The 71,431-nt window shown below is 44.8% G+C and overlaps 3 protein-coding genes across 8 annotated transcripts in view; 1 reads left to right on the top strand and 2 right to left on the bottom strand.

Annotated features, from left to right (window-relative positions):
* The window catches only part of tbl3 (transducin beta like 3), a 24,036-nt gene extending 19,587 nt beyond the window's left edge, over positions 1–4,449 (bottom strand). Inside the window, exons 1-10 of the mRNA XM_061224555.1 lie at positions 4,238–4,449; positions 4,061–4,112; positions 3,704–3,799; positions 3,560–3,607; positions 2,911–3,052; positions 2,462–2,546; positions 1,820–1,990; positions 1,363–1,438; positions 589–685; positions 140–366 (exon numbers count right to left, since the gene is read on the bottom strand). Coding sequence (XP_061080539.1) covers positions 140–366; positions 589–685; positions 1,363–1,438; positions 1,820–1,990; positions 2,462–2,546; positions 2,911–3,052; positions 3,560–3,607; positions 3,704–3,799; positions 4,061–4,112; positions 4,238–4,269 — 1,026 coding nt within the window. The 5' untranslated portion in view covers positions 4,270–4,449. The remainder of the gene's footprint in view (positions 1–139; positions 367–588; positions 686–1,362; positions 1,439–1,819; positions 1,991–2,461; positions 2,547–2,910; positions 3,053–3,559; positions 3,608–3,703; positions 3,800–4,060; positions 4,113–4,237) is intronic.
* An 8,710-nt stretch (positions 4,450–13,159) lies between these two features.
* Positions 13,160–53,082, top strand: LOC133114280 (cytohesin-3). 3 transcript variants are annotated; one of them, XM_061223520.1, is made up of 13 exons: positions 13,160–13,265; positions 35,515–35,597; positions 36,474–36,538; positions 37,578–37,644; positions 38,927–39,045; positions 40,481–40,561; positions 40,821–40,933; positions 41,735–41,883; positions 43,863–43,974; positions 45,707–45,783; positions 46,340–46,411; positions 47,200–47,354; positions 50,760–53,082. In XM_061223520.1, the coding sequence occupies exons 3-13, from the start codon at positions 36,501–36,503 to the stop codon at positions 50,830–50,832; spliced, it is 1,056 nt and encodes a 351-aa protein (XP_061079504.1). In that variant the 5' UTR covers positions 13,160–13,265; positions 35,515–35,597; positions 36,474–36,500; the 3' UTR covers positions 50,833–53,082. The 3 variants fall into 3 exon arrangements, with proteins under 3 accessions (XP_061079504.1, XP_061079503.1, XP_061079502.1); XM_061223519.1 differs by lacking the exon at positions 13,160–13,265 and adding an exon at positions 14,715–15,053; XM_061223518.1 differs by lacking the exon at positions 13,160–13,265 and adding an exon at positions 28,842–28,936.
* Positions 53,083–55,280: 2,198 nt separating this feature from the next.
* Positions 55,281–61,658, bottom strand: aimp2 (aminoacyl tRNA synthetase complex interacting multifunctional protein 2). Of its 4 annotated transcripts, XM_061223018.1 has the most exons (5): positions 61,243–61,276; positions 59,944–59,984; positions 59,459–59,668; positions 57,602–57,836; positions 55,281–56,009 (listed from the first exon to the last, which is right to left on the bottom strand). In XM_061223018.1, the coding sequence occupies exons 1-5, from the start codon at positions 61,259–61,261 to the stop codon at positions 55,621–55,623; spliced, it is 894 nt and encodes a 297-aa protein (XP_061079002.1). In that variant the 5' UTR covers positions 61,262–61,276; the 3' UTR covers positions 55,281–55,620. The 4 variants fall into 4 exon arrangements, with proteins under 4 accessions (XP_061079002.1, XP_061079003.1, XP_061079001.1 ...); XM_061223019.1 differs by lacking the exons at positions 59,944–59,984; positions 61,243–61,276 and adding an exon at positions 61,504–61,658; XM_061223017.1 differs by lacking the exons at positions 59,944–59,984; positions 61,243–61,276 and adding an exon at positions 61,396–61,643.
* Between the last annotated feature and the right edge of the window lie 9,773 nt (positions 61,659–71,431).

Genomic DNA, 71,431 nt, shown 5'->3' with positions numbered 1-71,431 from the left:
CAGAGGTCAAGGTTAAAAATGGTCACTTTTCCGCCATTTACGAAATGAATTTCGTACTTTTGGTAGCTCGGGAATCCAACCCCACCTGAACCCCAAACCCCTGAATCCCTGAATCCCTGAACCCCAGGCCCTCTCTCACCTGCTGCTGCAGGGCGAGTGAAGGCAGTTGGTACAGCAGAATGTTGTGCTCGGCGGTGACAGTGGCCAGGCGGGCGGAGTCGGGCAGGTGGAGGCAGTGCGTCAGGCCGCGCTGGCTCCACTCCTCCTCAGCGCCGTCCTCGTCAGCGCTAGGGGCCGGGGCGCTCGCTGGGGGGGGCTGCGTGAACAGGCAGCGAGCGGAGCTGGCCTCCCACAGCCTCAGCACACCTACGAGAGAGGAGCATCGCTGCGTCACGCTGCCAAACGCCCAAAACACAGCTCACGCACTACAATCTGGACCTGTATAAGATAAGAGCCTCTGCTCAATTACGTTGATGTAATGTCATGACATCTAGTGGCGGGATGATGTTACTGCACTCATCTAAAAACGTCCTTCACAACTGTGCCCAATAGACAGACAGAAACTGTCCCCGGTAAGCGCTTCCTTACCCTTGCTCCCTGCAGTGATGAAGTGAAGTCCTTTGGTTTTGACACCAATCTGAGAGAAATGTCCACCCTCAGGAAGCAGTACTACAGCCTCCACAGCCTGCAGAGAGCCCACAGACATTAGACTGTGAGTATATACCACCGAGAGGCTCAGGAACATACACAAGGCAGCAAAACAGTACCAGCACAGAACTCATTAAGTAGGCAGCCTACTCAAAACCACATACAAACTTTTTGAACATGATCTGCCGACGTGCTAACACCATGGTCACTAAACAGAATACAACCCCTTTAGTTTTATGTCACTCCAGGCTTCTGGGAGGTGCACAAACTTATTGTGCACTTATTTTGGCATGCAATTCAGGATCAGTGACAACCAACTTCATGGAAATTTTGTGCACATTTTGTTCTCTTTAACATTTCTGGGTGCTCAATTAAAAAGATGAACCAAACTAGCTAAGGATAAAATGATTAGACAGAAAAGTGGTGAATGAGGAAACTACCCATCTTGATGAGGTCAAACTTTCCTCCTGGACGGAGGACTAAGGCACATCGTAATTACTCTATCATGGCGCACTTATCGGACAGGACAGCACTGCCTGAAATCCCTAGCCTATATCTACACACAACCTGCTACCAAGGCACAGTACAGTGATGAAATGAACAGGAAAACTGAACTCTGACCCCGGCCAGTAAACCGCGATACAACAAAGCACGTGCGTCTGCGAACTGCTTTCAAACTGCTTTCAAAAGAGAGAAATAGAGGGGAATTCTCACCTCGTACACAGGCACAGTCCGCACCACTTCCCGGCTCTTCAGGTCCCACACAGTGCAGATCTTGTCCCGGCCAGAGCTGTGACATAAAACACCCAAAATAAATCAGCGCGAACGAGGGAGGACACTGGGCAGGGCAGCAGAGCGCAGCGAAAAACATGAAAACATATTAATTCCCTATCTTTCTCTACATCCCTGAGTTTGGCTGTACGGTTGCATCCGATGTGAAGGCCAGGGGAGGGAGGGCTTATCTGATCCTGACCATGGTGTTCCCATTGGGTGTGAATGCCAGGAGAGGGTGGGGCTTACCTGACCATGGTGTTCCCATTGGGTGTGAAGCCAGAGGAGGATGGTACTCACCTGACCATGGTGTTCCCATTGGGTGTGAAGCCAGGGGAGGGCGGGCTTACCTGACCATGGTGATCCCATTGGGTGTGAAGCCAGAGGAGGGCGGGCTTACCTGACCATGGTGTTCCCGTCGGGTGTGAAGGCCAGGGCGGTGACAGCGCTGTAGTGGCTCTGCAGCACACACACACACTGGCTGGAGCGCAGGTCCCACACACGGATCCCACAGTCCAGAGAGGAGGAGAAGAGCTGCAGCACACCGCTGTCTGGGTGGAACTGCACGAGGCTGGGCACGGCAACAACCAATCAACAAACCAATCGACAACCTTACAGCCAACTAACCAATCAGCTAACAAATCCATGGCAACCAAATAACCAATCAACTCACAAATCAATAATAATAATATTTATTTGAATAGCACTTTTGAAGTTATAAAGCACTTTATACAGAATAAAATAAAGCAATAACATTATTTTTTTTAAATCACATCAAAGCATATAGAAAATCACAAGTACCAAATAATGGATAATAACAATGAGAATAAAACAACCAATCCAAAACAACCCATCAACCAAGGTTTATTGGCTCAACCAATCAATGAGCCAATAAATCAAGCAATTTGTGAGTAAATTAACCAAACAATCATTCTATGAATGTCCAGGTGTGTTTCGGATCAAAGAGCTCCCTTGAGTTTGGCCTCACAAAATAAAAGCGAAAAGAAAAGAAAAAAGACCAAATGGGATGAATCACACTTACTGCACTACGCCAGCAGATCCTTTCAGGTTGTGTGTGCAGTACTGTTTCAACACATCCCACAGCTTAATGGTACCATCACACCCTCCTGCAAACAAAGACATACATACATCACATACATACAAACATACATGAACATACACCTACAAAGATAACATACAGGCATACGTAACACACCATTGCATACATAACACAACACACCCGCGCAACTAGCAGCCATTCACCACACACACACACTCTGTTTTACTGAAACTAGCACGCGCGCGCGCGCACACACACGCACACGCACACGCACACGCACACGCACACGCACTCTCTCTGTCTTACTGAAACTAGCACGCACGCACGCACGCACGCACGCACGCACGCTCTCTCTCTCTGTCTGTCTGTCTCTCTGAAACACACATACACACACAGTGGAGAGGCAATGAGGTGCTCTCTCTATAACACACCTGTGGCCAGCAGGGTGGAAGTGCTGTCAAAGGTCATGCTGGCCACCGGGGTGTTGTGGATGGCCCTCCAGCTTCGGGTGCAGAGGCCTGTCTTCCAGTCCCACTGTTTGAGCACCAGGGCACGGCTGGCCGTCACCAGGAACTGAGGGCATAGAGCAAACCTCAGCACAGACAACCTACGACACCATGACACACCGAGCATCTGCCAAAGGTCACGGCACCGGAGGGGTGCAACTGCAAAAAGGGCCGTATCCCTTTCTGGTTTTCATGCCAACTTCTGGCCAGTTGAAGACACAAGTTCTTGGGTTCCAATATATGAAATTTATTACTGTAATTTGATCTACGAGTGAACCAGTGCTGTTGTGCGCACTGCCGCCTCACAGCAAGGAGGTCCTGGGTTCGAATCCCGGTCGGCCATGCAGGTCAGGCTGATTGGAGAGTCTAAATTGCCCGTGGGTATGAGTGTGTGAGTTAATGGTGTGTGTGCCCTGCGATGGACTGGCGACCTGGCCAGGGTGTATTCCTGCTTTTCACCCAATGTATGCTGGGATAGGCTCCAGCCCCCCTGCCACCCTGTTCAGGATAAGCGGGTTAGGATAATGGATGGATGGATGGATGGATGGATGGATGGATGTCTCTGGCATTTTACCTCGTCGTCGGGACTGAGGGCGAATGACGTGATGTCCTCTTGGTCATCCTATGAACCCAAAGATACACGTTTTTTATGGTGTTCTGAACGATATTATATCCTATATGCAACTAAATTAAATAGAAACACTTGGAACACACACACCTGCTCAATACTGCGAGTGAGCTGACCCGTTGCAATCTCCAAGATGTTCACCCGTGTGCCACATGTGCAGAAGATGTATTCCTCATCTTTGTTAATCTGGAAGAAAAGAAAACGTATGTAAACGTATAGTAAACAGGCACGTTAGAACTAATAACTTACTTTTACACCCCACCCCACCCGCTGGAGTCCCGACAGCTAGAGCTGACTATCAAAGCTAATAGACACATATTAGCAAGAGAGCGGTCAAAAATACAGACACCTGAACAGTTGGCTATATACCGATACAGAAACCGAGTAGATTGTCGTTTATGATAGCAAAGAAAACACGTAACTGACGATTGGAGGTAAACGTCTCACCTGTACTTTTCCTCCCTTGTAAAACGGTTCGATTTTACTGGATACCGCATAGCTACAAGGTAAAACATTCACAGTTAAAATGAGGATGTAATGATGCAGCCAAAGAAACAGAATACAGAAACACACACGTGAGGATGAGCTCCCAGCCAGATTACATGCTTTCAGTTGGACACTTACTTGGTTTTGAATTGTAGCGTATTGCTAGCCATTATCCTGCATAAAGCAACTAGTCCCTCTCCAAAAGTTGTTATTATTTTCCCAACTCAGACGTAAACTTTAGATCAACTCTCGATAGTTCATCTACACCAGTCAACACTGCCAGCGTGCGTTTCCACCATGCTTGTCGCTGACATTAGACGTCATAGGGTTCAGGAACGAGGACGTGGGTCGCAGTGTTGCCCACCGATGTTGCTTACTCATAAATCGCTCAATCCAGAGACTATTTATTGGGAATTGCGACAATTCAACATTTAGAACGACAAGTGACAGCTCTTAGGATTCAAATTAGTCCTGCATGCACCCTACATAAGTAACTGGTTTATTAACTGAACGAAATTCGTGATCATTGCGGAAGGTATGTTATATAATGCACAAAATCAAACATACCAAAAACATTCTTATTGTTACACTAGTTTCTCGCATTTATTTGTAAGCCAGTGTCCAAGTGGGTTTGTATTTTGCAGTGTGTTATGCGAATAATGCCTGCTAATCAATGTGATTGTTTTCAGTTATCACTTTCTCTTTTAGTCAGACTTGTTGAAAGTTTCGTGAAAGCCTCATATTGTATATCCAAGACAAAATCAAGGACGATAATTCAGAGACTGGTGCTGTTAGCGCTTTTAACTTGTGTTGTTTTGAACTGCTGTTTTGCATAATTCCCAGGTTTTCTGTTTTGTGTTTGCGCTTCTCCCCCAAATATGATAACTGAAAACAGCCAAACACCTTCTCTGTCACATCCCCAAAAGAAGTGTGTTTAGAATGTTGAATGACGCTAGCTAGTTTCCATCTTTGCCAGGGAAAATAGCCAACATGTGAGCGGTCAAATTTATAACCGTAAGTCGCCTATTGTTCACATTGTGGAATCCCTTCACTCCTATGGATATTCTTCTGGTGCTGAGCCTACTCTAAATAGGATGGAAATATCTCCTTTGGACTACTGTGTGTCTTTATAATTTAGAAACAGCTTGTGACAGCGCTTCAAGTGAGCATTTTCCCAGATGGAACAATAATAATGTTTTGAAATGCAATACTGCAAGCTTACCAATTGGGGGCGCACAACTCATTAGTTTTCACTTCAGCTTGTGGTTCAGATTCTTACAGGCTTGGGTGCCCGATGTCTGCCAATTAATCTAAACAATTGGAAGTTTTCCAATTCAGCAATTTCTTTTGTTGTCTCTTCTAACATTCTCACATAGCCTTAAATCACCCACATCATCACCCATAAATTAACCCATAACAATACAGTGCACAGAAGGGCAGCAGCTGTTTACATGTTACAACTGTAAATCCAAAACACACTTGCACTCAGTAACTGTATGAGGTATTTATTAGACTTAGTGTTGCTGTAGCCTATCCACGTAGAGGTTTGATGCATTGTGTGTTCAGAGATGCTCTTCTGCACACCACTGTTGTAATGTGTGGTTATTTGCGTTATTGTCACCTTCCTGTCAATTTCAACCAGTATGGCCCGTAGAACTGCTGCTCACTGGGTGTTTTTTGTTTTTCGCATCATTCTCTGTAAACTCTTGAGACTGTTGTTTGTGAAACTCCCAGGAGATCGGCAGTTTCTGAGTTAGCACCCTGTCTGACACCAACAATCATTCCGCAGTCAAAGTCACTTGGATCACATTTCTTCCCCATTCTGACCACGTCTGCATGCTTTTATGCATTTAGTTGCTGCCACATGATTGGCTGATTAAATATTCACATTAACAAGCTGATGTACAGGTCTACCTAATACCTAAGTGATCACTGGGTGTATGTCCACATTGATATACACATTTGCGGGTAATCACACTTTAATAACAGGAAGTGTTTACATATATTCACATTCAAATGTAGGCAAATGCAGCTTTGGTCAATTTGTGCTCATGTATCTGCAAGACTACAGTGTTGACGTAATGAATAGAGTTTGTGTGGGCACTATTATTGAGTCACAGTCATAGGTACACACTATATCAAACACAACAGTCTGTCTGTTCCCTGCAACTGATGGAGGATGCTGAAAAAAAAAATGGCCCGACCAACAAATGCAACCAAAAAAATACCAGGACAAGGAATATTAGTTTTGAACATGCACAGCATTTTACTGTAATACACACAGGAAGCACGCAGCATTTCGAAAGCAAAAAAAACTTTACCTGATCTTTACCTAGTTTTCTCACTGGGCCACCTGCGCTGTGGCTTTGTTTAAGAGCACACATGAGAACCCGGGGGGTTGATAGTGACAGAGAGGCCAGTGTTCTGTTCAGTGTTTGCAAGAGAGCAGGCCAGAGTTCCCACAGTCACGCACACAGCCCGATTCACACGCGAGTACGACCGTTACACACTGCTGTCTCCTGTGTGCTTATTAGGCATTGCTTTCGTTCATGTTCCTCTAGGGCAGGGGTGTGCACCCTGGACTGACCCATTTCATTATTTTAGTGCCAGGTTCTTTTCACATTTATTTAATTAACTTGATAGATCATTTAATCATGAGCGACAACTGAAGAGCTACCCAAAGTATCCTTGGTGGTGTTATGTAGAAGTGACCCAACATTGGTGGAAACAGTTCAGAAGTGAACCATCATTGGTGTAAACAGTTGTAAAATTAAGGCAGGAAGATTGGTTTGAGATATGTTGAACACATTGCCCTCCCACGGGAGCAGAGATATGCATCCCTGATCTAGAGTGCAGCTAATTTAAAAAATGGTGTTAACTGGCCCTTAAGGTCTGGTGGTGAAACCTGAATGAATGGGGGACAGTTTAAAATAACACGGAGCAAAGAGGATGTAGAACATTTCCTCTCTCCCTGGCCCCTCACCCTGTCCCCCCCTCTCTCCCTCCCCCGACACACCACCCTGTCCCCCTCCCTCCCTGCAAACACCACCCTGTCCAGGCTGACTGCAGTGGGATGTGTTTGACATTCACTCCTTATCCCTTTTCAGGAGGGAGGGGGCTGAGAGAGTCTAGACTGCCCCTCCCCCCACCCAGCCCCCAGCCCTGCTCAGACCCCACCCTGCTCAGGCTTCAGTTAAATGTATTTTTAACAGTGCGCATTGGTGGGCTAATGAGGTGATGGGACAGATCACACTTTTATTTTTTATTATTTCATTTAACTGTGGTCCCTGTTGCCTCTTCAACATGTAGGCAAGTGCGTCCACGTGCAATTATCTGACATAATGAACTGCAGCATCACATACACGCACATACACACACACACACACACACACGCACGCACATATGCACACACACAGAAGCACAAACATAATGAAAGCAAAGCACACACTGATGAACTCTCACATATGCCCGGGCATGCACACAAACCCATTCACAACAAATCAGGACTAAATCTGGAAAAGGAATTACCCAGCAGTTCACTCCCGCCCACCTCATGCAAGAACCACTCGTGTATGAACACATTTGTTCTTAAATTGCTTAAAACAAGTCATTTAAGAGGACCTGGTGTATTAAAATTTCTTCTCTTATTTAGAATTGTGTGTGTGTAACCATGAGCTACTGTGGTCTACGAGTGGTCCCAACCTGTTGTATGAGTCATGTAAACAAGAGCCTTGCAGGGCAGGTCAGCGCAGGTTGCAGAGCAGGTCAGCACAGCTCACCTGGCACACAGAACTTGGATCAAACTTTAAAATGTTTTCACAAATGTATTTTAGTGGACTGTTTAGGAGAAAAAAGTATGTTTATCAACGGTCCATTCTAAACGAATGAACTGCAGTCTACCCAATCAGGTGTCCATTGGCCCTTGTACTTGTTAATCCTATTGGCCATCTATCCTATATAACCCACCTACAGTCACGCATATGCTGTATTACAACAGATATCTTAATTTAGTTGAATTAAGTCTGAAGTTAGGTTGTGTTTGTTGATTCTGACGTGGCACACTCGTATGAGCTCTTAAAAAAATAAGAGAAATGTAAGATAAGAATACGATAATGTTTTTTCATGAGGCCCATTGACTGTGTCACATTCCCCCTTTCATGCTGCATTCTCAGAATTTCACCTGCAGAGCCGCAGTTTAAACCAGGTGTGGGAGGGTTCTAACTCACTTATATTTGAGTTGATCCGTTTGACCTCCCCGCACCCCCCAGAATGAACTGTGTGCAGCTTCACTTGCTCACGGCACACACACACACACACAGCACACACACACGGCACACACACAGCACACACACACAGCACACACACAGCACACAGCACACACACACACACGGCACACACAGCACACACACAGCTCACAGCACACACACACATACGGCACACACACAGCACACAGCACACACACACACAGCACACACAGAGCACACACACACGACACAGCACACAGCACACACACACATACGGCACACATACAGCACACACACAGCACACGGCACACACACAGCACACACACACATACGGCACACACACAGCACACACACACACACGGCACACACGGCACACACACAGCACACACACACATACGGCACACACACAGTACACAGCACACACACACACACGGCACACACAGAGCACACACACACACGGCACGGCACACACACACGGCACACACAGCACACACACATGGCGCACACAGGGGGAGTGTGTTTCTGAGGGCATTACTGTCTCACCATGTTAGTGCACCAGCAGGTAAGCACACTATATAACAGTCTCTGCTCCAACATAGGATGCTCAAATCCCAACTACTTTTGTCATGACCATTTTTTATGCTTGGGGACAAGGTTTTTATTTCTTATTTTTTATAAATGTTAGAATGGAACATTTTACCATTTGAAGGTAATATTATTGGTTTTATTCCTCTTGGCTTTGGATTTTTATTCTTTGGTTTCAGAATTTGAATCCATTTGTTTGTAGCAGGCACCCATTTTCTGGTGCTGGCTAGTATTTCCCTTAGTGAGTTATTTTAGTTTTAGTTTATTTCTCGATTTTGTTCCTCAGTTTCGCCTGAGTTGATTGGAGGGTGATTTGATTTACCTGCAGCTCAGGGTGTGGGAACTGGCTCTTAATTGGTCATTGATAGCAGCCTGGTGCATTCCCCTCTTGGCCAATCAGGGTGTGACGATGCCCTGTCTTTGAGCTTAAGAGGCAGTTACCTGCACACCTGGTTGATTTTCTGATTTTACTTTCTTTTTTGCAGTGTGACCTCATGGCAGAAAAACAACAACAACAACAACAACAACAACAACAACAAAACACACACTCATTAAAGCTACAAATTCTGATGCTTCAGGGCCACATTGAGAATTCTTTGCTTGCTCTAGTTGATGTAAATTTTGAGGCAATTTTGTGTCACTGTTTTGTCTGTGCCAGGGCTTTAGGGCCTATCATTGTGAAGCCCATTGGCTAGCCCTAATGATTGCCTTGCCCTGCAAGTTGTAGTTGTTTTGTTTGATTGTTTAATTTAGTGTTCATTTAAATACCAAAGGGAGACGGGGAAGATGTCAGTTTTGTTTATTATTGAAGAGGAATTTGTTTGTTATTATTAGTGAAGAGGCATTTTTGAATTATACTTCAAGTCCTTCCTGCTTCCCTTTATTTTATGTGCTTGGCTGAAGTTCAGTGACGCCACATGTTTGAAGCACAAACGATATCTCAGCAGTCCCTCACAGCCAAATTTCAGGTGGGAAGCTTGGAGCTTTTCGCTGTTCTGCACCCCTTTGAATTTCAGTTGAAGACTACATTAGAGGTGTGTTGTGTTCCTTTCAGTTTGGTTTTTTAGAATCTCTGACCCTTTATTCACTTCCTGTAGAGAGCCCTGGGAAGCTATATAGCAGCATAAAATAAAACGATTCCCAACACCCTTTGGGCCTGCTATTTAAAAAAGGACCAAATAGGCACTCAATAACCAGGGCAATCAAACCATAGTAAAGCACACATTACCTGGACAGCTTTGCTGGGACTAGCCTGAAATAAGGAAAGCTGGAGCACACAGAGCTCAGGGCAAAAGACTAACTGACATTTTGATATCTATGACCATCTTCCTCAGTGTCAAAAGCAAAAGTCTTTTAATAAAGCTATATGACAGTTCGTCGTACAGCGTTGATTTGTAGTTGTTTTTGTGAAGGTGCAACCGGGAAGTGACATGCTCGTTCTGGAAACAGTTGGAAGTCAGATGGAGCCGAGCAGGCCCCCCTCCTGCTCTATGGGATTCTCCATGTCTCTGCCCTTGAAATTTCAAAGAGGAAAACTAAGAAAACAGAACATTTCCTGGCCTGGATTGGACATCTGCTCCCAACACAGGAAATACTCCCCCGTCTCCCCCCCCCCCCCCCCAAAACCCCCAGTGGGAGGCCCCTGTCACCACCGCCCCCAGCCTGCGACTGGCCTGCCGGCTCGGTCTCATCCCCTCTGCCCCCTCCTGTGAACCAGATTTAGTTAACCCGCTCCTGCCCCTGTGCTCCGCCCTCGCCCCCTGCCCCTGGGCGCTGGTCGAGCTGCTGAGCATCACCTTCTGAACCACCTGAAACGGGATTAAGCAGTGGAGAGGGTCCTAACCTGTCTGCCAGTGCTAGCCGGCTAGACCTGGATACAAGGTGTACTGCTGTGGCATACACACAAACACACACGCACGTGTCAGTGGGAAGAGGGGCCATTTTGGTTCTGGGGTTCGCTTTTCACTCCAACGGTGTGCATGTGTGTAGGTGAAGTGCTGCTTGCAACATTTGCTCAAAAGATCAATAGTGCCTTGCTCCACATTTACTCATGTCCTTCAAATTCAGTACCTCGATTGGTCAAGAAGCAACAAGTTTCACGATAAACACGGACTCGGTCCACACCTCTTTCTCCCAAATGAAAGAGTTGAATATTGTGCCATTTTAATAAAGTTTGTTTTAAAAAAAACACGACGTCTCTGTTTATCTGTAATGGTGTTGTCCCATTGGCGTGCTCCCTGGGTTATTTTTAGCCGAACGGTGGGAGGGAGGAGCTGATAAACAAACAGACGAATACACAGAAACATCTGTTCATTCCTGACCTTAGCAGTAATGTGTAAAGGAAGGGAACGGGCTCTTTCTCTGCGGAGGGCTGGAATGCTTTAATTGAATCCGTGTGTTGTTGAAACACAGGCACAGTGTGCACCCCGCATCCCCCATTCCCGCATCCCCGTCTCCGCCTCCACGCTGGCCCTCCGCCATCTATTAAATTACGTTTAGGGCCGTTCTCCGAACATAAATAGCGTGTGTGTGTGCGCACGTGTGAGTGTGTGAAGTTCCAGGCAGGCGGTATGACTGCCCCTCTGTGGTTTCTCTCATAGGTGCACTTCCAGATTTGCGTCTCCTGTCCGTTCTGGAGCCTCTCGGTGGTGGAAGGGGCTTCCTACCCTGGTCGGTTCTGCCGAGACGTCGACCTTCTTCCCACCCGAACCGAAGCCTGCCTCACTATACTATGACCTCATTCCTACAGGCTCCCTCAGTCCTGACCCACTTCCATAGCCCTCTGCTGATCAGATAAGTACCAATGGCACATATTTCCTTTATATGGGAAAATACATATACACTCATTAACATGCAGTTTGGTTCGAGGTTCCGGGTTTGTGTGACCTGCATTGTTTGTCTTAGTGCTCACCAGGATGCTGTGACACAAGGTTTGTAGAAGTGTATATCCTGTAGCAGGTTGTTTGGAGTCGATGGACGTCACTGCCTCGTGGTTACACACACAAACGCACACACGCACATGCAGGTTTTATTCACAGAGGAAAGAGAAAAAATAGCAGTTGACACAACACCGGACACCAAGCTTTCAGTCCAACAGTCCATCAGATTCTCTCTCCCTTCTGCGCCCGTGTGCTTCCTGTAAGTTCAGCAAGCCTCGATGTCACTGCAGACAGAATAGATAAAGATTAGTGTTGATTAGCATTGATACAGCTGCAGCCCCAGAACCCTGCCCCCCACTCCAGTAGTGTATACTTTCCCTGTAAATGAGGAAGTAATAATACACCTGGACCCTACCAAAAAATACGGGGGGTGATTTTTGATGCCCTAAAAAATGAAGAGATTTTTTATTTAAAAGCACTTGTCCCTGGTTATGATTTGCACATCATTGATATGTTGGTCTGGATAAGAGCGTCTGCTAAATGACTATAATGTAATGTAATGTAAAAGATGACAGATGGAAGAGCAAAATTTTTGTTGAGCAAACTGGTTTGGTGAATGGCATACAATTTGCTTATTCAAACAATCTCGTATTTGCCCCAGAAATGGAGAGTGTATTTGCTGCCATTTTCACACACTCTTTTCCGACAGAGGTGCATGTGCTTTTTCATTTGAAAATGTGGTCAGATCAAATTAACACAGACTAAACTTTGTGCATTCAGAGCAGGTGTTTCTGGATCATAATAAAATGTGTAGAATGTAGAATGTGTCTTGGTATGTAATATTTGCAGCTATAACCTATTTTATTTGCACATCAACAATAGTGGGGAACAATATCAAGGGGAGCCTAAGATGGCCTTGAACAATAGACTCTCAGGAGACTGTCTGGCATAGACCCACAAACAAATCCCCGCTGGAGGGGGTTCAGTTCCTCACCATGGCACTTTCTGTAGCCTGGCCCACTCTCTATAACCCTCTGCGCTGCTCCCCTGTCCAGATAAAATAACAAATACATACAGTAAGCAGGTCAGACTGTCTGCTCTCCATTAAAGAAAAAAAAAGTATTTCCTATGCTGACATAGGAAAGGCCATATGTGGAAATATTTACTTTCTTATCACTGTGTTAAACAGCAGGGTAATATGCATGTTAAACAGCAGGGTAACACAGTGATATGCAGTGTTTAATATACCAATCTGGCCACAGTACTGCAGTACAACCCACTGACTAATGAATCTAAGGCACAGATGTGTCTCTTAAAAAAAGTGTCTCTAAAAGTGTCTCTTAAATGCTACAGGTACTGTCGCTTACCTTGCCGTTCGTCTTGTGAAGAGAAGCTACAACAGCTGTTCCTGACCGGGGTTCCCCTGGGCAAAGATTCGGGTGGAGGCCACAACAAACGGTAAGCTTGAATTTGATTTAACAGGACACTTCTCTGATCTCATCCCTTAACTCGCATGGTTTGCTTACTAGTTGTACATCTTCACCAGATGATAATTTATTCTCTTGCTGCGGTTGCCCTAGTGTGGCCTGCAGGCATTGTAATGGAGATATCATCTACCACCCTGTCACCGCCATGTATTATTTCATTTATAATATATTATTCAAAGGTGACTATGCAGCAGATGCATTTTTTCTGGATTGTCTAATGTCATCATACTCATTTTCACAACAACATTGCTATATTTAATTTCAGTTATATTTCATGATAACAGGTTTCTTTTTATTCAAAATTACTTAGGAATTTTCAAGTCGTTAATTTTCCCCTTATTTCATGACAACACTACATTTCACACTTTTGTTTCTTATTAAAATGTATATGTATTGTCTTATATATTGCTGCATTTATTGACATCTATTAACATGAATATTTATACCTTGAATGCATATTTATGTATTTACTTTTGACAAAAATGTGATTGCATAGTCAGAAAGTGAGAATTCAACTGGTCCACACCGAGGCAAAGTTTACACTGCGGTTAAGATTTAACAAAGATTCTTTCATTCAGTGGAACCGCCATTGTGTAAAACACAACAGCACTGTACCCACCCAGCTCTTTAAACGTCTAATAAATCATTTGCTTAGTTCCCATGTCAGAGGATAATGCATTTGTAAATATTTTATTTTATATTTATATATTATAACATACTTCTTTTTTCCCCTTTGAAATGCACATACCAGCATATCTCAGTCCTTTCACTGATCTTCATTTCTTAATTTTTTGCTTGTTTTTCAGTGGTAGAATTTTGCATTCACTTTGCATTCATCCTATACCTTTACTGTATAATGGATGCAAGGCTGAACTGCCTTCACAAATGTAAATTCAAGCAACAGAATCACCACAAAAGGTTATTTTTGGCATCAATGTCTGATTGTATTGAATTATAACATGATGTAGCAAACTGTAATGTATGCCAAATCTTTCACAAAACAAATATACAACTGCTACATAAAGCATTTATAAAGCATGTGTGATAAGATTTGAATAACACAGAAGAGTGCCCATTTTATCTTTGAGCCTCTGCCCGACAAATAGCCTGTGCAATAACCCTGGTGCGCTGCCAAGGGAAACCCAAACAATGGCTGCAGAAACATTTTATAGGATTCCCACAAAAATAAACTTGCATTTTCCAAGACGAATAATAATAGCGCATCTTAAAGTTGAACCTTTAACATTTAAAAAAATAAGTACAAAAAAATAAATTCACGTTGTCTGACAAAAAATTAGAGTAATCCACGCTCCATACAAGTCACGTGACACCGGGACAGTGTTTGTCAGTTTTCGTCTGAGGGGCGGAGCTGAGCGGGGACGTATTCTGGAAGCAGTCTGAACGGAGCAGCGTAGGCTACTCAGACGGGAGTAGCGGTACAGTAGGAGAGATCACACATTTCCCGGATAAAATACGTTAATTCACCTGGAAAATTTCTTTTAAGTAACGGTTAAACAGCCATTCTAAATTGAGATACCTTAATGAGGGATATAAGATTTTTCTCTCTTTCGAACATCAATGCATAGAAAACTCCACACACAAAAGCCTTTCACATCAAACAGCCTGTACATGCTGCCTACAAAATATAACCTATTTGGCAATAAATAATCCTTCCGTTGAGGGCGTTTAACTGCTCGTCAGCCGTTTTTGCACAACGTTCCTTTCTATTTAACAGCTAACATGGACGAGGACAATCAAGGTATGTTTAATTCTTGTTTTTATTTTATTGGTAGTGTCTTGCGTTTCATTTGTTTCAATTACCACTAACTAGGCTATATCCACGGACTGGAACAGTCTACGCCAAAAACAACGAATGTATTGGTCATATTAATCTTTGTGATTGTTAGCCTTCTGCTATCTTTTTTCCGTCATGGTGATTATTATGCTACTTAAAATTGTATACCTATTCTTAGGTTTTGCTTATTATTATTATTATTATTATTATTATTATTATTATTATTATTATTGTTATTATTATTATTATTATTATTATTATATCTGCAGAAGCAGCAGCCGCAGTAGTTGTAGTATAGCCTAAGTGCCCTGTAAATAAAAATAGAAGGTTGAATTTGATACATTAACTGTTCTGGGTTAGTTTCTGAGTATAAGCCTATTACATTAGCACGTAGCATTTGTGATTAAAGTGATTTCTGCGTTGGGCCAGCAGGAGGGACTTGTCCTTTTTAATCAATTTGTGCCTCAATCGCCATCCCTCAAAGACCCTTGACATGGCAGTCAGTTAGGTTCAGAAGGTGTCCTCATTGCCAGACCATTACTCATGGGGTTAAAACGATCCCTCTCACTCGCGTTTGGTCAGTTGAATCAGTGGTCAGAGTGAAGATATGATAATTTATGTTGTATTTGTGTGACCTATATTTCATGTCTGTGACAGCAAAGTTAAGATAATAATTGTAAAGCACAGATGTGTTAATGTTGCTGAGCCAGTGCTGTCCTATACTACATCCAGTATGTACATTAGTTAGGACTATATTCACTTTGAAGTCCCTCTGTGTATCATAAATGGCCACTCTCTTGAAACCTTGTTCAATTTTGCCTACTTGTAAATTCTTATTGTCTCCGCAAAATTTTACACAAGTTTTTTACACCTAAAATTTTGTCAGCAATGGCAAACATTTACTGCCACTGGGCGTTCCACACTAACCAGTATTATAATATTCAGACATGGAATAGAGCTTGTGTTTTGTGTTCCAACCATAACTAATTCCAGAAGTGCTTATCAGTTAGTCAATAGGAAATGTAAATGTGCATTTGCTAATTATAGTATCTCCCCGTGGTGCATCTGGTAAATGACTGCTGGAAATAGAGAGGAAGCCCATATGAAGGCATTATAAGGCATCACACCTAAACGAGCTGCGTAAAAAGCTAAAATAAAATTTTGGCATTTTATGTATTTCTTAAATGATAAAATGCTGTTGGCTGCAAGGCCACTGCTAGTAGTGGGCTGTCTGCTTCAATGACACTGTTAGTCTGTCGTAAGAATGTCACCACTTAGGTCTGTGACTGGATCTCCTACCAGCAGCCAAAGGCGACATGCTACCTGGCAACAAACTACTCAGCTATCATTATATGCACTACAAATGATATGGGCAAGCGATCTGGACTGTCTGTTACAGCAGCAATAGCTAACCATGGTCCTGAAGAACCACATGTCTACTGGCTTTGAACTGTGCAGAACTTTGCTCCTCCTTCGAGGAGAAGTGGTACTTCAGAGCACCATGGCTGTTTGGCTGCAGAGAGGGTTTCGGCCAATGAAAAAGGGTGCATGCTCCATTTAGAATTGATTCTTCTAATGAGGAAACTGGGTCATTTCAGGATCAGAATTCTTTCATGGGAGAAGCCAAGACTTGCATAAATGTGGCAAAGTTCAGCTAAGACCATGACCTGCAGTCAGTACAATTGTGGCTTGGTTTGGCCAGAGTCCATTCCCAACTCTAGAGAGAGAGAGGGGAGGGTGGTGGGGTTACAGGTTTGTTTCATATTAAAGACAGATCCAAACATATTATCCTTTTTCGGCTCAGTGCTATTCTATTCGAAGTTTTTTTTTTCTGAGAGACTTTATCATGCCTTCAAAGAAATAGGATTGGAGAGTGAGGCTCTTTTTGTCAGGTTTGCCAAGCAAAACGTCCATAAACAGGGCCTGTTCAGTTTAACATGTCACCCATTCACACAGGAAGTTCTGTAAAGAGAACAGTATAGGTTCTGTCCAATCACCCCCACCCCCACCCCGCAGGGAACCAAACCTGCAACCCTCTGGTAAGCAGTAGAACAGGAAGTGCAGGTCCCTAACCAGTATCCCGGATCACAAAGGAAGGTTCTGTGCTTAGATAGCGGCCTTTTCTCTCTCTGTCATCTCCCGCCAGCATACTGCTCAGGAGGGTTCATGGCACAGAGAGAAGTGCATGTTAAATCTGAAGTGGCAGAAGCAGCTACAGGAGTAGCACAGTCACACTGTGGCACATGCGTGTGGGAGCTGGAGTGTGAGAATACACTGGCCTTCAGCTACACTGTGGCACGCGTGCGTGAGAACGTGTGAGAATATGCTGGCCCTCAGTCGCACTGTGGCACACGCATGTGTGAGAGCGTGTGAGAATATGCTGGCCCTCAGTCGCACTGTGGCACACGCGTGTGTGAGAGCGTGTGAGAATATGCTGGCCCTCAGTCGCACTGTGGCACACACGTGTGTGAGAGCGTGTGAGAATATGCTGGCCCTCAGTTGCACTGTGGCACACGCGTGTGTGAGAGCGTGTGAGAATATGCTGGCCCTCAGTCGCACTGTGGCACACGCGTGTGTGAGAGCGTGTGAGAATATGCTGGCCCTCAGTCGCACTGTGGCACACGCGTGTGGGAGCTGGAGTGAGAGAATCGGTGTGCCGTGCACGTGACGCTCGGTCGGGTCAGGTTTGTACGAGTGGAGAGGACAGCTGTATGCCCGCATGTTCCCGCTGCCTCGGCCCATGTTAAAGCACTGTGTGCTTTCTCACTCAATGCATGTTCCACACAAACCTCCTCCTGTTCTGGCTATCTCAATGAATCAGTGTTAAATAGAGCCCGTTTGATCGAAGGTTCTCGGCCATTTAAAGGTATAATTGGATAATGTTCAATATCCTTTGTTTTTATTTTGCTGTGAACCCCAGAATTAGGTCTTGGAGATGCTTTTGTATCTGGTACAGTATTTGGTACCTGAGTGTCACTGCTAAGGCACATTTAAGCTCCGAATGTCATGACTGAATTTGAGTTAAAAGAGAGAAGCATGAAAGAGAGAGAGAGAGGTAGGGTGATGAACTGCATAGAAAGGCAAAAAAATGGAGAAGAGACAGACTCCGCCAGGGGTGTTTGTAGAGATGGACTGAGGTCAGAGGTCAGTCTGAGGAAGGAAGGAAGAGCTTTTACCCGCCATGGTGTGGGACCCAGGGCCAACAGCTCTCTGTATGATTACAACTACAGACTGCTCCACTTTCATCACATACACGCAGTGTGTGGGCGGTGTGTGTGTGTGTGTGTGTGTGTGCGCGTGTGTGTGCTGTTTACTGTCTGACAAAATTTCAGTGATAAAATTCAGATATGGTCTTAACTGTTTTGTTTTGGGGCCATAAAAGTTGGGGATTTTGTTAGTGCCATAAAAGCACAGTATTTATGCATTGTAGTTATTTCTATTTTTGTTTTCACACTTTTACATTTATTCTTTATTGACGTGTTTCGTGTTTCTTACTTAATTCCTCCTTCAAAATGCTGTCCATGTCGATCCAAAGACTACACACCACAGAAGCTTTCATCCATTATTGGCTGATCCCCCCCGCCCCTCCAGAGGTATTACAAACCTCAGCAGGGCTCTCCGTCTGTCTGTCCGTCTGTCTGTGAGACCCCTTTGGACGTTGAAGGTGACGCCATTCAGAAGGATGGGGGTGGAAGGGATGCCCATGGTAGCGGTACGCTGCTAGCAGCACAAAGGTTTTGAAACAGCTGGTAGCTGGTTGACCAGTTCAGACCAGCTCCACGCTCAACATGGCTTGACCAGCTCAAGCTATGTTTTGAAACAGATTGTAGTTGGTCATTTCAAGATGGTTGTAACTGGATTTTAGAGCAGGGATGCTTGTCTGTGATCATGACTATGGCGAGCAAGGCTGTGGGCCTCAATCTGACTGGCAGCCCCACAGAGAGAGATGCTGATTGCATGCTGATCACTGGAAGGAAGACCAGAGAGACAGACCACTGTTGTTATGATTGTTTCTAAATTCTGCTATATTGTATTACGCCAAGGTAAAGCATTTGGAATTTGAATTTGAGAGAGCTGTGAAGAACCAGTTTTTAGCAAGTACGGTTGCGTAGAAGTTTGCATAAATTCTCAATTTGCCTGACTTAGTTTGCCTTTTATCGCTCATGTGTGTGTTTTGTGTGTCAGTGTCTGTGAAATGCGCCACAAGCCATAATTCAAGTATGGTCACCAAATACATTTTCCACATGTGTGTACATAACCTCTCAGAGTGCCCTCTCTGCCCTGGTGCGAGTTTCACCCGTTTTTTCCTACCTCTGGGTTCCTGGCCACACACAAAATGGCAACCTGCCAAACTCAAATTTTGCATAACGTCTGCCGGTGTTCACTCACTCTACCGATACGTGCCACGGGCAGACATTTTCTTCAGACATACTCTCGGCTAAAGCATCGGCTGTCCAGCTAGAAAGTCTAGCCTTGCCTGTAGCCTCTCTTTTCTGATTGGTTTATAAATAATTTAGCTGCTGTCTGTTTATTGGATTGTTTGCTCGGTGACCGTCTTGAATCACCTGCTCAGTTGGATACAAGTACTTTTGTTGCTTTTGTTGTCTGACTATAACAAGAAGTCATGATGGCCAGGTTGTGCTTGGAATGATTTATATTCTAGTCGTATGAATAGGTATTCACTTGGGTAGTTTGCATGGTGGTAAGTTCAGAAAATAATATGTTTGAATCATCTAGATGTGAAAGTGCCCTTTGACTTTAAAAATGCATTGCTGGTGACTAGGAAACATCTGGGACTCAGTGCTCTCTCTGTCTCTGTCTCACACACGTTATATTTGGATGTGCTCTTGTCCTGAGCGGGGAGTCTACAGGTGAGAGAGGTGTGTCAGGTGGGACAGTCTGTCTGCATGTATTGCATCACCACACCTGCCACAAAACTCTCCGTTAACCAGGGAACATCAACTTCCTACACTTGCCCTGAGCACAGACACACATATCAGGTTAATACTGTACGTGTGCGTAGTGACCTTATTCTGTGCAAAATTGTATCATTTCTGTTAATCAAGAAAAGCACAACAGAAATGCAGTGAGGCCCAGAAGCTTTTCCATCACTCGGTCTCGTACAGCACACTCCTGTTTTATGTCTTTTGTCAAGGACTTGTTGAAGGAAAAAATAGCTGTGGAAGATGGCATGTTCATTTGGCCACATGTAGATGCTGAACATATTCACTGATTTACGTATATGGATCGGTTGACTCCATGTCCTGGCTAGTAGCAGGAGATTCCGGTACTTTCTATGTGGCTGTGCAACCTATAAATGCTTGATCTTCAGCCATGCCCCATTCATGAATAATCTGAAAAACGACTTCAAATGCTTTGAGCTACACCAATAATAAAACATGGAGCTCACCATCTGGTTGGGATATAAACTGTCTGCGCTAGCACTTAACAGTTGACTCGGTTCACAAATACCGTCTACGGCCCAAATGGTCGTATTTGGGCCCTGTCCCTCGTGACTCCGACCGTCTCAGATTCTGAGTCCGATGTTTGCTTTTCCGTTTCCTTTTACAAAATTAGCCTCAATTATAGATGGAGCTCAAGATTTAAGAAAGAAAGGGTGTCTTTGTTTCAGAGAGGAATAATCTGATTATGGGTGGCGGGGAGCACTCTGGAGAGTTGTTATGGCGAGCCGACTGTGGCCGACGGGCTGGCGTGATCGGGTCGCTTCTCACCGAATGGAGCGAAAGCCCTCTGAACCCTGGGTGGTGATGCTGAGGAGCTGATGTGAAAGCTCTCATGGGAAGATTACACCTTTAATCTGCACTTTTCAGGGCTGGCTGCAGCAGCAGCTGAAGACGTGGGGCTAGCGTGCGCTACACTCGGTACCTCACACTGGTAAGAGTGGGAAATGATCCAAAGACGGCCATTTTGGCTCCGGTTTTTGAACCTGTGTGAAATGGGCCATTAATTTGAGAGCCCTGTAAAGGCACAGAACGGTGGAGGAGCTAAGGGAGGAAGGTCGCGGCGGCCGGCAGCACACTGGTACGGGAATGCAGAAAAAGTGCTTCAAAAGAGGTTAGCTATATTTTTGCCCTCAACAACCGTGGGGGCAGACGTTCATGTCCAAAGGGTAATCTCACGCTCTAATCTCGTGCCTACATGTTTTATAATCAATCAAGCAAATTTGGTGTGGTTAGTGTTATTGTCTCTCATGCAGGAGACCAGGGTTCAAGTCGCCAAATTATATTTTTCATGACGTGAAGTGGGTCTATTGGAGCAACTCTCAGTTTAGATAAAGCAAAAAATCGGCTGTTGTTGAGTGTACATATGGGCCCACATTGAAGGCATCAGGGTTTTGGGAGGTTGTGGGAGGCAGGGGGGATTAGTTTGGAACCATCGACTCTCTCCAGCTCTGGGTCACATGACGAAAATAACCCCGCCCTCGTCCGTCCTGTTTCTCACTCTAAAGTTCAAGGTTTTTTATTTTATTGCAGATTTTTGGAAAGGGAAGAGAAGAGCGGGGGTGTGGTTTACGTCAGAGAGAACGCTCATTGCTCAGACTCTTTGGGGCAGAAGCAGGAAAAAGCTGTATCCCTGTTCCAAGGATGTTCCGCCTGGCAACACAACAACAATATCCCTGGTTTTTCATTGGTTAACATGCTAACCCATAATGAAGCCAAGCCCTAATTAGGATGGCACTCTCTTTTTTCTGAAGACAGTGCAACCTGTCCAGTCTAGTGGCGCTCAGTGCCAATTTGACACTCAAAAGGTGCCATGGAATACCACTTTCAAAAATGTAGGCCAGTTAACTGTGGCATGTTTAATAAACCGCATTACCCAAGCATTGTTGCACAGAATGCTCTTTCTCAACCATGAGCACTCATAAGCATGAGTGCTGTATAGCGTTCATAATCGATTCCCGAGTTAAATAGGTTCTGATAGAGACTCACTGCACCCTTGCTGCTGTCACGCTCCTCTCCCGATGGAATTCATTTATTTATAGTCCTGTGGATCCGCTGCACTGCACTATACTGTGCTGTGGCACGAAATGTCACATGCGTGTTTAATTATTAATGTCCTGGGCGGACTTGCTTACCTAAGGAATCCTATCTTACTGTACGTATTACAGCTCCTGCACGTGTTCCACATGGATGGTGCCAGGGTTTTGGGAGTTGAGGGAGGCAGGGGGGATAGTTTGGAACGGTCATTGTTTCCTCTGTAAATGACAGTTTCTCCAGCTCTGGGTCACAAAATAGCCCCAGAGTAACACCAACCTCCGTCCTGTTTCTAACCCTAAAGTTCAAGGTCTTTTTATCACAGGATTAGTGGTGCGGAAGTGCGAGGGTGGGGTTTTAAGTGAGAGACAATCCGTCCTGGAGCAGTGCACGGTTAAGGGCATTGCTTGAGGGCCCAGCAGCTGGACTGACTTATTGTGGCTTCACTGGGGCTTGAAGCACCAATCCTCTGGGTCCCAGTCATGTATCTTAGCCACTTTCTGATGTGGCAGAATATAAATGTGTTATTTATAAAAGTCATTACGATATTAAGGCCTTGTAAGATTCTGGCTATGATCCCATCTCCCTGACCACAGCTGCACAGTGAGGCCCATGATATGGCGAGGCCCACAGTGCAGTCGAGGCCAACAGTACAGTGAGGCCCATGGTGCAGTAAAGGGCAACAGTACAGTGAGGCCCATGGTGCAGTAAAGGGCAACAGTACAGCGAGGTCCACAGTGCAGTCGAGGCCAACAGTTCAGTGAGGTCCATGGTACCTTAAAGGCCAACAGTACAGTTGCGCCACACAATGTCTGGCTGTGTGGAACTGTCAGACGGATTCTGCAGAGAGGAGTGTGGTATAGCGGGGAAAGTAGGTTAGTGCTGTAGGGCTCTACAGCTGTGTGCATCTCCCCTGATCAGATTGTGCTTAATCATGAGGGGGGGTGCACGCCGGGGGATTACAGGCTGCCGTAGGCTCCTCGTGGGGGCTGGGAAAAGCAGAGAGGGGGATTGGGCCACGGGCGAGGGATTATGATGTCACAATCTGTGCCCACTCTCCATCTGAGCTGTAAATACGTGTCATTCTCCCAGAGGACGAGCAGCCTCCTGTGTGAAGGGATATTAATATTAATTTCCGCTCTGATTTTGTTTAATGCTGATACATCAAACTGGGGTGTCACCACGACTGCATAATGCCATTTAACATGGCTGTTTCCCTGTATCCTCCTGAGACCCGGCAGAACACAGTTCAAAAGTATTTTGTTCTCGTAAAAACCTCTCTCCGTGTGGGCATATAGGTGGCTTGGAGGTAGTATTCCTTTCAGTATTCCTACCAAGTAGTAGTGCCGAAACGTAAAAAATCTGGAAAAGCTCATCTCACCTGCACTGCCTCGGGTGTTTGTCGTGAATCTTCTAGTCTTCCAGTGGAGTTGAAATTCCCCCTACCCCCATTCCCCTATTGCCTGCACCATAAGTGAGCTAATCCAGTCTGAGACTCATTGTCTGTACACGAGGGAGGGTTCACCCAAACCACAGCCCATCTGCGACGGCTCATTTCCGCTGGTGGGTTCCTCGCTCATTGTGGGTCCCTGTTTCTGTACCAGAGGATTTTTGGGTGCTGGGGTGTCACCCACTTACACTAGTGATGGGTTTTACGTGTCAGGTACTCCCTGTGCACTGTGCCATTAGAGTGTATGTCCCCCTTCAGGCCTGATGCTTTAGGATTCATTTTCTGTCAATTAAAGATACAGCCAGGAAGCTAAAATGGTGTCTGGTAAACACAGTAGCTGGAAGTGGCTTGTCTCATGCTTATTGGTCTGTGGATTCTTGCCTCCAGATGTTGAGCTGCATGTGCATGTATTCATAATGTACACATCCCGAGTGTTAAGTGACACCTTACCTGCCCTGCTTAACCAGTTTCCACAAACTGTCCTTTCAAATGATGCCTTTGAGCAACTGCCAGCCAGAACCTGCGGGCTGCGAGCAGCAGTGGTGGAACAGCCAATCTTGGGCGGAGCTGCCATGTCACTGGCAGCCCTTAACCAATAAGCAGACGGCTTGGAATAGCAAACCATTTTAGGTTGGTTCAGCTCAATGGAACAGCAGTAATGTGATAGCCAGGCCCCATATTGAGCCCTGCTGTCCTGTCTCCCTCGTAAGCTGGGTCTCTGAAGCTCCTCCGCATGACTCAATAGCAGGACCGTAGGAGGCTGCATTACGAGAGCCTTTGTGAGAGTTTGCCAGGCATATGGTATCGCTGCGATTCACAGAGCAACGGAGATACACATTTTGGCTCGCCGAATCGGCACGCTGGCGTCTGTTCAGCAGTGAAACGGGAGAGCGCTGGCGCCAAACTTTGAGACGCAGCAGGCGGAAGACTGGGATGTGCCGTCTGGCCAAGTCGCACATCAGAGAACTGGCAATATCCCCTCAAGAACTCGCTCCAGCAGCCAATCAGGGAGTCAACCAATCAATCAATCAACTGATGAACCAATCAGCTTTCCTGTTTAACACTTGTCCTTTTGTGCACCATCAGTCAGTCAGTGGTCTTGTTTAGATGTTTCTCTTTTGAGCATCATCCATCAATCAAACTGTTAGTCAATAGTCCTATGCAATTGGTCTTTCTGTGTAAGGCACATGCTCGATATGTGTAGGCACGGTAGTGTGCAAAGGCCATGACCCTGGGCCTTGGGTTGGCCCGGTGAGAACTTCCACACAGGCTCTGACACCAACAGTATACAATGACGTATTGGCTTGGGTGGGCTGGGGAAATCACTGTAGTGACTTCATTTCCAGACTTCACAAGTTACCAGCTGATAGGTTACAGACTGAACAAGCACATATGACAGAGGGGACTCTGGCCAGTGGAGGTTTGCAGGCATGTATTTTAACCTTTTCTGCTCCCCCTAGAGCCAAAACCTCAGAACATGGGGACTGTATACACGAACCTGGAACCCCCATGGATGGGCAGGTCAGACTGTCCGTGCGCTCAAAGATTGGTCCAAAAAATTTGAATTGGCCCATCTGCAGAGAAAGACAGCCATGGTGGGGTTGGCGCCATCCCCCCTCGTATATCTCCTCTCCCCGTCCCGTGTGTAAAACCCTCGCCACAGAGGCCAGCTGTGTCTCAGCAGTGACTGCGCCGGCTCCCACTCCTCTGCAGATGTGTGGATCGGTCGGGGCCTCGTGGGGCCAAAGTAAACACCGTTGCACTGTTTGTCTCGCACACATTAAGCCCCGGCCCCCTGCCCCCGACCCATCAGACAGCTGGCCCGAGACACTAAACTCATTTCCTGAGTGAGTCACGTCAAGCCACAGGCCTGTATCAGTCTCGCAGTCAGAGCCCTTATTAATCTCTCACTTCCTGGCCCCTGTGTGGCCCCTGTGCTTCCCCTATATTGGCTTATCTGTGATGAATTCTTCTTCGGTTTATGATGTTTGGACTGGGCAAGGTGAGGATTTTATTTGTTATTAACCTTTGTTGTCCGGGTTTGTCAACTGAGATGACATTTCTCTTTTGCAGTGATAACCTGGGAGTCACAGGAGGTAAGGACTGTAAGATTTTGTCGAAGCCAATCAGGTGTGCTGTCGCTGGCGGGGTGATTAGACGGCCAATGCAGAGCTATTTTCAGAATTTGGTCAGGGCCCCTGGAGCATGAGCTCCATATTCTTTCAAAAAGTGGGCTGTGTGAAGACCACAGTGACTCCTCAATGGTAGCTGGCATGCTTTCTATCAGTGCAGGTATATTACAGTTGGGAAGTAAATTATCAAACTGGTCTGTTTACAGTCACTTTCTAATATCGATTTAAAAAGTTACGAGTTCGTTCCAGTTTCAGAGCTGAAGGTGGAAAGAGAGAGAAACAATAAACCTTACGTGCTGCCGGCTACTTTATTTCTGTTGCTTCCCGTCCTGTCCCTGACCCACCCTCCCGTTTCAAAGGAGCACAAAGGAACTGCATTTCATGGGATTTTAGACGCATGAGGACCCGAGGTCATCCGGGGTTGCATGATGCGCAAAAAGTAGTAAATGGTTGGCATTTATATAGCACCTTCATCCAAAGCGCTGTACAATTGATGCTTCTCATTCACCCATTCATACACACACTCACACGCCAACGGCGATCAGCTGCCATGCAAGGCGCCGGCCAGCTCGTCAGGAGCATTTAGGGGTTAGGTGTCTTGCTCAGGGACGCTTCGACACAGCCCGGGCGGGGGATCGAACCGGTAACCCTCCGACTGCCAGACGCCTGCTCTTACTGCCTGAGCCATGTCGCCATGTCAAGTCAGTTCAGTAATTTGTCTGGAGTTTGGAGCAGCATTTTCTGCTGGTCCAAATCTGACTGCTGTAACTCCATAATCTGTGTGCATGGAATGATTTGTGATACAACCAACATAACAACGATACTTCAAGGTTTGTAGCCTGTGATTATTTCGAATGATCTTATCTGACCAGAAATGTTTTACTTATTCCCCCATTTTCCTTATTTTTTCACGCTCTAAAACCTGCCCGAGTGTTTCCGTCATGGTTGCTCCCTGTAAACAGGAAGCATGCGTCGTCACTAGCCGAAGGTATTTCCAGTCGTGCGGTTAGCATTCATTCACCTCACGCGGGTGCAAAGTGTGGAAACTGTGGAGACCATTCGGACACAAACACTTTGGAGAACTGAATCGCTGGGCTGGAGCTCATGCATTGTTATTTCCAAAACAAAGTCTGGGCTGATTTTTTGGAACGTGACAAAGAAAATAAACCGATAACAGGTTCTTCCAGTGAAATACTTTTCACAGATCAACGCGTCCAGGGTGACAACCCCCCAAACGTTGTTTCCACATTCAAAAGAAGTGCACGCACATGGGGCATGACTTTTTTGTTGTTGTTTTACGTGATTGCTTTTGCATGTTTCTGCTGTCTTCTTTCATGCCCACCACGGGTTCGTTTTCATGTTCCTGCCGCTTTCGCAGAGAGGAGTCTCAGCTCAGTATGGAGACACTCCCGTGATACAAGCTTAGTGGGATTTGTGTTTGAGGATGAAAGCTTCCTAAGTCGAGCTGCAGTGATCTACATCTCGCTGCTACCAAAGCGAGATGCTGTTAATGTAGAACTTCCAGACCGCTCTGAGGCATATTTCACCGAGCAGTAAAACCTCTGACATCCATCACACCGAACATGAGGAGAAGAAAGTCTCACATCTAAAAGGCACCTACGGTGCTGTTGGGTAGCCGTAAAATCCCAGGGAAAGTGTTCGATCAGACATCGCAGGTATTCATTAGTAACATTGACATGTGCAGGAAGGTTCAACCAAACAAGTCACGGTTGACTTTTCTGTGTAAGGTGTTATAGGCAAGCTTGTTTAGGTGATCTGCGAGGTAGTCTAGTGTTCATGAAATATCAAAAGAAATTGAACGTCCAAGTGGTGTGTCAAGCTAATGCAGTGGTCATCAACTCTGGCCCTCGAATCCAAATCCAGCCTGGCTTCTCTTTTCTCCTCGGTAATTAGTGCTACTGATTTGCCTGTCTTCACACCTGACCAGCAGTTCTCAGCCCCGGAGGACCATGAGTTGCTGATCCTTAGACTAATGTCTTTGCACAAAGTACGGTGGTGTGTAATGCAGTCTTGATCAAACCCAATGTGTCAGATCTGTTGAATGGTAGACACTTTTCTCCAGCGGAGAGTGTCGTTCCCTCATTGCTCATTAAGGAATCATCTGGAAGATTGGGCAGTTGGGATTTTCTTCAGTCAGTCAGCTGGCTGACAGTGAAGGTCTTTACAGATGGTAAAATAAATCGTTGGCATTTATATAGCGCCTTTATCCAATGCTTCTCATTCACCCATTCATACACACACTCATACACCAACAGCGATTGGCTGTCATGCAAGGCACCGACCAGCTCATCACGAGCATTTTGGGGGTTAGGTGTCTTGCTCAGGGACACTTCAACGCAGCCCGGGCGGGGGATCGAACCGGCAACCCTCCGACTGCCAGATGACTGCTCTTACTGCCTGAGCCATGTTGCCCCATTAGATGTGCATTCAGGTGGCCAGAGGGCACTACAGCAACATCACAGGCCTTGGCCCTGCAGGCTGTCACAGAGGAGAGGGAGACAGGGTAAATACAGTATGCTTATGGAAAGCAGAGGGAAGCAGTGATGATGAAACACACACCCAACACTCAGGGAAACCAGGGCAGATCTGGAGCTGCATTAACAGCCAGCTCATTCTGTGTAGCGTTAACACCCATCTGAGAAATAAAAGTTGGCAGGTCAAAGATGGTGTGCAAGTGTGTGTGTGTGTGTGCGTATGAGTGAGTGCTTTTGTGTTGACTCATATTGACAAGCTTTTTTCTGTGAAAAGTTAACACCCATCTGAGAAATAAAAGTGGATGTGTGGATTTGCCTGTATGTGTGTGTGTGTGTGTGTGTGTGTGTATGAGTGTTTGTATTTGCCTGTGTGTGTGTGTGTGTGTGTGTGTACATGTCTGTGTGTGCGTGTGTATGTGTGTGCACATGAGGGAGACTGGTTTATCAGGACAGCCCGGTTGGCATGCGTGTGGGTCATTCCCCAGACATCCATACAGGCTATCAGACTATAGGGAACCTGTCAGAGAAGCAGATTAGCAAGACAATGACCCCCCCACACACATGACTCCCCCGCCCACAGAGCAAAGCTGCAGTCAGTAAACCAGAGTACCAGTGAGACTCTGCCGTCCTCTGTAAACCACCACCACCAAGCGGTCTATTCCAGTCCTGACACTGCTGCCATTGCCTGTGGTCAGTGACACAATGCACGCCACACAGCCGGGTCGACAGAACCCTTACCGCTACCGGGAGCCGCGGAAAAGGACAGAGCCCCGCGGTACGTAACACGCTACTCACACCATTTATGAAACTGAGAAATAGATGAAATTATAATACCCAAAGTTTAAGGTGTAGTCTGTTTCTGCAAGTGTTTTGCTCATTCAAGTTTGACCTAGATTAAAATGGTCTTTGAAAAAATTGATCTTATGTTATCTGTATTTTGATGTCTACGTACAGTATTTATGACTGTCATTCAGTTCCAGATGCAAAGACATGCAACATTTCAGTCTCAGTTTCTGAATGACTTATTTCTGAAATCTTGAGTGCATGACAATTTGAGGGTCTGTGCTATTGTGTGTATGCGCAAAAGTGTGCGTGAATATCTGTGCATACGCGTTTGTGAGCGTGTGTGCATCAGAGAAAGTTTGTGTTCATCTATGTTCGCTTTGTTTTTCTCCCATTCACTTGGAGCTTCCTGCTGTGTTTGATGTGTAATTCTGTTATGACTGGGCTCTTTGTCTTTCACATTCAAATTCAGAAATGCACTTCCCCGTGTACTGTGGGGTCGATTGTTCTGCATTGTCGAGTCTGAATAACACAAGCGCACTCGGGTTGCTTCAAAGGGAGTCGTGCACCATTTCGCGGTTGTATTCTTTTACGGAAACTCGATGGATTCAAATGATCGGCCCCTTTATCGTATAGCTTCTTTACCGTATGAACTGTCTGGCAAATCTAGTGTCCTGTCAAAGTGCATCATGGGACGGTCCTTTGCCAAGAAACAGGGACGGCAGACCACTCCCCTTTAAACGGATGGCCTTGAGTCACAGCCACTGAGTTTTTATTTGTTTTCTGTTTGATGCTGTTACCTCTTTTTTTATCCCCAGTTTAGGGATGCCCAATTATATTATCATCAACATTCTTCGCCACAACCTCCGCTTTCAATTTGAAAGTACACAGACAAGTGTCTGTGCGCTTCTTATTGCATTACAGTTAAGGCTCACATGAATGTGAGTTAGAGGAAGACTGCAATGCACATCTTAAGAGGTGGACTTGGGGTCATTGGTGTACGATGAGATCCTTTAACCCTCTGGAGCCAACTGTCTGTTGGCCTCCGGAACTGTAGGTCCTGTTGAATTTGTGCAGTCTGGACCATGGGGCAGATCCATGCACTAGGACAGTGCCTTTGCTTTTAATTGGTTTTGGCAGCTAACAAGCCTGTTTTAAATTGGCTTCTGTGATTAACCAACTATGCTAATTGAAATAAGTAGCATCCCTCTGTACTAACATCCTCCTCACTCAATTGTGTCTGCATTGGAGCAAAACTTTAATTACAGATTCTTTCAATCTGATGTATTTTTTAAATGATTTAATGCAAAATGCCTTGGGATAGTGACCATGGTAGACTGTGTAAATGTATTTGGGTTAAAAAGCATCAGCTGCTGATGAGGTTGCTGATTTAATTCTAGCATGGCTCGCTAATGGAGCAGGATGATTAATTGGGCTTAAAGGTGAGCTCTCTATCTTGTCTTTTTGTAGTTCACGAGCCTCCACCAGGTCCTCTCCGATTTCTCACTGGGGGTGCCCACAGAAAAAGTGTCTTTGTGCATCCTTGGAAGTCTGCCTGTTTTAGTGCATTCAGGTTCTACCATCTTGTGACCCATCCACCAGGAAACTGCAGTAAAATGCAGAACTATGGGAGGAAGGAGTTTGGTTGCACCCAGAGGAATTCCAACATGTTATGGCCACCGGCATCCTCATAGTATGTGCTGTGTGTGTGTGTGTGTGTGTGTGTGTGTGTGTGTGTGTGCACCTCTGAGTGTGTGTGTGCATCTGTGTCTGTGTTAATTAATATGTATTGGATTTGCATTAAGTTCCATCACTTAACCTCTATGATTTGCACTTAACCTGGAGTATAACATTTCAGCATGCATGTTTTTTTCCCTTTAAACATTGCGATTTTTCCCTGATGGTTGCCGTGGGCAACAAGAGGGAACCAAAGAGGGCTGGTGGCTGAGTGACTGCTGCTTGTCTGATCTGCGGGAAAGTCTGACTTGTTTGCAGACACATTTTTAGGGATGTTTGCATCCCCTCTCCCCTACCCCCTTCCCCACCTACAGACAGACGTAAATATTTTTATTGGATTCAAGCTGTCGTCTTGACTGTTTACTGACTATAAACCGGGTAAACAATTGCCGACCCAGGTGTGTTTACACAAGTCTGCATTAGGAACCGGGGGGAAATGTCTATGTTTGTGCTTTCGAATATTGCCAGGTGAAACCTGAGCCGATACAGTCTCTGTCCTGTCCCCTAGCCGACCTCGACCTGCTTCTCAAGCTCCACCTCCACGGATAGAATTACCCCAAAACTCTTAGCAGCTTAGCCTAAGTGTAGCTTAAACAAACGTGTTTCTTTTGTTTTTTAATTGATTGTGCTATTGTGTTTAAATGAGCGGATTAGTAGGTGCGTGCCTCGCTCTCTGCTCTGAGAAGGGGCTGGCAAAGCTTTTATGGAGAACACCCCAGACAACAGCAGGGGTCTGAAATAGTGCTCTGCCAATACCCGCCCGCTTTCCTGACTGTGGATTTAATGTCTTTCACTGGGAGCGGTGGAAACAGTCAGAACAGCGAGCATGGGTGGTACTAACTCAGGGAAAGGGACGCACGTGCCTGGAATTTTATTTCCTGGCCGAGCCACATTAAAGCGGTGCGGACCTGCTGTGAACATTGTGCCATTTTATATGTGAGGTGCTGACCGTGGAGCCTTGATGCAGACGTGGATTAACAACCTGAAATGGCAACTTTGTGAATTTGAATTAATAGTGGCTGTTTTTTTAGATTAAATGATATCTGAGTAGTTAGAAGGTAGTGAATTCTGCAAATGTTCCATTGTTTGTAGGCAGCTTTCTCTGCCCTCAGTGGATTATCTTGCATTCCTGTTTATTCCTAACAATCTTAATGTGCGTCTGACAAGAATTTCAGTGGACAACAGGTATATTTCATTGGAAGAATTTTTTAAACATCAGTTACGAATTTGACCGAAACCGTTGGAATGGTACATATAGGGCAATGATATGTGAAGTGACCAGTGCTCAATATTCATTGCTGTGCCTCTCTGGCTGTCATTGTTGTTATTGACTGTGTCCAGGAGGGGTTATCTGCCCAAACCCCCCCCCCCCCCCCCCCCCCAGAGTCTGATACTGCAGACAGAGGTTGCGTGACCGGTCAGCTCTGTCTTCTGTCTGTCATGGTGTGGCCCAATCGATTGGAGCCAGGGTTGGGGTCAGCTCCATTTTAATTCAGTCAATACAGGAAGTGAATTTTAATTTAATTAATTGAAAGTTAATTAAAATATATTTTTTTAGAACCAATTAATTTGAAATGGAAATGAACCCCACCCTGATAAGAGCACAGATACTTGTCAAAACAAGTCAAGGCACCTGTTTGACTCCAATTTGCAGGATTTGTAGTTCAGATCACATGTATCACGGCTCATATTTGGTAATACCAGAGGCCCATCTTTTCTATATACTGTACAAGTCCTGTGGTCAGAGGTAATTTATGACCATATGCAGTCATCTGTAAGGGCAGTGTGGCCAGGCTGGTGATTTGAAAGTGGTTTGATTCCCCGGCGAGAGCCTTTGCCCTTGTGCACGAATCCTAACATGAATCACAGCTGTGTAAATCCATAGACAGCCATACACATATGAATGTGAATCTCACTTGTGGACATCCTGTAGATCATTGAATCTGGCCCTCAAATCAAAATGCAGCCCTGGTTCTCTTTTCTCCTGGGTAATTAACTGAATAATTAGTGATACTGGTTGGCCAGACTGTCTTCACCTCTGACTCCCAGGTAAAGGGAGGGTGGAAAACCAGCAGTTTCTAACTTTGAGGACCATCATTTGATGATCCTGCTCTAGATGTCAGACACAAACGTTACCTGTGTAAAAACTACCCAGCACAAGGGCATGCGCTCAGCAGATACAGTAATAGAATGAGGAAATATTTCATACGATGAAGTGGAATTAAAGCAAATACATTTTTTCAGTTCAGTCGAAGATGAGCAAGATCTGCAAGTCGAGAACAAAATGAAGATATTTTAAAGATAGGAAAATAGGGTATTTGGTGGTGATACGAGAGCAGAATAAATTAAGCCATTTAATGAGGTGTGAAACTGCTAATGATGTTCCTCCCCACCCAGCACAATGTGTTTATTTGAGTGGAAAAATCTGGGATTCAAAATCTCATCTGCTCGCCATATTTGTGAAGGACATGTTTACACAATAATAAAACATAGCATATAAAACATAGTAACTGAGATACTGGATATCATAGTAACTGGATATCATTAGCTAGCATGTTGTCACCATGCAAATCAAATGCACTATAACCGACACAAAGTACTGTGAAACATTGAGATATTTTAACTGTTAGTTAGCATAACCATTTTATAATGTAATGATAACTGCAACCGGAAGAAGGTCATTTCTTCAGTGCCTTCAAAGGCTACAATTGACAACAGGGAGCTTTTCAAGGTACAAAATATTTGGCTGACACCAGAAAATGTGGTCAAAATGGATTATCTATCTTTTTTCATATAATTGTCTATACTCCATCACTGCATGCATTACGTTACATCTGATCAGCAGACACACCCAACCAGAATGAAATGCAAAGCCAGCAAACAGCAGACATGGCAGTGTGCTATTAGCCTTGACCTAGTTAACCAGAAGGTCAAAGGTTTGAATTCTACTTTGAATAAGGAGGATGTACTTACTCCACAGTGTGGTAAATTTTTTTTGCACCAAATATTAGTAAAGCTACTTGTCACGGGGCTAGAATCTGTTAAAGAGCCTTCAAATGGCTTCAAAGATCACTTGCTGCTAATAAATTAATGAATTGCACTGGGGAGCGCATACAGTGTGTGTACTCTTTTTCCTATCTAGCCTACTGCTCTGTTCAACATCTGTCTGCCATTTTGGATGTGCACAGTCTTCATTCTCCATGTTGATACTGCCCATATGAATATCTTTATGGTGATTTCTGCCTCCGCAGATCAATGCCCAGCAATACATAAGTGTAATGTGTGAATTTCCCCCCCCAGTAGCTGCTAAAAGCGAATAATACACTGTGCTGTATTGTGGTACGAGGCTAGTCTGCTAGTTTGGGAAATCTAACTGTATATTTAGAATACATTTATATTTAACTGTAAATTTAGCATGCTTTTATATGGAAATATACAGTTCATACGCTTTTATATCAATCGTTTATGTGTGTGTTTTAATATGGTTTGGTGCCCAGCGCTGACACGGGTAGTTCCAGAAGCCCCACGAACACGCCGCGCTTCACAAGATGTCGTGTTCCAAGCATCGGCTGGAGAGGCCCGTATTTCATGCGCGATGATGTCTAATTACCCGGCTCCACAGAATGCCAGTTGGCTTGTTGGTGCTTCGCATGCCACGTTATAGAAAGTATATAAATATTTTAAATGATTCAAAGTGCATTTCGTGAGAGCATTGCAGCCTTGCGCTAGAATCCTCACGCCCCCGCCACCCTGGTTTCTGTGTTTGGCCACTATGGGATTGAGTCAACTCTGAATGCATAACATTCTATGTGTCGGAATGTAACTATATGTTTGCTTTGAAGTGAATTGCATGTGAAAGAGAAAAGTCTTTTCTTTTAGGTTTTAGAGGATAGAACAGAAATGAATGTGGAGGCAGTGTCGTCTGACTGAAGCAATCCTGATTTTTATACCTCCGGTGGTGGGATGCAAGCCTCCGTACAGAGGGAACAGGGTGTGCCAATGCCGCGTCTCGGTTCTGTGCAAAACTGACCCAGTTCCCTCGCCTGCTCGTACGTTTGATTAGTTGGAAAAAGTTTGTGTTTGGCAGCGCGCGGGGGGATTCCAACGAGTTTGTGCAATGGCACAAGAAGAGCGCCGGTTTCTAAAGGCGGGGGAGCGGATTGGTTGGGATTGAATCGTATAGGGGGGGTGGGGCAATTGCTGATTTAAGTACCCTCCACCCCACAGGCTTCTGTAATTTAACGGCCAGTTTAAATGAAGCGCTGTGGCACTCCGCCGCGACACAGTTTGTTTGCGGGCGGCCATTATTGAGTTTTACATTGTCTACGCCGCAATCTTGGGAGCTTCGGAAACTTGGCTCCGTGGGCGCTGACTAGATTTGTACCCTCGTAATGCGCTAAATTGGCCAGCAGCGGAACATAAAATCAGAACGGGCATGAGTGTGGGAGGGAATAATCGGCGTGGCGTGCGGGAGATTGTAACGGAATGACGTACATTCTAATAGAATACAACTTTCTAAAAACCGAAAAGCTAACTCGACAGAAACCCCAGATGAGGGGTGGTTTGCGCTTCGTGTACCACGTCATAGAGGCGCTACAATTACTGTAGCTGTCAATCATTGACTTGCTTAGGCAAATCAAACGGTTCTGCCTTCCACAGCCGAGCGCAACGATTGGTTCGCTGGTTATCAGCGAGTCACTAAATCTATGCGTTAGCTCTGACACTTTTTCACTATACTGACATATCGCTCTGACATCAGCAGAAGACGGTGTGGAAGGCCTGTGTTTTCTGGAGAGGGGTCTAAAGGCAAAGTGGTGTTGTGGTCTGTTTCAGTCTATGAGGAGCTGTCTCCGGAGGAGAGGGACGAGCTCTCCAACATTCGGCGGAGGAAGAAAGAGCTGCTGGATGATATTGAGGTACTGAAACCCGATTCACTAACAACACGTCTTTCTGCTATATTTCTGCTTTCCACTGTACGGCGACCTGTAGTGTCGTGGTTAAGGTACATGATTGGGACCCGTAAGGTCAGCGGTTCAGTCCCCGGTGTAGCCTCAATAAGATCAGGCCCTTGTGCAAGGCCCTTAACCCTTATTGTCTCCAGCTTAGTCTAATCAACTGTAAGTCGCTTTGCATAAAAGAGTCAGTGGATTGACATGTAATGTAATGCTGTGGTCTTCCTGATTACTTTCTCCACCTCACACTACTGGCCAAATGTTCCCACTGTACACTGTCTAGCAAATCAAATCACTCATCTTTGATTTAAAAAAAATACTGCATTCTACCTCCTTAGTAGACCTTAACAATAAGTTCTCCTGTTGTCCTCATCGCTCAGTATAGTTCAGTATAATATACATTTGCAATACATCACAAATATATGTAAGGAAGTGTAGATGAACTATGTTCAATTCAACTGTAATGTGCTTTGTCCAAGACTTTGTATAGGCAGTGGAATTTATACCATGACTGTGTTACTTGATATTAAAAATATATATGGGTACTCTAAAATGAAAAGCGAAGGAATAAACTAGGATAACATGTCTGGTGGCTGATATTTTTAGATATTATCAGCATATTGGATATTATCAGCAGCCGGCAGTATGGTACTGCAGACTGAAGTCTGAGGAGTTATTATCTTTTTCTGTGGTGCTTGAGAGGGAAAAACTGCTGTGGGTGTATTTTCAATATGCTAACAGATCAAATCTTTTAGACACAAGACAAGAAACGAAATTACATTTGAACAAAGACCGTACGGGCTGATGTATTTGTGTTTGTTTGTCCTTCTGTTGTTGCAGAGGTTGAAGTTCGAGATCGCTGAAGTCATGACCGAGATCGAGCAGCTCACCTGCATGGGAGAGAGGTGCGTGAATCGTGACTGTCGCCTGTCTGTCTCTCTCTCTCTCTCTCTCTCTCTCTCTCTCTCTCTCTCTCTCTCTCTCTCTCACTCTCTCTGTTTCACACACACACACCTTGTCATCCTCCCTCTGTGTGTTACACGCTGTATTGTGTGAGGAAAGGTGTGGTGTGTCTGTCTCTCTGTCGCTCTCTCTCTCTCTCTCTCTCTCTCTGTCTCACACACACCTGCTCACCCTCCCTCTGTGAGTTACTGCTCTATAAAAGGCCGTATTGAGTGTGCTGAAAGGTGTGGTGTGTCTGTCTGTCTCTCTCTCTCTGTCTCACACACACCTGCTCATCCTCCCTCTGTGTGTTACTGCTCTAACAGGCCGTATTGAGTGTGCTGAAAGGTGTGTATTGCTTGTCTTTCTCTCCCTCTGTCTCTGTCTCACACACACCTGGTCACCCACCCTGTGTGTGACTGCTCTATAACAGGCCGGATAACAGTGCCGAAAGGTGTGGTGTGTCGATCTTTTCTCCAGCTGCTGAGCCCTTTAATCACGCCAGAGCTTCCCAGAATCCCCCCTGCTCCCGGCACATTGTGCGGGGAGCGCAGTGGGCGGCGCGCCTGCTTAGCGCTCGTGTTCACGACGCGTCAGACGCGTTGATTAGCGGGTGAACGCGCCACGCAGAGCGCCAGACTCCGGCTTCTGTCTGACTGCAGTCGCCTGTGCTGCACCCAGGCCTGGAAGCTGTCTTTAACACATCCCTTTGTGTCTTAAATGTGTGTATACATAAGTGTATACATTGTGTTTTCACACCTAAAATATTGGATACATATTTGAAATTGTTTATTTGTGTTCATTTTAGCTGTAGTTTAGACCGAGACACACCCAGGCAAATGCAGCTTGTCTCTTTTTTATTGAGGAAACATGACCACTTATGGCCTAATATGTGGCTGTTCTTTCTATTTGGCAAGTAACTGATCCAAGTGCCATGAAAATAATAAAAGATGCACGAGGAAATGCTCAGAAACAAACGCTTTCTCTGTGTTTCCGTTACAGCAAGTCTTCACAAAGGAACAAACAGATTGCTGTGGGGAGGAAGAAGTTTAACATGGATCCTAAAAAGGTGCGTTTCATCATTTTGCTCACTTTCACGCAGGGGTGAAAGGTAACACAGAGACGTTTTTTCGCTGCGTTTATGTACGGGAAGAATGTGTGAGAAAAGCATTCTGGGTCCTCATTTGGGTCACATTAAACACAAGTGTGCAATAATGTTGATGATGAGAATAGGTCATTGCTCTACAGTACGCCCATCATTTACCTACAGAAATGAACGTATCCAGCATAGCTTCAGGCCCATACTACTCAATTAAACTGCATACAAACTTTTCTACACATTTACAACTACAGTATATGTGACAAAATACTCAACGCTGATGCCGGATACCAGTGCAACATTTCTTCTAGGATACCCTTGTACTTCTTCTGATGTCTATTCTGTGATCCACGATAATCACCTCCATGTAAAAGCCTAAATCCAGCCCCTCCCAACCCCCAGAGAATTATACCAGCACCTAAGATGGCAGAGCTTAGTCTAAGTGCTTTAGGTCTGCCTTAAGGTAAACCGTAAAACGTCAAACAGAGTTTATAGGAGTCAAATGTGCAGTGTTAGAGTAAATTAGACTGTAGCAGAGTTAATTTAACACCATGTTGTGTAAATCCAGAGGGGGACCAGCGCTGAGCTGAATGTGAGTGAACGCACATGCAGCATTGGAGTGTTTCTGAGCTGCACCCTGGGGCTGTGTTCATTTTTTAATCTCTGTTTGCAGATGCTTACTCCTGTCACTCCAAGCAGCTACTACACCGTAATCACCTCTAAGGGTGATAATTACCTGAGTGTACAAACACTGGCCACACTTTTCAGGAAGTGCTTTGCTATAAAGCATTCTGCAGTCAACTGCTAAGCTCAATACAGTGGCTCCATAAACTGGCTCTTTGTGATGTCTTGAACATGCATAGCCATTGTTATGTTAGCTGTGAGGTAAAGAAATTGTGTGGTGGTTTGTGGTGAGTAAATTGAAAAGCAACATCTGACACCACTGCATTATAACTGCATTATAACTGTTCACTTGCACTGTTTACTAAGTGTAGTTCTTGTTTCTAACGATGATACTGATATATTGTCAAGGAATATTTATTCACCTGATATAGTTAAGTCATATTAAGGTGTGTGGTTTATTTGTTATTTTATATGTGTCTCTTCTCTATTTGCCTTTCTGCACAATTGAAGATTATACGTTAGAATTTATATGTGGCAAATGCTAATTTTCTGTTTAAATTATGGGGCAAAGGCCAAACGTCTGGCTGCGGGGTTAAAGGTGAAAGGTGAAACTGCTCTCCTCCACCAGGGCATCCAGTTTCTCCTGGAGAATGACCTCCTCCAGCATACCCCTGAAGACATCGCCCAGTTCCTCTACAAAGGGGAGGGGCTCAACAAAACAGTCATCGGCGACTACCTGGGGGAACGGTGAGCCTCGTACTTCTGCTGTCTTGCCAAAAAAAAAAAAAAACGACTTTCACAAGCAACGAGAGAATGGAGAGTTCAAGTTTTATTCCCCCTCCGTGAGGTCCCACAGCATCATCGCGCAATAAAACCATGGTCCTCTAAGCCACAGGAAATGAAGTCTGGATTTTTACCAAGCAAAGCACAGAGCAGTCCCCACTGCGGTAAAAGCAGTCTGAGATGTGCTTCTTATCTCCCGGCAGCTAATGTTCGCTAACTCGAACAGCGTTTCCCAGGACTCTAGTCTTGGTCTGAGCTTGTAGTGAGGCATGTAGAAGCAGCTGTAACACATATCTGATCCTACAACACCATTAAAGCAAACCTACTGAAGCGAAACTCTCAGAATGTAGACTGACTCTGAAACTGTGGATCTAAAAATAAAAGCCCTGAGACTGTCAGCCGGTCATTTGCTAGTTGGTAAATTGTCATGTGTGTATGCTTTTGATGATACGTCTATCTGGATTGGTCAAACCACCTGCGCCAGCTGTGGGAAAAATATACACCGGTGCATTTTATAAAGATCAATTAACTATCGGTCTTTCTCACCGAGATCGAGAGCCAGGGAACAAGAGGACAAGTAAATACAAAGCTTTTTAGGATATATTATCTTTAACGTTATTCTCGTTTATAAATGAACAGCAGCCATAGTACACTACAGTAACACCAGCACCACGAACACAACCACACAGAGACCAGAGTGAGCCCTGAACGACAGACTATATTACTGTCTTTGTGCTTAATTCCCTAACAGCAGCTGTGCAGTGGGTAAACCTGGGTGGGGCAGGTAGGATTGAGTAATTATAGACCACCCTGTTTAGGGGAGGAACAGCCGTCTGTCATTGCACGGTAGCTATGGGCTTCGGATTTAGGGGAGAGGGGGAGGGGAGAGGACGAGAGGCGACAAGGGGACGAGGGACTCATTGTTCATCAGCTGCTGAGCGACAGAGGAAAAGCCGTTCAGTTTGTTCCTCCTTTCTCACGGCCTGTCCAGTTTTACAGCTGAACTTTATGAGCCCATAGCCTGTGTGTTTTATCATTTACTGATAAGGCCGAGACTAGCATGCTAACTGAGACTCCTCTGAACATGGCAATTGTACGTTTGCACACGCAGACTAAATACACATACGTGTGTGTTTTTATTAAGATATTTCACACCAGCCACACAATCCTAACAGCTGTCTTTAACTTCAGGCAATGGGGGATTTTTTTTTTTTCCACTTACACGCCTTAGTGAGCTCTGAAGGGTAATTATTAACTAAAAACGTTTGTCCTTAAGAAGCTAAAGAGATAGAAAATTGGAATGCTTGCCGGAATGAGTTATGGGATGTTGAGGGGCTCTGTTGTGGTGAGGCTGAATTCGGGCCTTGTCGCTGACCCCGCTGACCTCTCTCTCCTGCAGGGACGAGTTCAACATCAAAGTGCTGCAGGCCTTCGTGGAGCTGCACGAGTTCGCTGACCTCAACCTGGTGCAAGCCTTAAGGTACGACACTGGAGTTTCCCCAACTGCACAACTGCAGTTCATTTCCTGTGAGGCAAACTGGAATTCACCCTGACCCTGATAGATAAACAGATATACTGACATAAATACATATAAAATTCATATTATGCAGATGGAATAACAAGTCATTAAAAAAAATATGTCCTATGGGCAAAGCATCCGTGGTCTTAAAGGAGTCTCTCCCACCCTCTGCTGGACTGTACATTCTCTTACTGTGTCTCTCTGTCGTTCTGTGTCTCAGGCAGTTTCTGTGGAGCTTCAGACTCCCGGGTGAGGCGCAGAAGATTGACAGGATGATGGAGGCCTTCGCCTCCCGGTACTGCGGGTGCAACCCGGGAGTGTTCCAGTCCACAGGTACGGCGTGGGCGGGGCAGGGGTAGGGGCTTTACGACTGAGCCTTTGTGAACTGTACCTTATCCAACCTGTTCTGTACTTCGTTCTAATGACCTTGATATGCACCTTTTTTGTACGTAGCTTTGGATAAAAGTGTCTGCTAAATAGAGTATAATGAAATGGCAGGGGCTGGGTCACAGGAAGTGAGGGGTGGGGACACAGGAAATGAGGGGTGGGGACAGGGGAAGTGAGGGGTGGGGACAGGGGAAGTGAGGGGTGGGGACAAGGGAAAGGATGCTAGAAGAGGCTGGACTGTTACTGGGGAAAGTAAACGGACGCATCATTTCAAGAGTCTGTCAGCAATGCCACAGATCCTATCAGTTCCAGCCACCTCACCACCCCTGATTTATAGCTGATATTATGGCCCTATGGCTTTTCATCTGATTTGTTTTCTTCTGGCCTCAGAATGCAGAGTCCTGACCAGAGCTAGTCCATGGGCCGGAAAGTAAAAGTCTTGCTGTGTTTCATCCACCCATTAACTCAACCAGCTGATTTCACAAATTAATTCTACTCCCTGACGGAAGAATTGTGCAAATGGGCAAATCCCGGTGATTGGAACAAAATACTATACTGGTGAGGACTTTTACTTTCTGAGCCTGGATTTTCCACCTCTGGTCCTGACTAACAACTGCGACCTTGCCACGCTGTCTGAGGAAACGGTCTTTGTGAGAGCCGCTCATTGAAATCGGGTAATAACGCTCAGTACAATAGCGTGTTCCAGACAGCACGTGAATGAGCCACGCTCCGTGTGTTTCTCTACAGACACGTGTTACGTGCTCTCCTTCGCCATCATCATGCTGAACACCAGCCTGCACAACCCCAACGTGCGAGACAAGCCGGCGGTGGAGCGCTTCATCTCCATGAACCGGGGCATCAATGAGGGCGGCGACCTGCCCGAAGAGCTGCTGAGGGTACGAGCCGCGCCCTCGGGGAACATCCAGGCCATGCCCCAAATTCACTGACTGAGAACAGAGAACATGTACAGTGGGAGCAATAATTATTTGCTCCCTTGCTGATTTTGTAGGTTTGCCCACTTACAAAGAATGGAACTGTGTAGAATTTTAATCATAGGTACATTTTAACATTGAGAGACAGAATATAACAAAATAATCCACAATAACAACATCATATAAATGTTATAAATTGAATATCATATTTTCACATGAAATAAGTTTTTATTTGATCCATAGAACAATAGGACTTAATACTTGGTGGAGAAACCTTTGTTGGCAAGCACAGTGGTCAGATGTCTGTTGTAGTTTTTCACCAGGTTTGCACAGATTTTGGGAGGGATTTTGGTCCACTCCTCTTTGCAGATCCTCTCCAAATCCTTAAGGTTCCGAGGCTGTCGCTTGGCAACTCGAAGCTTCAGCTCCCTCCACAGATTTTCGATGGGATTTAGGTCTGGAGACTGGCTAGGCCACTCCAGGACCTTAATATGCTTCTTTTTGAGCCACTCCTTTGTTGCCTTGGCCGTATGTTTTGGGTCATTGTCATGTTGGAAGACCCATCCACGACCCATTTTCAGTGCTCTAACTGAGGGAAGGAGGTTGTCGCCCAAAATTTCCTGGTACATGGCCCCATTCATCCTCCCCTCAATACGGTGAAGTCGTCCGGTCCCCTTAGCTGAGAAACACCCCCAAAGCATAAGGTTTCCACCTCCATGCTTCACAGTGGGGATGGTGTTCTTGGGGTTGTACTCAGCATTTCTCTTCCTCCAAACACGGCGAGTCGAGTTGATGCCAAATAGCTCTATTTTGGTCTCATCTGACCACATCACCTTCTCCCAAGCCTCCTCTGGATCATCCAGGTGTTCTTTGGCAAACTTCAGATGGGCCTGTACATGTGCCTTCTTCAGCAGAGGAACCTTGCACGCGCAGCAGGATTTTAATCCTTCACGGTGTAGTGTGTTACTGATGGTTCTCTTCGTGACTGTGGTCCCAACTGCCTTCAGGTCATTAACAAGCTCCTCCTGTGTAGTACTGGGCTGATCCCTGACCTTTTTCATGATCATTGATATCCCACGAGGCGAGATCTTGCATGGAGCCCCAGACCGAGGAAGATTGCCGGTGACTTTGTGTTTCTTCCATTTTCTAATAATTGCTCCAACAGTTGTTAACTTCTCACCAAGCTGCTTGCTTATTTTCTTGTAGCCCATCCCAGCCTTGTGCAGGTCTACAATTTTGTCCCTGATGTCCTTAGACAGCTCCTTTGTCTTGGCCATGGTGGAAACGTTGGAATCTGATTGATTGTGTGGACAGGTGTCTTTTATACAACGAGTATATGTAACGAGTTGACACAGGTGTTTTGGGTAATGAGTTGAGATTAAGAGTGCTTCTTAATGGAAAACTAACTGGTCTGTGGGAGCCAGAATTATTGCTGATTGGTAGGGGATCAAATACTTATTTCATGCAAAAATACGATAATAAATTCATAAAATGTATATGATGTTGTTATTGTGGATTATTTTGTGATATTCTGTCTCTCAATGTTAAAATGTACCTATGATTAAAATTCTACACAGTTCCATTCTTTGTAAGTTGGCAAACCTACAAACTCAGCAAGGGATCAAATACTTATTGCTCCCACTGTATATCATGACGTCATGCTCAACAAATTAGTTTTTATTTTAAATGTATCATTCGGTCACTGCAATCCCCTCAGGTTCATTGTGCAGATAGCATGTATCAAGTGTGCAGTGAGTAGTGCATAGTATACAGGGCTTTGCCTATCTGCCTGCTTGTTTTTGCCGGTGTTTTTAATTAGTGTTTTCTGTACTTCTGGACTGTGTGGTTGTGGTTTTAGGCCTCTTGGCCAGGACATTGCAAATGATTACTGGTTCTCGACTCATCTTCCTGGTTAAAGACTTAATTTTCTTTCTGTGAAACAGAATTTGTATGAAAGCATCAAAAACGAGCCGTTCAAAATCCCGGAGGACGACGGAAACGACCTGACGCACACCTTCTTCAACCCCGACAGAGAGGGCTGGCTGCTGAAACTGGGTGAGTTGAGAGGGAGCACCTCCAGGACCACCTGCACAAGGGCTCGGCCCGTTACGGCACTATACCTCTCGGGTTTGATATCCAGAGACAGACCTGCAGGGCGGCGAGGGATTTAGCACTGCGCAACAGTGACCCCCTCTGGCCGACGGGGGGCCTGCAGGCTGCCTGTGCTGGCTGCACATGGACAGCAGTCCTCTGTCTCAGTGACTGCGCAGCCCGGCTGACCGGCCGAAGGAAGGAGCGAGGAGAAGAGGCAGCCGGACCAGGTCAGCCTGCACTGTGATGAACCGATGGAGAACATTGCGGGGATGAGTGCAGAGAGATGGAGGATTTCAGGTGGCAGTCTGTTCCCCGTCTTATTTTCATTCCGTAGGTAGACTGGTAAAGCGCTCATCTCCCCCATCTCTGCTGTTTCCGGAGTTTTACGTTGCTCCCTGTTTCTACTAATCGAGCGAACGGCAAATCTGGGCCCACCACCCAGTTACCTGCTTACTGTTGAAGAAGAGGTGAAAGGTCAGCACGTTGCCTGTGCATTTGGTGCGTAAGCGCCCCCCCTCCCCCCCACCCCTCTCTCTCTCTCGTCTCTACATGCCGGCCGGGCCAAGACCAACACATTCCTCCCACCGTATGTAATGTCTCTGGCTCCATCAGACCCGCTGTCTTTATGAGAAACGCCGTTAGCTGAAGTCACAGAGGAGCCAGGGCTCGGACCAGCTTTCCTCGCTTTGGAGGCGGTTCAGCCCCCGCAGTTTTAAGTCTATTTTCATTATTTATCTATTGGCCAGATGTATGTATGGAGAATAATCTACAGAGTGTGTGTGTGTGTGTGTGTGTGTGTTTCTACAGCCAGGTATTTATAAACAGTTACATTAGGCCTCTCTCCTTGAGTTATGCAACCCTAGTCGCTAAACTGCTAAGTTGCTGTTTTAATTTGGGGCACCACAAATTAAAGCTAAACAATAAGGTGCAGGATTCACGAGTGAGGAGAACTTGTGTCTGAAGATAAATTGGCTGAATAGAAAAACGCAGGTTGTTTATTTCTCTCCGTTTCATTTGGGCCCCATGTCCTGAGCATTGTGTGTTTTTAATCAATGTGGAATTAAATTGCGGTTTAGTAACAATCTCTGAACCAGTCAGCATATTTGTGCATTTCCTGTCCTTGCATCAGTCCAAAAACAAAAGACTTAAGTAAAAAAAAAAAAAAAAAAGAATTAAAAAAAAGGGAGAAACTTTCGGGCCCTTCCAGTTTGAGGAGGAAAGGAAAATCTGGGGAGGAAAGAATGAATAAAATAACGAAAAGCATCTGCTGCCGTGGGTCAGTACTCTGCACGTTCCTGCTCATGTTTCCGCACCCTGTGGGACCGTAGCGGTTCACCATGGCGATACGACTGCCTGTGGCGCTAACTCTCCCCGCGGCCCCCGCCTGACTCAGCCGAGGCCGGCTTTAGCGCCGTGCGCTCCTCTTATTAATTCGCTTTTTAATTTCGGCCCATCTGATCCATCTCTGCAGGAATACGGTTGCCCTCGGCGACACTCTTTTCGGGGTAATTAAACGGGAGCACCACGCTGACACCCCGGACCCCCTCCAGGGAGGTGTCCCGGCGCTGCCAAGAGCTCCGCAGGGTCGGCCAATCGCGGCCTCACTTCCTGCCTCCTGCCTGTCGCCACCCTGCCTCGGCCTTTCTCCCGCGAGATGATTGGTCGTTAACGACACCTCATTCTCGTCCCATAGGGGGAAGAGTGAAGACCTGGAAACGCCGGTGGTTCATCCTCACAGACAACTGCCTGTACTACTTTGAGTACACCACAGTATGTTACTGTTTACTTTCGATTACTTTCAATTGCAGTCCAGTCCAGTTCAATTGTGTGTCTCTGATATCTCTCTCTCCTCATGTGTGTCTCTGATATCTCTCTCTCCTCATGTGTGTCTCTGGTATCTCTCTCTCCTCATGTGTGTCTCTGGTATCTCTCTCTCCCCATGTGTGTCTCTGGTATCTCTCCTCATGTGTGTCTCTGGTATCTCTCTCCTCATGTGTGTGTCTGGTCTCTCTCTCCTCATGTGTGTCTCTGGTATCTCTCTCCTCATGTGTGTCTCTGGTATCTCTCTCTCCTCATGTGTGTCTCTGGTATCTCTCCCTCCTCATGTGTGTCTCTGGTATCTCTCCCTCCTCATGTGTGTCTCTGGTATCTCTCCCTCCTCATGTGTGTCTCTGGTATCTCTCTCTCCTCATGTGTGTCTCTGGTATCTCTCTCCTCATGTGTGTCTCTGGTATCTCTCTCCTCATGTGTGTCTCTGGTGTGTCTCTCTCCTCGTGTGTGTCTCTGGTATCTCTCTCCTCATGTGTGTCTCTGGTATCTCTCTCAGGATAAGGAGCCTAGGGGGATCATCCCTCTGGAGAACCTGAGCATCAGAGAGGTGGAGGAGCCCAGGAAACCTGTAAGGACCTGACCTTACCTTCCCTTTGTCTTACCTTACCTTTATTATTATTATTATTATTATTATTATTATTATTATATTGGCTTTTTTCAAAATGCCACTTCCATAAGTCAGTATTAAATAAGTCCAGTTCATTCAAATTATTTTGTAAAGGCATCATTTCATCTTCATCATTATCCACGTTGTCGCAGCTCTTGTTATTTTGTAGATCTCGGTCCAGGCTTATAATTCCGTTGGTTGAATGTTATAATACAAATAATACATTCCAAAATAAATGAAAATAGGCCTGTACAATGGATCAATACAATGGCTATGAAAACAGAGACCAATGTTTATCATAATGAAACAAAATCAATGGGGGTAATTCAGATTAAATGGAATCAAATAGAAGGAAAGTGAGAAAGGTTGAAAAGTGTCTGTTGGCATTCAGGTCCTCTGAATCAGACACACCAGTGATCACATGAGGCAAATGGCATCCATGAATGCTATGAAGCATAGGAGCGGCCTGTAACCTAGTGGTTAAGGTAAATGATTGTGACACGCAAGGTCGGTGGTTCTAATCCCGGTGTAGCCACAATAAGATCCGCACAGACGTTGGGCCCTTGAGCAAGGCTCTTAACCCTGCAATGCTCCCAGGGTGGATTGTCTACTGCTTAGTCTAATGAACTGTATGTCGCTCTGGACAAGAGCGTCTGCCAAATGCCAATAATGTAATGTAATAAATATGTACATAGTCTAAGTGGGTCAGCATTTCCTTCACTGTCTTGTCTTGCTGCACTCTCCTGCAGAACTGCTTCGAGCTGTATAACCCAGGGCATAAGGGTCAGGTGATCAAGGCCTGTAAGACAGAGGCCGACGGGCGAGTGGTGGAGGGGAATCACGTGGTCTACAGAATCTCCGCCCCCACGCCAGAGGAGAAAGAGGAGTGGATCAAGTCAATCAAGTAAGGAGGGGGGAGGGGCCTCCAACTGCCACTCCTTTTGGGTTTCGTATGGGAGGTTTAATATCTGTGATTTATATAAGTTTTAGCGCTTGTGCAAATGTATGTGAGTATGAGTGTCTATATATCAATGCCCAGGTGGAGACAGCTCCCTGGGCTGTTACAATTTCTCTTTCATTTCTCTTTCATCCATCCATCCATTATCTGAACCCGCTTATCCTGATCAGGGTCGCAGGGGGGCTGGAGCCTATCCCAGCATACATTGGGCGAAAGGCAGGAATACACCCTGGACAGGTCGCCAGTCCATCGCAGGGCACACACACCATTCACTCACACACTCATACCTACGGGCAATTTAGACTCGCCAATCAGCCTAACCTGCATGTCTTTGGACTGTGGGAGGAAACCCACGCAGACACGGGGAGAACATGCAAACTCCGCACAGAGAGGCCCCGGCCGACGGGGATTCGAACCCAGGACCTCCTTGCTGTGAGGCGGCAGTGCTACCCACTGCACCCATTTCTCTTTCAGAGCAGCAAATTTAATGTCATACATTCAGCTGGTTCATCTGTATAACCTGGACGGATACTCACTGTTCATTGACTGACAAATTGTTTCCAGCAAACAGTACTGTCCATATCAAGAGACCGGTGTAAACAGATTAAATTAATATCAGAAGCCACTTTCATAAAAATGTTGATGTGACCAGTGGCCACTCATTTGTGGTCACTAGTTTAAGCAATGTGTGATCTTTAGCCTTCTCTTTTGTCTCCCAAGATGTTGGGACACACTGTAAAATCTCTCTTCGTCTCTGTTTTAGTCTTGGTAATGAGACTTAAAGTCTTTCTTTTTTGTCTCAAGTAGAAAATATTTGTTTGTTTTAAGTTACTAAATCTTACCCCATTGGCAAATCTTGAAATGAGTCAAACTGACTCACTTCATTGGTGATATTTTTGTCTTAGTTACCAAAAACGTTCAATTACGAATTAAGTCTAAATATGACTAAAATACTTGTTGAGTTACTTATTTTGGGGTTTTTGCAGTGGAGAAAATGACTTTTATGGTGCCAGGCTTTGAGTAATCCCTGCCTTGGAGGGTCCCAGTCCTGACGCAGCCAACAAAATTCTTCTGAATGAATACAAAAGCCCAACAACAAATTGCTCCGTAAAACAGGATCTGGCATGCTCTTTGTCCTCTGTTCTACACTGTTCTATACTCGGTCTTGGGGTTACTTACTGCAGCTGAATGTTAAACATGCTGTTATCCAAGACAAAAGCGATTCTAACCAAAAGAAAAAGAAAGGCAGCACCTTTTCAGTAGCTGGGCATGATATATCTCCTGTGTGAAATTGGAGCAAACACTGTGTGTGTGTGTGTGTGTGTGTGTGTGCATGCATATGTGTGTGTTTGTGTGTGTGTGTGTGTGTGAGAGAGAAAGAGAGTGTGTGTACATTTTTGTGTGATAGTATAGGTGTGTAAATATTTGATCAAATGCCAGACTGTCTCGTGTGTAAAATTTTGTGTAAGGCTGGGGAGCTGAGGGTTGGTTCAGCTGCTGCTCGCTCTTTGATCACAAAGGGATAAGGCTGTGTGCTACAGGTGTGTTCAGGGCTGTTCCTGCACCGTGTGCTACAGGTGTGTTCAGGGCTGTCAGGGTTGTTTGCTTCAGTGCTCTGAAAGTATGTGAGCCTGGTTCTATGGACTGTCACCTCACCGTGTTATGCTGTTGAGTAAAATAATGAGGGAAAATAGAATGCAGATTACTTACAATAGAATACCTTTAATGGGAGGAAATGAATTAGGTCGGGAGCAATTCTGGTCACATTTATGCATTTGATAATTAATTTCACAATGAATCAAGGACAGCTTTTCTCACATCGCTGCACCCTTATTGTAAAAATCACTATCAGTGGGGCTGTTTCTGTGACAAGCTGTCAGGTCGAGTCTCAGTCTCTCTCCTTTACTGCGGGGTGTGATGACAGCTTCCTCTACATGTGAAAACCCAATCCAGAATGTGGCTTATGCTATGCTGTTATACAGTGGCTTGTTCCCAGGCCATGCTGCCAGTCTCTCAACGCTGCGCTCCTTCCTCGGCTTTCAGTGGGAGAAGGGATTCCCTCTAGGGTCTTTCAGCGCACTTATCCCTGGTCATGGGTATGCACTTTGTTGTACGTCGCTCTGGATAAGAGCGTCTGCCAAATGCCATTAATGTAATGTAATGTAATGGATTATCCACTATGCCCCCCACGGGGTGGAAAAACACAGCTTCTCCTAGACTGTCATATCACTCCATACTGCTGTGATACCACACCATACCACACCGCACTGCACCGGTATCACACTGCTCAAATCACACTGCACCGGTATCGCACTGCTCAAATCACACTGCACCGGTATCGCACTGCTCAAATCACACTGCACCGGTATCGCACTGCTCAAATCACACTGCACCGGTATCGCACTGCTCAAATCACACTGAACCGGTATCACACTGCTCAAATCACACTACACCGGTATCGCACTGCTCAAATCACACTGCACCGGTATCACACTGCTCAAATCACACTGCATTGATATCACTGCTCAAATCACACTGCATTGATATCACTGCTCAAATCACACTGCACGTCGCAACTGCAACAATATCGCACTTCTCAAATCACACTGCAATGATATCACACTGCACGCCACCACTGCACAGATATCACACTTCTCAAATCACACTGCACCAATAGCATACTCCTGTGTCCTTGAAATCGGAACGCTGAATAAGAATTTTTGGTTGAACTTATGTAACGGTGAGAGTGTTTGTGTGTGCGTGTTTTGGGTGAAGAAGGGTTAATTAATCTGTGGCGTTTTGAGAAGTGTACTATTGTTTCTAAAATGTTTAAGCAACTGTTAAACAGTTTCAAAATACTGAAATTATGCCTTTTGAAATCCAGAATGGAATGAATAGAATGAAATATATCCACTGTGAAAGGTTAGTGTTAAAGTGCTAATGTGATTTCCGTCTGTGAAACTTTCCTCTATGGCATTGGTGTCATACTTTCAGTTGATTCTTAATTAAGTAGAACATATTTTATAGGGAAAGTGTGTGCATGAATTCCACCAGGTGGGTATATGTTTCATCTCATAATTGTGTAACTGAGGTGCAAAAACGAAGGTTCACTCGACATCGCCATAGAACAGGGCCTGGATACATTCGCAGGAAGCTTCAGAAACCATGGAAACCGAACTGGGTCACAGGATAAACTTTTTCTTCCCTTTTATTTTGATCTAGTTAGATTGGGGGGTTTACACGAGTGCACACAGCTGTATTTCCACATCAAAGATGTCTGGAGTTTCTCTCTTCTCCCTGTGTACTGCAGGCACTAATTATTTTTCTCATTCATCTTTTTAATTCTTCCAGAGCCAGCATCAGCAGGGATCCATTCTACGACATGCTAGCCACCAGGAAACGAAGGATCGCCAACAAGAAATGAGGCTCACCGCCCCCAGGCGTAGTGCAGACTGTCACTCTGGCAGCACTCGCGGGACCGCTTTTATTTTGAAGGATTCTTCCCCGCAGACACTCCACAGCGCAGCTGCTGATTGGCCCGTGGGACCTCATTGGAAGCCAAAGGCTTGAGATGATGGGAAATATTGCGCAACATGGCACATCCTTTTCCAATAAATGAGTTGGTATGTGTGCATGAGCATTAATGTCCAACCCCTGTACATTATGACCTTGCTGTGTTCAGACTGCCTGACTGACACAGATACTGCTTTAATGCAGGGTCCAGTCCAGTTACAGATACTGCTTCAATGCAGGGTCCAGTCCTGTCATTCCTAGTTGCCTGGGTCCAGATGGCACTTCTGAGATGCCCTTTGAGGTTGTCCCAGAAAAGCTTCTTGTGGCGTCCCAGGGCACAGATGCACATACACGCCAAGTAGTATAGGATTTGATATACGAAACCAGGTATTTTTTTAAATGGTGGCAAAAACTGTTGGAAGTGTTCAAAGGTAAAAAGCACCCATAAACAGTCAACCTGAAACAGACTGGAAGCAGCCGGAACTGTGACTCTTTTCGTTCTCCTGCATCATGTGACTCCAGCAAGCCAATCATGCAGAGAGAATCCACCAAATATTTTATTGTTAAGTTCTCCAAAACTGTGCTATAAATGCTAAAATATGACATTCAAAATACTGAGAAAAATATTTTAAATATATGTCAAAATATTCTATATGCTACGCAGTATAAATTATTATCATTTTCATATATGTAAGTCTATGCATAGAGTGGATTGTATATTATATAATACAAACATTGGCATAATGATTTATAAGTATATTTGTAAATATTTTCTGTATTTTGACATATATTAAATGCATTCCTTACATTTTGCAATTCATATTTTACTATATTATAGCTATGTATAGGTAAATGTGCTACATATTACTAGCACAAATGCCTTTTCATTTTCTTGGGGGATTTCTTAAGCTATATTATAGAATCTAACGTTGGTCCACAGCATTTTTAAAATATCGTAACTTCTAAATCAGCTGGACTGATTGCATGTCACCTGTGGTTTAATTGAAATGTCATACTTTTTAAACAGCTCCTCACTCAGTGAAGTTTGGGGTTGCAGTGAGTTTAAGCTTTTCTTTGTAGGACTTCAGTGCAGGAGACGGGTATTTATGTCATGTGATCCCTATGTGTATGATTGTTTGTGTTTTGGTTTCTGTAATATGTATGCACAGATACTTTGAACTCACCAGATTCTCAGATCCTGCATTCTTTCTGTTCTCTTTGTTTCTTAGCAACAGGAGACTCTTGTTTGTGACTGGAGTTTCCAAAGCGATATTCCAGAAAAAATATTATATTCCAAAATGTTCCATTCTCGCAGCACTGTATTTGGAATATTTTGGCTTCATCAGCAGGTAATACAGGGCTTTCAATGCTAAGAATACAGAGATTAATATCCAGTGTGTCTACAGAATCTGGGATGTAAAGAACTTGGTCTGCCTGTTTGCTTTGAATTCCAACTACAGTCCCAACAGCCAGTTGCATTTGTATTTATTTACTTTGTGCTGTTGCGAGAAAAAGAAGAAGAAATTCTGATTGTTACTGTTAAATTTAGTTATGTGTAAATAATGTAGAAAGATTGCATTTTTGTTGATGTTTGTACATTTTACAGCATGGAAACCCATACAGCTATGTCACACATCAATAAAAGTGATAGGTTACATGTCTCTGCACAAAAATACTTCATTTTGTGCACAGTGTAAGACAGTTGTATTCATTCTTGCTCATTGAGAGTCACAGGGTGTGCAGGATTTCTGTTTTTACATTAAACACAGCAACCATTTCAGACCCAATAAACTATGTGAGGTGATTTAAATGAGTAATCAACTGAGATTAAGTGTTGAATACCAATTCCCATTCTCTACAAGCAAAGGTGAATACCACTGGTGTCGGAGAATCTTAAAATGATGTTAACATGTGAAGACGCAGAGTATTGATGAGGACAAAGCCAGTTAAGTTGAACATGCGATTGCAAAATAAAAGCCCTGGCCCAGGGCAGACTCTTATCTTGAAATGCCTTTTGAGGCAGTAATTAAACTTTTTTTTTAATACTTGTGTAATGGTTGTATCTGTGAAATACAAAATTATGAATTAACAAAATATGATAAATATTTAGACCTGTATGTGTATAAATTTACATGATGAAAAATTAAATCAGTTATTTGTTTACGAGTATTCAACTGTTTCTTCGTCTTTCCATATTGGCAACTTTTTGAAAAACAGCATCAGGACACTTACAGTAGAGCCAAATGTGCTAAGTATAGGCCTACTTAATATAACTTGAAAAACATACAAAGCTACACTATTCGAACGCAATTAACTGGGTAAGGACAGATTAGTGCAATTATATACTCAGTGACCTATTTCTTGGGTATTTCACGACGTAATTCACAACGTTACTTATTAATATTCATATTTCCATAAATTAGCCTAATGAGAATTCACAACAGCTGCACGCACAAGTTTGAAGTCACGTGCGGAAGAGCTCGTGGGTATTCTGTGGCCTAGCCTATATGTGTTATAGTGGCTATCGATTAATAATCAAGAAAGATAGTGCTTGTGGATTTTGTTATCGGACTAAATAGTGTGGGTAGTGTGTTTATATTCTGAATTAGAAACTACATTCTGGATGAGAGTCGAGTAATTTAATACTATTTCAGCTAGCTGGCGGAGGCAGTCTCGCGCCTCTGCATCACCCGCGTAGCCTTTTCAATAATACGCACCGTTATATTGGGCGTTGAGATATATTCTCCTCTAGACTGCGGGTGACATTTGTCGTTTCAGTTCAGGCCTTCCACAGTCGTTCCAAGTTTGAACGAACATTCTGAGACAGAAACGCGTCCTCTTGTGCAAATGACAACCCTTGTCATCTCCTTGAAGGTAAAAAACGTTCAACGCCGCCGCCATTTGACGAGGATATATAGCTATGGAAAACAAGATTCCAGTGTTTTACTTAGGCGAGTACATTTACATTTACTTAATACAATTAAGTAATTCAGTGACAGACACAGTGACAGACAAAATGACCCCATATTTTAGGATAAAATCGCTTGGAAAAGCGATAGCTTACCCTGTCACCTGCTGGCGAAATCATATAATGCAGTGTTTACGTTAATTAGGACATTTCCTAATGTTTTAATTTCAAAGCAAAATGGAAAAACGCAATTTATCAGACGCATTTAGAAAAAGAACAAGATCCAGACCCACTATGGAAGCCTATGGTTTCCGTCGCTCTGATAAATTAATTTATAGGCTTATTTTTATGATCAGCGACATGCACCAAGTTTAATTACAATGCATGATTGTCATCATGGTTACATTCTACAGCATCGGTATGGCACCACCACCTATGTACAGCTACTGTAGACCTTTGACTCCCAAAGAGTGAGATGACTGGGAAAGAGACAGCTGCACGGGTCTTCCATGAGAGAAGAGGGGCCATGCCACAAAGAATTGAGGCTGTTTCGAGAGCAAAGTGAGGGCCCTACGCAGCATTAGTATAGAGTTCCTAATAAAGTGCTCAGTGAGTGTATCTCGTCGTTCTGAGTCGGAATCTCAGGCACCTCCGGAGTAGACCGAGTTTTTTGACGACACCCATTATTCCAAGCATGCATGAACGTGGCATGGTCGGAGTGATGCTAATTACATCGCCCTTTTATCCGAGCTCCGTCTTTTCGACGGGAGCAGCGAACGCACCATTAGTTCCTGGTCACACCCCTTCACGAATATTCTGAAGATGCATCAAATTGCAGTATTTTATGGCTTCAGTAGTAGGGAGATATTCAGTAAGAATCTGGAGTAGAGCATCAGGTACCTATAGTAGAATCTTCGTATGTAGGAGGGAAGTCACGCTTCAGTGGCTGGCAAGCCTTCTACTGAAGCCATTTACACAGAACTACTTTCTACAGGTGATTTATGAACCATGTAGTCACCACAGTAACAGTAGGTGTAGTCCCGTGATTTTGAAATGCGCCTTTACCTCTTTCTAACACTTGGTGGACTTGTGTTTGTTGGTTGGGAGTTTTTTTCTCAGTGATCTGGGAATATTCAAAGCATGATGCAGGTTTCCCTAAAAATGATCAAGGCATAAGGCTTTTTTTCTTTAAGAGAGGGGTGCCAAACAGACACTAGAGGGTGCCAGATACCTATTTTCAGAGTGGTAATATTAAACAGCAATTCACTTGAAACTATTGGCAATGTTAAGCAACCATTCAGAACCAAATTTCTCATAGTTTTTGCCAATCCAATTAAATCCCAGTCTAGCCATTGACAAACAAATTAACTTTTCTGACACAGCACAATAGTCCTTGACAAACAGAAGATTAACCACAGAATACAACAAAAACACAAAAACCAACATTTCTTAAGTTCAAAATGAAAATTTTAATAGATTTTAAGAAACAACAAAATAAATTGCTTCAAAATTAGTTCACATACTGCTTCACAGAGCAGCAGGTCCCTTTTTCCTTTGCTGAAACTCGACCAGAGAGCTGGGTTTCCGATTCCAAAGAAAACACCACACACACCGGATATTACGAGGTTATAGAGGCACAAGGTGGGGGGGAGGGGGGGGATGACATCTTACAACATTAGAGTTATATTCAGATCATTGCCCAGTGCCAACCGAGTTTTCGCTTTGTTGGGTACCAGAAATACTGAGTCGCAGAACAGGGTGGGGAGGGGGTGAGGGTGTATGTGGGCGGGGTCAGTGCATAAGGGCGTAGGCTTGCCCGAAGTGGCCCAGGTTCTCGCAGGACTTCAGCCACCTCTGCACGTTGGGCGGGGCAGAGGGGGCGGAGCCGGACTGTCGCACGCAGCAGGCGCACACGATGTCGGCCAGGGAGAGCTCCGCCCCCGCCAGCCAGGGGCTCCGCCCCAGAGCGGCGTTGAGCGCGCGCAGGACCGCCGCCCGCTCCTTGGCCCCGCCCTCTGAGAGCTGGAAGAGCGCCGTGTCGACCCAGGCGTCTGACAGCGTGGCGGCCGCCGCCTCGCGGGGCCCCGGGGACAGCAGGCCGAACAGGAAGCGCGCCACGTTCCCCTCCCCCTCCACTGGGCACATCGTCTGCACGCTGAACTTCATTTGTGTCTTAGGCACTGCGGGGAGAGACAGGGGGAGAGACAGGGGGGAGAGACAGGGGGAGAGACAGGGGGAGAGACAGGGGGAGAGACAGGGGGAGAGACAGGGGGAGAGACAGGGGGAGAGACAGGGGGAGAGACAGGGGGAGAGACGGGGAGAGACGGGGAGAGACGGGGAGAGACAGGGGGGAGAGCCAGAGGGAGACGGGGGGAGAGACAGGGGGGAGAGCCAGAGGGAGACGGGGGGAGAGCCAACGCCAGAGAGGCACAGAGAGAAGGGGGGATGAGCGAGAGGTGAGAGGGGGAGAGGTGAGAGAGGGGGAGAAGACAAATTGGGGGGGGTGAAGAGGAAGAGTGGAGAAAGTGAGGTGAGTGTGCGGATGGGAGGGTGAGAAGGAGAAGTGGAATGAGATCAAGGGAAAGAGCCAGAGGGAGTGACAGATAGGATGAAGTGTTAGGTGGCTGCGTAATCCACTGCATAACCAAACTTGTTATATCAAACAGTGCTGCACATCTGTTAGAAAAGATCTAGAAATATTTCCGGAGGCAACTGAAGTAACCAGGCCACTCTGCTCTACGCATTATGCGTATGAAATCACAATTAACCTACTTCTAAGAAAAACACTGGAGCCCTGTCTTTTAAGGAAATAAGGCTGTGCAAGGCGATGGGTATCAAATTAATTAAACCTGCATTAAACGGAAACGAGTGCATTCGGGGAAAAAAATCCCCATGCACGACAGCAATGCAGTCTTGGCCTTAACAAAATGGCACATGCTGTAATTAGGCCCTTCAGGAAGTATGCAGCCCTTTGGATCACATTTCTGTGATGCTGAAACTTTCAACCTGAAAGGTCAAATTACAGTATAAATGATACCGGTGATTTTTTTTCTGTAGTAAAGCATTCTACACATCAAGGTGAAACAAAGACATGGAAACAAATCCAAAATAGTCAGACATATCCAATATTCCTGAGATCGCACCAAGACTAAGGTTAATCTGAAAGATATCATATTGTAAGAAAGAATTTGGAACATTCTGTGTAAATTTGGAATTCACTGTGTAAGGGAAGGGGGGAAAATGTACATTCAATCTATTCAAATTCCTATCTGAAAACTTGGGACGAATACTTTTGAAAGGCAATATCAGATTTAATTTCAAATGTCTCATACATTAAAAACAGTGCGAGGGTTTTAATGGAGCCCAAGCCAAGAGACATGCTGGAAAAGCACTCCACAGTCCTGGTGTGTGTCTGATAAGGAGTCAGGTCATTGATGGAATTTCTAGAATGCCACTAAACCTGTCCGGCCAAAGCCAAGCCTACCACACTAGATACGGTAGATACAGAGATTTCTGTGTGTCTGTACACATACACATGCATGGCATAGCACTGAACCAACCACACAGCCTTTCCTACGCATACCCAAAATGTACATACACTCATCTCCGAACATAAAACGCATTATAACTTTTTAAGTCGATAGGCTACAGCAGTAGAAGTCTAAAAAAAAAAGTAGTCTAATAAAGTGCACTAGGCTGATTAACCTCTCCGGCCTTGTCCGGTACATCAGACCCCCCCCTGCCCGTCTGCGAGGCGGCAGTTCTCTCTTACCGTCCTTCCATATGAGCGTGAAGCCCAGCTGGAAGTGCTGGCGGGCGTAGCTGTGGGAGTGGCGGGGGCCCAGGCAGGTGAGGAGTGGTGGGGCCACAGCGGGGATGGAGGAGTGCACATGGACGGTGGAGAGGACGCGGTACCTCTGGCACAGCAGACTGTGCAGGACCAGCAGGGACAGGGGGGGCCGGGAGGGGTGCGCGTTTATCACCAGGTCCCTCAGGGCGCCCGGGTCCTGCCATTAACATCAGGCATGAGCGTCATTAGGGAGGATATGCCAACGACACTCTGGATCCCAGCACTCTTTACTGGAAACAGGACACAGTGTGTGGTACCAATTTGCGTGCTCAATTTGATGATCGTTGTTAGCCGTTAAGGAAAATCCGGATCTCCTTAAACATTACAATGGAGGTTCTTATCCAGCTCTATATAAATGTGTTTCACCAACCAATAAAGAGGTCTCTAAACCATAGCCTCTATAATGATACCGTGATGTTGTGATGGTAGAAAAACATTACAAACGTTATTTTTGGAGATGGTAGGTTTTGCGTGACACCAACAACATTCACCTCACGAAACATGAAATTGTTACTGCAAGTTTACAGAAACTTCTTAAAACACTGCCAGTTCATTGTGGCCACAATATCAGTCAGCTCTACCTGGGCGGATAGATGATGATGAAGAAATCAAAACGAAACTGAACCTCCCTCACAGCCTATAAAGGAAGTAACCATGGCTCAGTGCGCAAGCATTTTCTTTTTCCATTGAATGACTTGGAACGTTCATGAATAATTCATAACAACCGCCCTAGCTTGTTTTGTGACAAACGCAACAAAGCAGCGTGGTACTCCAGCAAATAGGCTCGATAATTCAGAAAATATAAATAAATTAGGGATGGGCATTTTCAGTATTTTCACATCGATTAACTGGCCATTTCGGTCAAGTGTCCAATTTGGTTAACTGATTAATCGATTAAACCATGCCCCTAAATAAATTAATGAAAAATTATGTAGGACGGATGCCCATGGCAGAAGTTATAAAGACTTACATTTTAAACGTATAACTTATAAAACAGTGTATATTTATTTCAGGAAAAGCATAATGTGCTGTAACGCGATTGCCAGAAAACACATAGGCTTCCGTTAGTTTTTGTTTGTCCATGTCTTTAAATATGGTGCACTAATAATATGCAAGTAAATTAAGGCTACGCATCCAAATATATCATTATGAGGCCTATATGACCTATTGATTTGCGAATGTATGCTGTTTTCCTATGTGCTGACAGGCAATTGACAGGTTATTCTATATTCAAAAGCTAAATAAGACGAGTTTCAGAGACTTGTGTCAAAGGGATAAACTGCAACGACTGGTAGAGCCAATAAAAATGATAGTGGAGTGTCATTACATGTTTAAGCCAATGAAAACTATTATGGGGCGGGGTTACATGCGTCACTCCGCCCAGGCGTAACTCCGCCCCATGCTCCAGGCCGAAGCGAAGGGTACTGAACAGAACCCCACTTGGAGTGGCCTCCATATTACCTGCTGGCATTTGACATTATATTAATGGCATATTGCAGATGCTCTTATCCAGAGCGACGTACAGTTGATTAGACTAAGCAGGAGCAATGCAGGGTTAAGGGCCTTGCTCAAGGGCCCAACGGCTGTGCAGATCTTATTGCGCCTACACCGGGGATCGAACCACCGACCTTGCGTGTCCTAGTCTGGGGACCACCACGCTACAGGCCGCCCCCCTTGAAGCATGGAACATAGGAAGAAAGCATACGAATCGGAACCGGACCCAGCCTGAGCGATTTGAAGCCGTAACCCCAATCAGGCCCTTGCTCGCCCACAGCTCACCTTGCCCAGGAGCGAGTCCAGATCGGAGGTTCCCGTGAGCACGGTGCTGGCGCTGCCCTGCTGGGGGATGGTGGTAGCATCCAGGTCTGCGTCAGGCGTGGTCACGGTCTTGGCTATCCCTTCCACAGCGGCCTTCAGCTCGTAGAGCCGGCGCATGATCTCATCCTGCCGGGCCTCCAGCGCCTGCATGGCCGGGTCCACTTCCCCGTTCTGAGAGACGAAGAGGAGCAGCACGGTTATCCAGATACATTACTGTCATTAATTTCACTGTTCACCGTTCTACAATCATGTTCGTTTACTTGTATAAACAAACACTAATGTCATATTTGAACCATTTTGCTATGGCAATGTACTTAAACATGTCATGCTCCTTTGCCGAATTTGAGAGGAGGAGGGAAGGGAGGGGAAAGGCAGGAAGGAGCATGCCAGAGAGAGAAGGGAGAGAAAGTAAAACTCAACCACAGGTCCCTCCTGTGAGCGCTCACCAAATGCTGCAGGTCAAATTCACCAAGCGCAGACCTCCAATCTGATATACGTCAGAAAGCCATATAGTATTGGTGTAACAACTGAGTGAGAACAGGACCATCCAACTGATATGTCTCAAGTCAGAGCGTTCTAGCCTCACTGCTCTCTGGCTAGTCTTCATAAAATGTATGGCACATTATGTTCCGCATCTGTTCAGCGCTTCTGGGTGTTAACCGAAAGGATCCCGGTTTGACAACAACAGAAGCTCGGGGCCAAATACTTCGGCAGCAAGTATAACTTGCATATTGCCAACAGGCATAAAACATGACCTTTCTGATTTTCACATGCTTATACCCCAGTCTGTCACAGTTTTGCTGGGAGATATTTTCATATCTACAGTGCAAGCTATGCAAGGTAGTTGAGCTAAACTCATGGCCATCAAATCTGAGTAAACTGAAATTTCGCAAACATAATGTGAATGTTATGGTATTGGGCTTTTGATTGTGTATAGTAGTAATGAAAGTGCAAAAAAAAAATTAATTGATTATACGATGCGTCTGCACTCAGTGACCGCTTTATCAGGCAGCCAAACAGCTTGTTAATGCAAATATCAAATGCATGCCGACATGGTGAAGAGGTTCAGTTGTTGTTCAGACCAAACATCAGAATGGGGAAGAGATGTGATGCAAGTGACATTAACCGTGGAATGATTGTTGGTGACAGACTTCCAAAATATGCAGTTGGCAAATAAACACGAAATAGAGTGTTCACTGAGTGTATAAGCGTCTTAACGCTTCCCTATCTCAAGTGGTCAGTCGTACAACACCAACCATAATCTATACGATTCGACCCAAGGCTAAGTGAAAGTAAAATTTCCAGTGAAGATATCATGCCAAGACTGCCTTGAACTGTGACTGTCGCGAACACATTTTCTAACGTCCTGAAAACCCGCAGGCAGGATTGCATCAGCCGCAGGTTTGACTAGCTTGTCTATGCAGCAAATTTGCTAGCTACGCATGCTGGTACTGGAACTGCTATCAAAGACAAATGAATGTGTGTCTGTGGCAGACAGCCAACTTAATCGAGCGAGCTAGCTACCTACTTGTGTCAACGCTCATAACGTTAGAGAAATAAAGGACTGCATAACAAATAATGATTTAAGCAAATTAGATTACACTCCGATAGTACTAACACGCTAATCAGTACGTTAATGGATGTTTTGCGGGGAGGCGAATCCGACCCCCTAATCATGCAATCAAAGTGCATGACAGCGTTAGGAGGTCATTATTTCATAATTTTAAGAGTGTAAATTTAGTTACCTTCTGCATACGTATACATACACCTTTCAATGTAACTAGCTTTGGGCTGTTTTATTCGAAAGCTAACGTTACTCATCAGCTAGCTAGCTGGTTAGCTTATTCGTTTTGTGCACTGCATGGCTTTCAGCATCCCCATGGCCGACTGGAAGTTACCTGATGCGCATGCTCGCCGAAGTCGCTTCTTGACGCGTGGACATTTGGTAACTTGTACATGCAGGTTGGTAAATCAATCTTTATGTCACCACCACTGGTCGGCTTTACCTGGTACATGGGCATGACTTCAGGCGACTACCTCGAAAACAAAAAAAGGTTGGGACTCCTTAAAATCCACTTTCGCCCACGAGCTACCCGTATGCTCGCGTCCCGGTTCACCAAAGGAAAGAGGCTAATCTCTATGATGTCACATCCGGTATGAAATTTCACAAACAAAGATTGTGCGAATTTACAAGATCTGTGGCTACCTCTAATATGTAGATGCCTGTACTATTTTCGGTTTCAGTTTTGAGCCAGCGTGTATTCACATTGTTTTTAAATAGTCCATTTCACACCACCGCTAACCACAGCGCTCCAGAGTTCAATAAATTCATCCAGCCTTGTGGAAACCACAACAGGTTACAGACTGGATTTGTGACCTGAACTCTTGGGGTTATAGTATCAAGCCCGTACACTCTCTTCACTGTTGCCAGGCCATAAATAGCTGGTCTCATTATACTGTAAGTCTATGTGCCTGATGCACTTATGCAGGCTCTGATCCACAAGAGACAAAGGGTTACTATTGTCTAGGTCTCAGTTTTAACTGGATGATAGATCATTTCTAAGAAAATAGCATTTGTGTCATTAAATAAAATGTGGGGCGGCCTGTAGCCTAGTGGTTATCGAACATGACTGGGACCCGCAAGGTCGGCGGTTTGATTACCGGTGTAGCCACAATACGATCACAGCCGTTGGGCCCTTGAGCAAGGCCCTTAACCCTGCATTGCTCCAGGGGAGGATTGTCTCTTACTTAGTCTAATCAACTGTACGTCACTCTGGATAAGAGCGTCTGCCAAATGCCATTAATGTAATGTAATGTACCCGTATACAGTACATTCCATCAGTGCTCATATTTACAACCAAGAAGTAGTCCTACCTGGCTCTGCCTGCAGGTGGCAGTGCATTTCTGTCAAGTCATAATCATTATTCATAAACAGGAAGGAAAGGGATGTGTACATGTCATCCATTCAGTTCAGTGAGAAGACAAATACTCTCCAAAAAGGAAATTGAACACCCATTTATAAAGGCCATTAATGTGACGTGATATGATCATTAATCATACAGCACATTTCCAGTAGAGGGCAGCGTAACACCACCTTTTCTAATATCAAAGTCCTTGGTGATTAGAGTCCAGCCTGTTGAGCTGGAAGCTATTTGACCTGGAACGCTGATTAATCGTTTGACATATTGTACTTGTGAAGGTGAAGGTGCCTGGGTGAAATACAGAATCTCCCTCCTCCTCTGCTCTTATAAGCATTATTTTCAATCTTACTCTTAAGACAAATATATCCAGAGAAAGTTGAAATAGCTCTACTGTACTCAGTTTTGATTGATTCTGCTGAGGTTGATCAAGGATAACATAAGAAAGTCATAAAACGTTATTATTACCATCATATCTTTGTGACAGAAATGGCCTTAAGTCCTATTACAGCATGGTGTAATATCACAGTATATCTCACAGGCCAGGGTATGACAGGGTAAGAAGTTTCGGTATAGTTGGTGGGAGATTTGGAGTCTGCCATTACCCAGCCAGTGAAAGTGTGAAAAAGGTCAAATGTTTGTGTGATGCTTGTAGGGGTGATGGTCACACATCCCTACTGTATTATGAAGCCTGGGAGGCCTTGAGGACCACAGACAGTAGTCTCTTCTTCACTGCTTTTCAAAGCCATTCCTGGTTTGAAGGGAGATGTCAGTAATGTTGTGGGCCCGAGGCAGGGAGGAGGACAGGCACCTGCCTGTTTCAGCTCGTCATGTTTGCAGAAGCTTGCAGCACATAAAAGGCTAGGCTTGTGTGTTTCTCACTCACACTTTTAGGCTAGCTGATGAAAAGCGCACTGATGGCTTCACTGGTCCTTGTGTACTTTTTTTTTGGTTCCTGTCCTCTTTCAGTCATGGAAACATGTCTTGTTCTGCTGTCCAACAAACCCATTTTGCCAGAGTGTTCTTGCCAACCTCCTCCTCTCTGCCTGCGCCATCAGATCTCTGCACCTCTTCCAGAGTGCTGCTGCTGGTCTGAACTCAACCATGTCACTCACCTGGCTATCTCCCTTAGCTTGCAGCAAATTCAAAACATTGTTGCCGGCCTATTAGGTGGCTAAAGGAACAGCTTCAAAAGATCATCAGGCCCTACACCTTTCCATTCTGCTGCCTTTGGACATCTGGCACCTCACCCCTGCATACCTGCACTTCCACGTCATGAGTACCATATGTTTCTGCCCCCTCTGGCTGATGTTATAGGTATAGCTGTGTAAGACTACCGGTCTAAACGTAACACTGATGTTCTCCACTGCTCTTCATCACTCTGGATAAGAGAATCTGCAACATGGTTGTAATGTAATGTGACCTCTTAGCCAAATGAGTGCATGACCTCACATATTCACTTACTGCTGTGTGCAGTATGCTTGCCTGCTACACCAGACCATGGTCTGCAACTCTAACATGTAACTCTTTAATGCAGAACATGCAATAATTTGTTTTCCAGAAGTCTAGAAACTCGGTAGGGAAATCTGACTTCTATAAAACCTGTCATATAATTGCAGTTCAAACATAAGAAGCTAAAGAAGCTAAACCCAGCATGTACAGTGTTGGTAGTGTAGTTTATCGAAATGTACTATGGACAAAGCCATTTAGAAAAAAAAATTTTTAAGAAGGATGGAAAATTTGCGCCCCACATGTGCCATTCGATGTGAACGCGGAACGAAAATAACAATTGGTGTCGCAAACAGGCGTGTCACTTCTTCACACTCACAAACACAGAAGGAAATTTAATTAAAAGCCACGGTTGAGTTTGGTGTTCACAGGACTTGTCCACTGTAAATTATTCAAGGTTTTGCGAGGTCCTGACATCAGCCCCGTGTGGCCACCCAGAAACTTGTTAAACAATGGGAGGATCCAGTGGCCTGTTGCCATGTCGACCAGGGAAGCGGAGACCGGCTGTGGTTTGCAGAATCATGCCAGAACAAGGGCGTCAAGCGAAACCAAACACAGGCTCCCACAGTAACAGCTAACTGTAAAAGCACCGTGAACCTCATCACTGTTTGTGTTCTGTTCATTCGAACCCCAGTGGTCAGAAGATCTGAGGAAACGCATTAGCTGTCCCAAAGTGAGATCTGTTTCCTTGAACATTTGACTCAAAAAAATGGGTAAACATATAGACGTGTTTGAATGAATGTATAGGGGCATGTAAGTATATTTATAATTTTTGTAAATGAATGTTTCTTTTGGAAATGTATATTTTTTGTATATCTATTATTGTTTGATGTGTTTAGGGATTAAAGGGGTAGGAGTACATAAGTGTTACTTCTTCCTACTGCTTTTCACACATGTAAATAGGTTTAAGATGAAGTGCTGGTGGAGGGAATTTATGATGTCTTTTTATATTTTGTTGTTCATTTGTTTTTAATGACTCTTTCTGTTTTGTTACTATTTTAGTAACTATGTTCGAAATAAAGATATCAAATCAAAAATCTAATCAAATCAAAATGATCTAATTTTCTGACATCCCCATATTTGAGGAAGACTAAAGTTAAAAATTATGCAATGCTATGGCTAAGGGTGGAGTAGCCTGGTACTTGTAGTACTTTTACATACTGCATACACACGCATAAACACACGCGTGCACACACACACACACACATACAGTGGGCTCCTGAATTATTGGCACCCTTGAAAAATATGCACAAAAAAGGCTGTAAGCTTAAAAGAAAATAGTTATTGACGTAAGCTTTATTTCCCAACAAGTGTAAAACAGTGTGGTTTATAAATTATTCAATGGAATCTTACATTATTTCACATAAAAAATGTATTTACCTAAAAAAAAAACCATTCCCTATGTTTTACACCTTTTTATTACCGCCCTTACAGTGCCAAGTGGTATGTTTATCCATTTTTATGTATTTTTTGTACCCATTACCCAACTGCATTTTCTGAATTGATGCTTCTTTGGCTTTTCCCAGGCTAATGGTTGACAAAGGGATTGTGCATGCTTGTTCCCTCATTTTTATATGCTAGTGAAAGTTATGGAATGATACAATATAGTTCCTTTGGACTGAGAGTAACTAAACTAAAATTTTATTGCCAATTTTCACTTTGTTTGATTTTATTTTGAATAATTGTTAGGGGTGTGTGATAACGTGGGTTTATTGAACAGATGTAGTTTCACTGTACTTGAGTTTACCGGTTTTTATTCAGTCTCACGTAGCTTACAGATTCACCAATGTGTCACTGCAGTTATCACTCTTAATCTCTATCTGTCAACCCATCAACTTGATAACCTTAGGGGTCAACTGTACCTCCTTATGGTGTGGGGTGGTACTGCAGGTAAGTATAATAAACAGGTAGTCAGTATACCACATCCCTCCCCCCTTAAGAGTAAACTACTCGGGTGAGCTTTAACCTCAGTCTCTGGAGGGTGAACCGCAACTGTCTCAGCAGGATCAGAGACTTCTCCTTCCACTGAAGCAGGGACTGTTGAGTCTGCAGACAAGGCCTCAGCTGCTTGCTCTGGCTCCTGAAGAGTGGTAGGCTTCTCCATCACATCCAGCATGGATGTCTCGTCGGTCATTCTTGCATGCCGTCTCCGGATTTGGTCAACATGACGTCTCATGACGCGTCCATCTGCTGTCTGTACCGTGTAGGATACAGGTCCTGTGTTCTGCTCCACGACCGCTGGTACCCACTTGGGCCCGTAGCTGTAGTTACGGATGTACACCTCATCACCAAGGGAAAAACTTCTCCACTTACTTTGTGCGTTATGTTGTTCCTTTTGTTTAAGTTGTTTCTTACGTATCTTTGACTTCACGTCCGGCAGTAGAAGATCCAGTGTTGAACGTAGTCTCCTGGACATCAGCATTTCCGCTGGTGACAAGCCAGTAGTGGTTTGCGGTGTGATTCTGTAATTGAACAGAAATCTTGCTATTTTTGTTTCTAAAGTGTCTCCTTTTATTTTCTTTCTACCTTGTTTGAATGTCTGCACGGCGCTTTCGGCCAGGCCGTTTGATGCCGGGTGGAAGAGCGCAGATGTCACGTGCTGTATGCCATTCTGTTTCAGGAATGTCTCGAATTCTTGGCTTGTGAAACAAGTTCCGTTGTCAGATACAATTGTCTGGGGCAGTCTGTGCATGCTAAAGCACTGTCTGAGCTTTTCGATAGTTGCTTGGCTTGTTGCAGTATTCGTTGGATATGCGTCAATCCATTTGGAGTGTGCGTCTACAATGAAAAGAAACATCTTACCTAGGTGAGGGATATCATAATCTATGTGCAGTCTGTTCCAGGGGTGTCTCAGGCCACTCCCAGGGGTGGAGAGGCGCTGCGGCTGGAGACTTCCTGTTTTCCTGACATGTGTGGCAGGGCTGTACTTCCCTTTCAATGTTGGAGTCTATCCCTGGCCACCATATGTACGAACGTGCTAAGCCCTTCATCCTAGATATACCTGGGTGTGTGTGGTGCAGTTGTTTCAAGATGGCTTCCCTTCCCCTCTTCAGAACAACCACTCTCGCCCCCCAGAGCACACATCTTTCACACTCAGTTCCAGTATTCTCTGACTGTAGGGTTTGTATGCCGTTTCTATCTCTTTTGGCCATCCTTTCAGACACCAAAGTAACACTTGAGAGAGTGTCTTGTCTTTTGCTGTCCACTGCTTTACTTGTGCTGTTGTGATAGGTGGATCTTCCATCACATCTAGCATTAGGACTTGTTCTGTGTTGTCTTCCTCCTCTGTTTGTGGCAGTGGCAACCTGCTCAGTGCATCTGCATTGGCGTGTTCCTTGCCGGGTTTGTACATGATTTTGTACTCGTAAGCTCTCAGCAGTGTTGCCCACCTTTGCACTCTTGGTGACCCCATCTGTGGCACTGGCTTCTTCTCATGGAAAAGCGATATTAGCGGTTTGTGGTCAGTGCTGATTGTGAATGTACGTCCGTAGATGTATTTATGGAACCGCTTGATTCCGAACATGATGGCTAACCCCTCCTTATCGAGCTGCGAGTAGCCCTTCTCGGCTGGTGTCCGTGTGCGTGACATGAAGCCTAATGGCTTTTCACTCCCATCTCCCATGACGTGTGACAGCACAGCGCCATGACGTGTGACAGCACAGCGCCGACAGACAGCGCCGTACGGTGAGGCTTCACATGCCAGCACCAACTCTTTGTCTGCTGTATAGTGACCCAGGACTTTGGCTGATTTCAGCAGCTGTTTGCACACACGGAAAGCATCCTCCTGTTCTTTTTTCCAGGTCCATGGAGCATCTTTCCTTAGCAGCTGGTGTAATGGAGCTAAACGTGTGGCAAGATTAGCGAGAAACTTGTTACAGTAATTTAACAGGCCTAGATATACCTTAAGCTCAGTCACTGTGGTTGGCAGTGGGGCCTCTTCGATGGCTCTCGCCTTACTCTGTACTGGGTGCAGACCATCAGCATTGATCCTGTGACCCAAGTACTCCACTTAGGCCTGTAAGAATGCACACGTCTGTGAAGTCGCAGACCGGCTTCTTTGAGTCGCCTGAGCACCTCGTCCAATGTGCTCAGGTGTTCGGATTCATCTCTCCCGGACAATAATATGTCGTCTAAATAAACGACTACTCTAGGCAGGCCTTGTAACAGACTTTCCATCGTTCTCTGAAAAATAGCAGGTGCTGAGGATACTCCGAACGCCAGCCTATTGTAGGTGAACAGGCCTCGGTGTGTGTTTATTGTTAGGTATTTCTTGGACTCGTCATCCATGAAAATCTGTTGATAGGCATGGCTTAAATCGAGCTGTTTCCCTCCTGCTAGTGTATTGAACAGGTCTTCAACGCGGGGAATAGGGTATTGCTCTAGTGAAGAGGCACCGTTTACTGTTAGTTTGTAATCGTCACATATCCTGACTGAACCATCCGGCTTCAGGACGGGTACAATGGGCGCCGCCCACTCAGCATACTTAACAGATGCTATAATGCCCTCCTTCAGAAGTCTCCCTATCTCCTCTTCTACTTTCACCCTCATGGCGTACGGAACTGAGCGGGACCTGTAAAACTTTGGACGGGCTTCAGCAGACACACGAATTGTGGCTTTCATGCCTTTTAACATGCCAAGTTCTTGCTTGAAAACATCCTCATGTTTCATGAGCACTTCTGGTAATCTCTGTGTCTGTGTCCTCACATGCTTTATCTCATCCCACTTCAGCTTCAGGGCCTCTAGCCATCCTCTTCCTAACAAGCTAGGTCCAGTACCTTTCACCACCACTAGGGACAACGTCTTCACCTGTTGGGCATAGTTTACTTCCACTTCAGCCACTCCTACTACTTTAATTTTCTCTCCTGTATATGATTTGAGTGAGAGTTTGGTTTGTTTTATTGACGGGCGTTGTTTCTCTTCCCACGTCTCATTAAACTTCATTTCATTCATGATGCTCACACTACACCCTGTGTCAATTTCAAATTTTACTTTCTTCTTATTCACTTCCACATTTACTTCAAATGGCTTTTTTCTCTGTATTGGCGTTTCTGTTTTCATGCAAGCTAATGTGAATGCTTCTTCTTCGTGTTCCGAACTATCACTATCACCATCCAGCCTCTCACACTCACAGCCTACATTGTGTGATCGATGTGGACGCGCGCGTCGCTCTGCTCTGTGTGATTTCTCAGTGGGGCGTGCACCTTCTCTGTTTCTACAAGCCTTGCCAATATGCCCTACTTTTCCACAAGAGTGACACTTAGCTTCTTTAAACCTGCACTCGGCTGCACTGTGTTGCTTTCCATGACATCGGTAGCATTCCTTCTCTCTCGTTTTCCATTCTCCTCCCTTTCTCTCTTTTCCCTCCATTTTCATACTGTGACATGCTAACGGTGGCTTTGCTTGCAGGTCTTGTGTATTTTTACTAGCGGCCTAGTATGCCCTCTCAAACGTGAGGTCTGTTTCGGAGAGTAAACATCGTTGAATCCGATCATCATTATTAATACCGCACACTAGACGGTCTCTTAACATCTGTTCCAGTGTAGTTCCAAAGTTACAATCATGAGCTAATCGTCTCAGCTCTGCTACATATGCACTGACGGTCTCGTTAGGCTGACGGAAATCTCTGTACGATCTCGCTCGGTTTAGGGTTGAAGCGCTCTCTCAGTAGAGTTGTTATCTCATTGTATGTTTTCGAACTAGGCTTTGCTAGACTCACCAGGTTCCGTATGAGCTTGTATGTGGCTGGTCCCATCACGCTGATGAGGATAGCTCTCTGCTTCTCTCCGTCGTCAATTTCATTTGCTTCAAAAAACTGATCGAGAATCTCGCAGTACTCCTCCCATGTCTGCTCCGCCTATCATTGCATTCATCTTTACGTTTCTGCGCGTTAATCCTCCGGTCCAATATTAGCCCTTGCTAGTTCTCCCTATTAGCACGTCTTCCTACCGTCCGCCACCTGAACTCATCCAGTCACATCCGTCTTCAATCAGGCACTTCTCCCATCCATCCAGTATCCTTGTCGCCAATATGTGATAACGTGGTTTTATTGAACAGATGTAGTTTCACTGTACTTCAGTTTACCGGTTTTTATTCAGTCTCACGTAGCTTACAGATTCACTAATGTGTCACTGCAGTTATCACTCTTAATCTCTATCTGTCAACTCATCAATTTGATAATCTTAGGGGTCAACTGTACCTCCTTATGGTGTGGGGTGGTACTGCAGGTAAGTATAATAAACAGGTAGTCAGTATACATTATTGGCAGTATACAACAGGGTGCCAATAATTTTGCGGTTTTCTGGAAAAAAAATTGATTACTAAATAAAAAACATTGAAACATGAGAGTAAATATATTGAAATAAGAGTATATTGATCATTATCTATGTTATTTATTATATGCAGCCTTTTTTCCCCATTTTTGTTATGGGTGCTGTGTGTGCTTTGTGTACACAGTACACATGCATCTTGTGTGCTACAAACATAGTATAGTCTACTGTAAATTTAGCTGTTGTGAAGTGATTGCAGGGATAACTTATATCAGTAAAAAGATATATACTTATATCAGTATTACTTCTGGTGCAATATTGGCAATAATATACACTTTATTTGGAATTTATTTTTCATTTTTAGTGCTGTAGCCTATCCACTCAGAGTACTGATGCATTGTGTGTTCAAACCACCCTGTCTGCCACCAACAATCATTCTACGGTCAGAGTCACTTAGATCACATTTTTCCCCATTCTGATGGTTGATGTCAACATTAACTGAAGCTTCTAATCCATATCTACATGATTGTATGCATTGCATTGCTGCCACACAATTGGCTGATTAGATAATTAATGAATAAGTAGGTGTAATAAAGTTAAAATGTTCCTAATAAAGTGCTCGGTGAGTGTATATTTTCTGTAGGAAATGCCATGAGAATTATGTCTATCAGATAGCAGCTTCTTTTGGAAAACAATATCCTTGCATTTCTAGCATCAAAGGTGTGAAGTTGCATTAGATACCACTTCTCCCTGGACGGTTACATTTTCTCATGGTTTTTAATTTCATTTTGTTGATTTTGTTGTTTTATTTATATTGTTACAGGTACAGATCAAAAGTGAAGATGAAATAAAAAAATTCAAAAAAATCGAGACGCTGTCGTGCGATGTATTATGGATGAATCCCAGCCACGCACAAGACTTGGCACCATTATGCCAGCCACTTGTGACATTCGTAGTGCACGAGATCACTTGACTTCTGCCTGGCTTCATCAACGTAATCACTAGACCTAGCTCGCAAAATGGCTCGCAAAATTCAGCAAACGGCCAAAACGACTTCACTCTGTTATCTCCACCATTACTCGCCCGACATCGGCCTTGACCTGATGCTTCAGTCGGAAGTTCACCTGTCAGTTTGTTATCACCTGGGGACGGGACATTAAAGTTTCAGACAAACCTAATAAGTAAGCTGAGCCTGACAGTGCTCTTGGTGCCTACGAGTCTTAGTGACAACGAAACAAAGA

Source organism: Conger conger, chromosome 16 (assembly GCF_963514075.1).
Source record: "Conger conger chromosome 16, fConCon1.1, whole genome shotgun sequence".
NCBI lineage: Eukaryota > Metazoa > Chordata > Actinopteri > Anguilliformes > Congridae > Conger > Conger conger.
This window is presented reverse-complemented; position numbering and strand designations above follow the sequence as displayed.

Bases quoted from the DNA above. Each gene is read 5' to 3' on its own strand.
- aimp2 (XM_061223017.1), bottom strand. From the start codon at position 61,518: ATGCCCATGTACCAGGTAAAGCCGACCAGTGGTGGTGACATAAAGATT. The intron at 59,669-61,395 runs GTAACTTCCAGT...TTCGTCTCTCAG, and splicing joins TCGGCGAGCATGCGCATCAG to AACGGGGAAGTGGACCCGGC. The intron at 56,010-57,601 runs GTAAGAGAGAAC...CTCTCCCCGCAG, and splicing joins CACGCTCATATGGAAGGACG to TGCCTAAGACACAAATGAAG.
- LOC133114280 (XM_061223518.1), top strand. From the start codon at position 28,864: ATGCACGCCACACAGCCGGGTCGACAGAACCCTTACCGCTACCGGGAG. The intron at 28,937-35,514 runs GTACGTAACACG...GGTCTGTTTCAG, and splicing joins GAAAAGGACAGAGCCCCGCG to TCTATGAGGAGCTGTCTCCG. The intron at 43,975-45,706 runs GTGAGTTGAGAG...CTCGTCCCATAG, and splicing joins GGGCTGGCTGCTGAAACTGG to GGGGAAGAGTGAAGACCTGG.